Source organism: Phalacrocorax aristotelis, chromosome 3 (genome assembly GCF_949628215.1).
Source record: "Phalacrocorax aristotelis chromosome 3, bGulAri2.1, whole genome shotgun sequence".
In the NCBI taxonomy this organism is placed as follows: Eukaryota; Metazoa; Chordata; class Aves; order Suliformes; family Phalacrocoracidae; genus Phalacrocorax; species Phalacrocorax aristotelis.
In genome coordinates, this window is record NC_134278.1 from 40,185,834 (window position 1) to 40,246,781 (window position 60,948).

General features: G+C 42.1%; 2 protein-coding genes across 2 annotated transcripts in view; one reads left to right on the plus strand and one right to left on the minus strand.

Moving 5' to 3' along the window:
- The window catches only part of HTR1E (5-hydroxytryptamine receptor 1E), a 1,747-nt gene extending 391 nt beyond the window's left edge, over positions 1-1,356 (plus strand). The window contains exon 1 of the mRNA XM_075089845.1: positions 1-1,356. This exon is cut by the window's left edge and continues 391 nt beyond it. Coding sequence (XP_074945946.1) covers positions 1-868 — 868 coding nt within the window. The 3' untranslated portion in view covers positions 869-1,356.
- Positions 1,357-36,743: 35,387 nt separating this feature from the next.
- CGA (glycoprotein hormones, alpha polypeptide) lies at positions 36,744-39,605 on the minus strand. Its single transcript, XM_075087234.1, has 3 exons — positions 39,506-39,605; positions 38,362-38,546; positions 36,744-36,884 (listed from the first exon to the last, which is right to left on the minus strand). Exons 1-3 carry the CDS (start codon positions 39,603-39,605, stop codon positions 36,807-36,809), a joined length of 363 nt encoding a protein of 120 aa, XP_074943335.1. The 3' UTR covers positions 36,744-36,806.
- Between the last annotated feature and the right edge of the window lie 21,343 nt (positions 39,606-60,948).

The window sequence follows — 60,948 nt, forward strand, 5'->3', positions numbered from 1 at the left end:
GCCCTTGAGCATCACTTACATAATGATAGATAAATGGACTTTGGGATACTTCATCTGTGAGATCTGGCTTAGCGTCGACATGACCTGTTGCACGTGTTCAATCCTTCATCTGTGTGTCATTGCTCTGGACAGGTACTGGGCAATCACAGATGCTATCGAATACGCCAGGAAAAGAACAGCAAAAAGGGCTGGGTTGATGATAGTCACTGTGTGGACCATCTCCATTTTCATATCAATGCCTCCTTTGTTTTGGAGAAATCACCACAGCGTTAATATTCCCAGTGAGTGTCGCATTCAGCATGATCATGTCATCTACACTATTTATTCCACATTTGGGGCTTTTTACATCCCCTTGACTTTGATCCTGATCCTGTACTACAGAATTTACCACGCTGCAAAGAGCCTTTACCAAAAGCGGGGTTCAAGCCGCCACCTCAGCAACAGGAGCACCGACAGCCAAAACTCCTTTGCCAGCTGCAAGCTCACACAGACGTTCTGCGTCTCGGACTTCTCCACATCCGACCCGACAACGGAGTTTGATAAAATCAATGTGTCCATGAGGATCCCTCCTTTCGAGAATGACCTGGACCTGACTGGCGACCGGCAGCAGATCTCCACAACGCGGGAACGAAAGGCTGCTCGCATTCTGGGGCTGATTTTAGGTGCTTTCATTTTGTCCTGGTTGCCCTTTTTCATCAAGGAGCTGCTTGTGGGCCTCCACATTTGCACTGTCTCTCCAGAAGTAGCAGACTTCTTGACCTGGCTGGGATATGTCAACTCCCTTATCAACCCTTTGCTATACACTAGCTTTAATGAAGATTTCAAGCTGGCTTTTAGAAAGCTCATCAGGTGTCGAGAACATACTTAAAAGTAGTGGGAGATGATGATGATGACGTGACTCCTGGCCTTAACAACGAGCAAAGTAATTTGACTCCTGCGCCATTTCCCTTGATAAAGGGGATTTTTGTGTTTTCCTATTTGCTTGACTTATCTTTAGCCTGTAATTCGTTCTGCCGTTTTTTACCTCTAGTGTTATTCATGGTAAAGAGTTTGAAATAAATTTATTCTACAAAGGAACAGATTTTTTAGCAATGAAACAACAAAAAAAGAAACACGTTCAAGACATTTTGTGTAATCAGTGATTCAAGAAGCAAACAACAATATTCACTTTTATACTTTTTTCATTTAAGAATCAAATGTCTAAATTGTTGTGCACTGTAGTAATATAAAGGCTTATAAACTGAACCCCATAAATACATATTCAAAAATTAATAAACACTTCATTGTCATGACAGCTAAACAGCAAATCTTTATTGTGGCGTTCTGAGAAAACTGTAACAGTCATTGGGAAGGAAAATAACCGCCATTTCCAGCTCAGGCTAAGACAGAATAAACCATTCCTTTCTTCGGGAATATACTCCCAAAACAGAAAGCAAAGCTCAGTTCATTCCATCTAAAAATGAGTCCCATCTTGTACTCCAAAGTAATTATTTAAGTGGCTCTTTTTGTCTAAGATTCCTGATTTGTGTTCAGAGTATTGGGCAGACATCTGTGCAGTTTGTTTGGCACTTGAGAGGACACAGCTAGGAAGCGTCACACTTGTAAGAGCAGCTGCACATCTGACTGTCATGTTTTTAACACCACTAACCATATTTCTTCAGGACTCAGGCCTCATGCCTTGGTCATTTCTGGGTGGCATTATTCACTTTTGCCACACTTCACCTGGACCTTGTGGTGCAACAACCCCATGGATCGATTGAGCTTACCCTGCTGACTTAAGCAACAGGATATCTTTTCAGCAGGCCAGCAATATAAATTAATTCAGAAATAACATCTAAAATGAAATTATATTCTGTTTGAACAGCAGCAAAAAGAAAATTAGGGAAAATAATTTTTTTTAATAGCAGTGTGCATGTCTGCCGTACCGTCATCTCACAATTCGCAATGGCATTCTTAGCTTAACCTACGATTGGGCCATCTAGCAGGATTGTTGTTCTAGGAGTCCTTCATGGAGTTACTTCCCTTGTCTTGAGAGACAGAGAGACAGTCCTTCGTATCCGATCTTCTGTGCTTATGAAAGTTAAAATGTCCTGGTTCAGATGTTGTGGAAATAAGGATGGGAAGGGGCAAAATCAAAGCCAGAATCTGGTATTGTCCATTAGCAACTCCTAAGCACTGTTTAAATACTGGTTATTTACCTTGAACCATAATTTTCTTCCCTGTCCATCTTTCTGGACAAATTATTTTTGAATTATACCAATATACCATATAGAAAATATCACATACATCAACTTGACATGCAATAACAGTGAACTATAGCATGGAAGCTCCAAATCCATCAAAACAAATATTAGAGGTAGAAAAAGTGTTGTAACAGCACTGGAAGCCATCTCTGAAAAATGTTTTGAAAATTTACAAGATGACAATCATTTGTCTTACCAAGAGTCAAGGAACTGTAAGTAACATGTGAGTAATAAACTCCAGATGGAGCTGAGAAATGACATCCTTATTTCTGAGAGAAAGCGTTCAGTTGGAAAGATGCAGTGCTGCAAGCTGAGTGTAAATCAAGTCTGAAGGTGACAAAAGTGTGACCTACCACTTACCCACATGCAGTGCGATTCTGATTTAAGTACTCTAAGTTTTCCATGCGTGAGTTTAGGAGGTTGATCTCCAGCTGCCCTTCTGAAGCTATTGTCACAGCTGCCTCCTACAGCTGCCGTTGGGTTCCCTACTAGCTAACGTTAATATCTAAAAAGAGGGGAAAAAATAACCTCAGCCACTGAAAATGTCTTATAGTAAGGAAGCACAGAGATCCATTATGGTTTTTCCTTTTTGCAGCTTGCTGGAGGTGGAAACTGTTGATCGAAGCCAGGGAAGAGTGGCTTGACCCTCTCTATTTATAAAACTTCCAAAGCAGCTCCCCAGAGTACATACACTATTAGGACAAAAAATAGCCAGCAATTAAAATAAAAAATAGTATTTGTAAGAACCGCAGCAGAATATTTTCTCTTTTTTTCAGCAAGCTCAATAGAAATTACTAATAAAGAACCAGGATTGTGCATAATTTCCGCAAACCAGGTGACTACTGCAGGGAAGACAGGGCGCACAGGCAGTTGTTGCTAGAAGAGAGTAAGTTTTATTGTCCCTTGGGCAGTTCGCTGCTCTGCTACAGGAGTGCCCAGCTACAGTGATGATCAGAGAGGGAAAAGTAAATGTGCAACTCTGCCCCAGCAGACAGTTTGAGTCACCCCGAGGCACTCAGCTAAGATGAGGCAGAAGCTGCACCCCAACCAGTTCATCTGAGGCTGTCTCTGGGGCTTGGGTTCAGCCACGAGGTGGGCTGCACCGGGGTGTTTGCTAGAAGAAGGGAAGAGGTGGGAGTGACAATGCTGGTGAAGGGTGTTTCAGAGAGGAAAACCAACAAAATGAGATAGGCTGCCACTCTGACCGCTGCTTCTAAGGGCACATCGGCACACAAAGTGATTTAGGTTAGAAGGGATCTCTGGAGGCCAACTAGTCCAACTTGCACTAACGACAGCACTCAAAGTGGGGCCAGCCCCACAGCTGGAGGCTGTTGCTGGCATGCAGTGAGCAGTCATGCAAAAGTAACAGCTCAGTTAACTCCGTTGTCTATACTGATGCTCATTTAAAGCCATAAGTATGGCTGAGGGACCAGAAATGGTGAACATGACCTCCACAGCAGCTGTTGTAGGGAGGTAGAAATGTTTCAGAGACAGGTATAAAAGCTGTAAAATACAGGAGCTGCATCATCTTCATTTCTACTAATGTCTGTCTTTCAGTATCTGATCTCCACTATTACCACTCAAACTACCAATAAGGTTGAAGACTGTATTCAGTTTTAATATTTAGAGGTAATTAACAAGAAAAAACAGATGGATGGCTAATTTTCGTGCTTCCTTGTTAAATAAAGACTCACCATTCACTGCCAGCTGACTACTCCTTTTCTAATTAAGTCATTAGCTAAACGCAGAGCTATGTTTTCCAACAAATGCCACTAGACTGATGAAGATGTCCTGTACATTTTCCCCACGCTCAGATTCAAAGTCAGGAACAATTTAAAGGATTATTTACTTAAAACAATTTAACTTGATAGAAATTACCTGTTGCTTTATGGAAATAAAAACTTTCACTAGTTTGGCACCACTGCTTGGCAACTTGATTTTTTTTTTCTGTGTGAAGTGCTTGCTGGTTTTACAAAGGGTTTGGAGACTTTTCCTGAACTTTGACTTCTTGTTCATGGCAACTCCCCGTTCACACCTATCCTGGATCAGGCCCAGCCACACCACGCTCTGCAATGCAAGCTCTTCTCAGCAAGGTCTTAATGATGCATCCAAGACCTTCATTCTACGCCCACCTTCCATAGCCTCTCTGAAACATCTTTCCTCCTCAAAGTCTTATTCTCCCTAATGCTCCCCTTGCATAGTTGTATTCCTACCTTTCCTCCTATATTTCTCAAAAGGTTTTTCCTCCCCTCGCCTCCCTGCACTGCAGCAGGGTTCATACACATCTGCCTATTTGGGCTCTCTAGTCACTTCCATGTACTTTCTCTGCATATTGTTTCCTCCTATCTTTACACCCCCAACTCACCATCCTGCCTTTGGGTTTCTGACTCTCTCTAATCCCTAAATTTATCATGGTCCTACTGGAGTGAATCCCCGCTCTCTTCCCCATCTCAGTACTGTTATGAGGATTCCCACGACTGTGGGTGTTCAAGTCTGTCAGGTTTTGCTGTGTCTTACATGTGTCCAGGCGATATCCAGAAGATTTTCGCTCTGTGTAAGCAGCCAGTGCTTTGGAGTGAGTTCATACATCCCTAGCTCTGAAGACTGCACATATCAACCAGTTGGCCTCCCCAAAAGACATACTCTTCAAATGCTATTTTACCTGCTATTTTTATCTTGTCACCCTCCTTCTGTACCCTATCTTTGTTGTTCCCTTTCTAACACATTAAAATTGACCCTCATATTATCATTTTAGGGACCTGTATCTTCACTTTCGGGGACCTGCACCTGCATGGGTAACTCAGGTTGCACTCAGCTTCTGCTTTTTCTGCTTGTGACAACCTCAGCTCTCTTCTCTGCAAGCTTTGTCTTCACCACCTCCATACAGTGCAACCTCTCTCCTGTTGCTTGGAGCTGATGTTTTTTTCCTTCTCAAACCCACTTCTGACATGACTCCTGAAAGGAAAACAGTCAACATGGGCAGTGGAAGAATTATTGTGCATGTATCATTTGTACTTTTTCTCCACCTTTCCCAAATAGATCACATCATCTCCTGAGGTGACCTATCTCTCTCTAGTGCATAACACATCCTAGACACAACAAAAACATGTTAAGAGCTACGTATGTCCCAAGGGACTTAGACCTGGCTCATCCACGCTGCTTTAAACCTTGGGGGTTCCCCACCACAATGATGTACTAAGCTGTTCACAGCACGTCAGAGAGATGATGGGATTGAACTTTCCAAATGGGAAAGTTCGTCCCTGTTTCACCAAGTTTATGTAAAAAGCTGCCACTATTCAGACTTCACTGCCATGTATCTGAGCTCTCCAGTTTTCCATAGTTGCCACTTCTTATTTTTCTATACTGCCAGCAGACTCTGTCCTTTGCATGTACCAGAAGGGAATATAAAAAAATGTGGCTTTACCTGGTGAAGATGTTAAAAGAATAAGGGAATCTTTTATAAGGTTTCTGTTTCCACTCGTCTGTTTTCAACCCCAGTTATCAAAAAGTAAACAGCATTGCAGTGTTGAGGGGAAATACAGCACAAGTGCAGACACTGTTCTTGTGCCTGCATATTGTTTAATCATTGTAAATATCAGTAACAGACAGGCAGGTTTATGTTCATCTTTTACATACCCAGATGATTTGTATGAAGAATTATCTTAAATTGCTTTATTGTTTAAGTGGACAAAGTAAATATTGTGATATCTTTTATTAGTCTAGCCAATATATTACACGTTGTATTTCATAAGGGTCCCATACAACACATACTCCCTTTGTAATTGCTATCTGTTTTTCTCTTAAGGCCAAAAAGAATAAAATTTTAAAATATTATCTGAGTTTGCATAAATTACAGGTTCATCAGCTGTACAATTATTCTTTAACATTCTCTATTTTATGCTATGCATGTAGTAATGTCAGTATTGCTCCCTTCCCGCCACCCCACCCCCAGCCACTGCCAGGGGATTTTTACTTTTTCATTAATCCAATGTAGGTGATCACATGTAAATGGTATTATATGATGAAATTACTCCTTCCCACTCAGTCTAAATTATCCATTTGCTACATTCAAATTAATGTAAACTGGAAATGATATCCTGCCAGTCCTATCAGCCCTAGAGAAAATTTATAAATTTCTCATGGTTTCACGTGTCGCCACCCAAGTATGCAATTAACTCCACTGCAGATCACTGTTTGGTAAGTGTGATTGGGAAGAATTCTGCTAACGTCTATAAGCACTGCATCACTCCTTAAGGGTAAACTTTTAGTGTTGCTACTTAAGTAGAAGATTTAACCATGAGCAAGCTGTGGGGAAAAAAGCATATACTAGCAAATGATATGAACCTCTGCTCAAAGACCTAAGGAAGAATGGTTTCATCTTTTTTCCTTCTTCATCACTTTCCTCCTTACCTCACAATTTCCTGGTCTGTGGCTCCTGTTCATTAATTTTTCCCTCCTTTTCTTCTCTCTCTCTTTTTCCTTTCCTTTGCTGCCTTCCTCAGCACCACAGTGGCATCTAGTAACCTGTAGCAAGAAGCAAGGCTACTTTGTGCTGTGTAGATACACACCGCCTAAGCATCACTCTGCTCTTGATTTTAGGAAATCGGGTTTGCAGGCTCTGTTCCATGGCACTGCTCTGCACAGCCTCTGCAACTGTTTTACTGTAGTTTTACTACAAATCAGATTTCTAACGCACGTCAAGATTCTTCCAAATGAAAGATGCTGCGTAACACACCACAATGTCTTCCCATGTGTCATGATTTTTTAAGATGTCTTTTTAATAATTCTCTCTCTTCTCCTCTCCCATGAGTCTTCTATAAGAAAGTAAAGCCACAGCTCGTATGGTTCCCAGATGCAATAAGCAGTGTTGGAAATGCCTCCCTGCGCCACTGCACTACTTCCCCCCCACCCCCATACTTCACCCTCTTCCAGTTGCTTGCACTGCATTCTTAAAATACATTAGCATATAGATCAGCTCTCTGAAGTGTTTGTGGATTAATTTCCTGCATGACAAATTCTCAACCTCGTTCTCTCATTTCTATCTGGTGCAAGATCCCATGTCATTGGGGTACTCAAATTTTCTAAAGCACTATGTCTCCCATACTCATTTCTTACGCCACATGACTTCAAATGGACACATTTCTAGCAGGAGAGGCATAAAGCACTGTCTCCTTGCAACTATGCTTTACAAAAGATGCATATTTTGCCAATTAAGAAACAAAATATAAGTTCTGGGAAGAGGGAGGACAGAATTCCTATTCCTTTGTAAACTGTTGTTTTGCACCTAATTTGAAATGATTCAGCTTCTGGTTATTAATTTTAAAGGAGCACTAAGAAACAAAACATGAAATGAGATGTGCATGCCTAAAATACCTGCAACAAGCAGAGTGACCTTCCAGTGAATTGTACAATTAGAAATTGTTTCTCTTCAACGCTTTCTGCAACGACCTCTTCAGGGGAATAGAAAGTTCCACACAAATGACTTCGACTTCTGCGATGCCACTAGAAATATCTCAGTCCTTTATAGGAAGAACAGCCTGCCAAGCTGCTAGAGTGCTGGGATAAGCCTCAACAAGTTTATTTCTCCAATAAATAAAAAATCAGGCTAACACCTCCAGCTTGAGAATTTTTAAACCGGAGAATCTTACCACTGAAATAAAGTCTATCAGCTAGAGTTTTACTTTTATTCATACATATGTCAGTGCAATTCTGCATTGGTTTATTGCTAAGTCTGCATATGAGAAATAAAAAGAATCACTTTTTAAATTCAGAGTAACAAGAAGATACTCTGTCTCTCATATTTGCAGTTCCAGGAAAACATTTTTGTATTATGACTGGATGGTCATTCTAAAGCATGCAGAAATAAAAAAATTAATCCAATTAGGTCACAGAAGTTAATCTACAACTGCAAAATTAAGCATGGTTGTCTTGGTCCAATGCTTGCATATACACGCAGGTCACAGATCATAATCCTTTAATTTTTCACTACAGCAGTTTCAGTTCTTGCTCAAGAGCAGGTTATCTGTGGTTTTAATTAAGATCAGTAGGAGGCTGTACCCCTTCCTACCATGCATGCAGAGACCATGAGCAGGAAGGGGATTGAGACCCAGAGCTTCATGGCTGGCAGAGGCTGCGCCTTGTCTTTCCCTGCACACTGGGGACACGGAGTCACCGCTATCACCTGCCTTCCTCAGAGCCCAGTCTGCCCCAGCCAAACTGCTGCTTCCACCTTCATCCAGGGGACTGAGGGCACCTCTGACCAAAATAAAAGGGGGGGGTGTGAAGGACAGCACACCAGGTCTCCCCTGGGCTGTGCACTAAGCAAGTGGCCAGAGTTGTGTCCCACATCCCCATTACACCAGCAGGTGTGTGACAGAGCAGGACAGGCATCTGGACAGGCAACAGACTGCGAACAAGCTGCTGGCATGAGCATCACACCCCAGGCACCTCTCAGCGAGGCACAGCTCCCAAAGCAGCTGCTGTCCCTTTCCCCGCAGCATGGCCCAGCACACCAAACCTGCTCCATGCCAGTGGCTCCACTCAGATCTGCAGCAGAAACCCCTGGGAGAGCAGACCTGCCTGGACTGAGCACATGCTACTACATCCCTGCTACTTTAATCCAGCCTGTACAGCAAGTTACAGCAAGGCATACAACAGCAAGGCCTAAGCATTGTCCCTCATGGGGCTGTACTCATGTGTCAGCCCATGCAAAAGCTTGGGCCATAGCATCTTGACCAGATGTACCCCAGTTAATGTAGAAAGGACACATTAGCTCGTGTTACAGGGATGCTTTTGCTTTGCTCAGTTGACTAGCTTTATTTTCGCCACCAAACTCCTCTTCACACTGCAGGGAGGCACATACTCCGTGGGCAGTAACAGACCAACTCAGGTGGTAAAACAGCCACACCAGGGACAGTTTCTAAGCCTCCCCATTCCCTAAAGCAGACTAACAAGTCCCGGTTTCCGCAGAGCAAAACACTACTAGGCAGGAGATTCAAACCCACAGTAAAAGAGAAAATTGCCATCCTCCTCCTCCACCAGTCCTAGTACAGACACCACAGTGACTGCTTGGACTAACAGAGATGTTACTGAGATCAAACCTAGCCCACACACAGAAAGCCAAGCCACACAGTGGCCATGCCAGCCAGTACTCATCACCAAGACATTTAAAAGGTTGTGTTGACAAAACTGAAGGAGAGGCTGATAACATCCACCACTCAGTGACACCATTAACCCCCAAGCACCGCAGCTGGGCTTCCCAACACCTCACATAGCAGCCACCAATGTTCACAAAAGCAACAATTACCAAGGCCTTACCAGTCTTTAAAGGGCCTACTGTGGTGGCAGCAACTTCTCAGCTCAGCACCTAGCTTGAACAGCTGAAGAAATGCAATAGAAGAGATCAAATGTCCTTTCTCCCCCCAGGCTGGGGAACTGCAAGCTGGTACCACTGCAGCCCCAAAGCATCCACAGACATGTAACTTTGCTGTTCTCCACCCTGCAGGTGGGCACAAGTATGGAATAGGGGAGTTTTGGTCACAGCTGATAGCTTAGCTCACCTTAAACACACCATATGGCAACCACCAAGAGCAGCCGTGCACTCAGCAGCCATCAGGCATGTAAAAGCACATGAAATAGCTCATGGGGGACAGAGAGCACTGAGCAGCTCCTGCTGGCTATCCTGGCTAATTGACATCCTCTCGCCTCCTTCCACATCCCTGTTTTATCCTTTTCCTCTCCTTCTTTGGAAAAACCAATCATTACTGATGGATCCTGATGGAGCTAGCACTGTTATCCCAAGTCAATGGTGATGACTAACAGCACGTAGAGGCTGGAGGTCCTCTGGGCCAACTGCACTCCCTTTGAAGATTACAGTTATTTCTATATTGAAGAAACAGCCTGTAGGGTATCTTCTAAAGGAGAATTGCTTTTAGAGGACAAAATTTTGAGATGTTCAGGAGCATGGTGATCTGCTTGCCATGTTAATTTTTTATATATTGTAAACCCATAAAATTTGGGGAACTGGATCCAAATACACACAAGTCAGTGGTAGACCTGGTACTGTCTACCTGGTACTGTCTTCAACTACCTTTGAATCAGTCTCCTGATGCACAAAATTTGGAGCTACTTTTGAAGGTTGCTTGAAAATTTGACTTATAATCTGTCTTTCCAAGTTAAAATAACCAGCTAAGTCTGAATGCTGATTATTTTAGATGAGATGAGATGTCTTGATTCCACCTCTCCACTTCCTCCCTCTTCCAGACATTCATCCCCTGTCCTGTTGGCCTAATATTTTACTCTGAACTATTACCTTTTGGGTGGGTCAGTTTGACTTCAGCAGCAGCATGTAGGTACATGTACATTCCCCAACTAGTTAACCGAAAGCCATAGCAAACATAAGCAGTAGGACCTGAAACACCAGCAGAGGTAGAATGTACCCAGGATGAGGGTTGATTTGGCTCCTGATTTGGTCCCTACATGTCCTCCTTGTATTTCTCAGCAAGTCTATATCTCTGCAAAAGCACTCTGCATTTTGTGGTACTCGGAGATCAACACTTCTGTCATTGGAGTGACAGGGAAAACGCTAAGCAAGCTGAAAAAGTGACAGGTGAAATGTATTATGCTTTTACATATATATGTGCACCATTAGGGACAGAACTACCATCAGCAGCATGAAAACCACAGGCTGCTGTCATCTGAGCTAAAAGGCATACTTCTCTAATAAGAAGTCTTGCCTCCTTGGCAGGTCAGCAGCTGGAGGCAGATGTAACTTCACACCCCCACAAAGACCCCTGGCACAGGAGCCAGGGATGGGCTGCCCAGCCCCAGCTCCAGCCCTGATATTAGGCTGTCACAGAGCAGACAGGCACTGCACTGCCACCCCCACAGCACTTGTACAGACGCTCCACTCACCTTGAACACTGACACAGCTCAAGTCTGGGTTTAATTCACAGTTGTTGTGTATTGTCTTCCTCTGCATAGGAGTGTGACTGCAGAGTGGAGATGATACATTGCAGGGAAAAGAGAGGTATGGAAGTGAACCTCCTGCCAAAGCCTGTTCCTCATTTGTCCAGCTGCAATGGACTTTGCCACGGGGCTGGAGGCCCCAAGGAAGCTGGATGCAGGGCTATGCATCCTGCTCTGTCATGTGCTATAAGCTAGAGAAACAACACTTTTACCTATACCAAGTTCGACTTTGTTTTCCCCCTTGCAACTGACATCACGTATTTTCTATGACATCGCTGAAAAGCTTGATTAGAAGAGGCAGCCAGCGACCGACCCCACCAGAAACACCTCGCTGGGTTCAAAAGCACAGCCGCCAGCCACAGAGGCACGTCGGTGTCAGTACCCTGCACCAGTGCAGGCAGAGGGAAGGCAGCGGCTGCACACCAGCACCCACAGCTGAAAAATTCTATTTCGCAGGACGGCCATGAGACAGCCACCTTCAGAAAACACTCTTAAACACCCAGCTTGCTTTGTAGTGCAAACAAGTGCCTGTGTCAGAGCTACAGCACCCTGAGGGGAGTTCAGGCTGAAAAAGGAAAGCTACTGTTTATTAACTACTAAGTTTTGTTTATTAGGACGGTTTATTTCACAAACAGGCTTCGAACATAATTTTTTAGACATCTAATTTGCCAAAACATTATCAAAAATTAACATGCACAAGCCTAAAGATCAGGCCAATACCATTTAAAATGTTCATTCAAAGCAGCAGAAAACCAATATTTTTAAAGGCATTTTGAGCCAAGTAGAAGGAAACAGCCAGGGGTGCTCTGGAGATGAATCTGTTCCCATAGGCCTTCACTTATGTTGATGAACTGCCTCTGTGCTCTAACCTTCCCAGTTACTTTACACAGAATACTTTCCAATGGTAGTTTTCTGGCTTTTAACCAACTTAGTACACATGTTGTTGTTTTCACTGCTCATCAGGTGTGTTAGGCACACAGTTCTTCACATCAGTCTTTTCATTTTTCCTGGTAACCCACAATTTCATAATCTTTTTAACCTATCTATCATTTTATGTAGGGTGATTGACAAGTGAGCATCTTGAGAAGCCACATTAATTAAAGAGCAAAAATCAAAAGCTTCCATAGCTATAACAAACTCTCATTGGCTCTAAAGTAGCTTCACCACTTTTTTTCCTAATTCCTGCCAACACAATTGCTACATTACGCTTTACAGGAAGCTCATTTTCTTGCTAGAACAGGAAATGTAGTACTGGCTTTCTGGGCTACAGAAATTTCAATGATCCAAAGCCTTTTGGTACCCAATTCATGAACACTTTGTTTTCTAAAGACAAAAATTAAAGTTCTGATTATTTCATGTAACCCTCTGCTTAAAAAGGAGAGAGTGTAAAGCTCAGTTGCTCTTCGATATCAGATGCAACATGAGTTGAAATGCCAAATGGTCAAGGCTGCCTCATATCCCCAGCCTAATGAGGCTGAGCTTGGGACCACAAAAGGGATATCAGGGAGTGTCCGGAATGGAGACAGACAGGATGGGATCTGGCTGCATTTGAAGACAGCCAAATGAATGTATCCTGAGAAACTCCTACATGTGCGCTGTGTTTTTCTGCTCCCATTACAGCCAAGAGAGATCTGTCCAACACAGCCTTTGGAGTCAGGGGTTGTGATTCTTTTCGTCCTGGAAGGGACACCTGCACCAGGCATGACACAGGCCTCACAGATCTGTACCTTTGCAAAGCAACAGCAGGACAATTTAGGGCACCTCAGGTATCACTAGATGCCTACCTGTGGGCAACTGAATTAAGCCCTAGATTCTCACTTGGCTCCACTGGGAGCTTGGACTGCTCCCTTGTCTGCAGGCAACTGCACATACACACTTGAAACACAATCATCCAAGAATGAGTTTTCTAGTTTGACCATTTTAAAATAAAGTCTTTAAAAAACACCCTCTGTGTGAACAGCCCATCTTCTAGGGAGAGATAGTTTTCTTGGTTTTCCCACTAAGCACTTTCTTTGAATCACATAAAGGTATTTTCTACTTCACTTCTTCAAGATACTCATGTGTAGATCAACAGGGTGCTGGAAATAGCAAGGGTACCCAAAGAAATAAAGGTGAGAATATACGTTCAGATGAAGGAAATAGCCACCTTTGTGCAGTGAACACATGAGCACGCAGGGGAAAAGGGATGTGAACAAAGCCAGTCTTACGGGTCGCCTAAATCCAAGCAAAAGACGTGAAAAACTGGAGATAAGAATAAGTTTCTGCACAATAAAAAAAAAAGGCTTACAAATAATTGTTGCACCAAGGCAGTACAGTTTCTCTGCTCACAAGCTCATGCACTACACGTGGCTGTATTAATTTTTCTTGAGGTTATTTTTTCTTTTTTAACTGCTAGTGCATCTGTGTTGTTGAAATATTTGCTCATGGACTGCCTAAAAACATCCTTTAGTCTATAGGCAGAGAAAGGAAATGCAAACATGGTGCAAACTCCTTGCCTTGGCAATAGCCATGAATCCGTGTGTCAGCTGCAGCCTCATACAGCTGCCCTCCAGGACAGCCTGGTTTGCACAGCTGCACAAGAGAGAAGCACCAGCACCTTGAGGAGCAGCATGGTTAGGGGATTAGTATCCAGGACTATGGCTTCACTGCTCTGTCAGGTTGTCATGACCACATCGACACTGCTGAACAGACAGGCTAATACCAGTCACAGCAGCTATACCACAGGCAGTTTTAACACTCCAACTAGGTTCCCATCCTCGTCTTATCTCCATCTGGAGGCTCCTGCACACCCACAGGCTCCTGATCTTGCTATGCCAGCCTCCCCCACCTGCTCAAGAAGGGAGAGAAAAGCAGCAGGTGATCCTTGCACACTTCCAGGCACATGGGGTCATGCCACAATGCTCTCTGTCATCTGTACTGCAGATGTCCCAGGGTTATATTAGGAGCTGGAGCCCCAGCACCGACACCAGCAACAGCCAGTCTTTCACACACCAAAAGCATGGCCCATTGCCAGGAGCTGTTGCCATGACTTGCAGACCTACTATATCTTGACTGTTACGGACACGTCACAAGCACCCTGTTGGGACTACCCTACACTTCTGATCTGGGAGAGTGCTGGGCCACTAATTTTAGGGTATGGATCTTCATGGTCCTGGGCCCAGAGCAGCCACCAGCTTTGTAGTGGCAGCTCACCAACCTCCAGCCCCCAATCCCCATACAGATGTGGGTAATTGCTCTCTTCTGAAAGCTGGTCACATCCATTTCCTATCCTCCCGACCCATATTAGAAGCCAGCCATCAGCAAGTTCATGGTGGCCATCCTTATCATGGAAACCTACAAGTCGTACTGTGATATACTGCATCCCCAGCTCATTTCCCCCCTGTCCCAACCCAGGCCTCGCCACCCCCTCCCATGCAAGCAGTATGCACAATTACTTTGGAGCTGTTGACTGAACACCTATATCCCACCCAGTACCCCTCAAAGTGTAGTAGTGGTTATTGCAATCACAGGAGGAGAAATTTCTTCATACACTGAGGCTCCACCAGTCACTGCCACAATTCACACACATCAACATCATTTGCAAATACGATGCTGTCATACTCTGGAGCCCTGGTTTTTCTCTAAGATATGTACCTATACTGACACCTAGGGTGTAATGATGATGACACTGATTTCACCAACGCTTTTACCACCATTCTGCCATCCAAGCAATCACAGTGGTGACTGGGAGACCAACTGCATTGTCATTTTCCACCGGATGCTGTAAAGCAGATTTTTATGGCCAAAGGCCAGCTGGTACTAGTTACAAAACCAGCCAGAGCTGAGGGGGCTGCCTCTATCACCATGACCAAACGGTGCATTTCACACACAGTGGGGAAATGGTGGGAAGCAGATGCTGAGTGGGTAGAAGCTGGAGACTGTGAAGGGCCCTTGCCTAGCCAGCTGACCACTTTGGATGCAGCTTTGGTCCAGTTGGCTCCTGTAAGGGACATATATCATGTAACCTGAGGCTCCGTTCAAAAGCCCAGGGAGAGAGGGAAAGCCAGGAAGGGAAGCACAGGGAGCACACAGGGAAGGGGCACCATGCACAGGACAGTGTCAGGAAGATGCTGTAATTCACACAGGTCTGTCTTACACCACTCAGGTCCTACCTGAATCAAGAATAACTCACACTTCAAAAATAACTAATAACACCCCACCCAGTTCTTTAGACAGTGTGGTGCTGTATGACCAAGTCTGCAATATTAGAAGCAGCAAGTGTTTGTTACACTCAGACCTTTTAAAATAGGCTTCCTAAAGAGATTCCCCAATCCCCCACTTCATTTTAGGAAATTAACCCCAATTAAACATGAAGCATTAAACTCGTGCCTGCTAGGCTTACTGTTTGTAGTTGCAGTGGTCTAACAGTCTGACAAACACATTGTTGTGGTGTTGATGCCAACAGACATCCATCGTAGATAATCCATCTCGGACAGCCAGCAGATCATAAGGCTGGAAGGGCATCATCCATTCCCTAGACTCAAGGCAGGGTCACCTACAGCCATGTCACTTCTGACAAATGTTTGTTCAATTTGTTCTTAAAGTCCTCCAGTGATGGAGATGCCTCGTCTTCCTCAGGCAGCCTATTTCCCTGCTTCATTTCCTTCAGCAACGCAAAGCTTTATTCACTATCTAACCTGAATCTCCCTCGCTGCAGTTGAGGTATGTTGCTTTTCATCCCATCTACCACAGACAAAGAGGGAAAAAAATGCACTGTTTTTTGCTGCAGCCCCTGAACACTTATCACCTGACAAATCTTCCTTCCTATCCTGCTTATGTCTTGCCCATAAACAGATTGCAGCTATTCAGACACTATGGTCGGAAAAGTTTCCCTCAAAATGTCATGTGTTTTTAAGGCTTCTGATCTGAAGACTGCTCCTTCGCTGCAACTGCTTCACAGACCCCCTGAGACCTCTCCTGCTCAGTTCAGCTGTGGAATAAGGCACTAATACTTACACTCCACCTCCTGCTGAGAGTGTTTGCTGACAGCAAATTTCAAATTTGCTTAATATTAATATTTGCTGAGTAAACCCTGGCTGCACAAAAATATATGGGAGCCAAATGAGCCAAAAAATTTTCGCTGTAGGCGCTCATTTGGTGCTCAGTGCAGGAAACCACACACTGCAAAAGAAGATATTTAACACTAGTCTTCACCGTCACCTCCTACCTGCACTCTTGCTGAGGGTCTGCCTTCTGGGATCCTCAGTGCTTTGTGTCTCCTGACCCATCAGCCTCACCCTTGAGGCACCACCAATCACCTCTTCTTCCTCAGTGTCCTCCTTTCTACCTCGGGCCCCAGCAGAGCCACTGCAGAGCCCAAATTAGCAAGCTCAGCACAGCTCAGCAGGGTAGATGCTGCTCTACCACCACGATGTATAGTGATGGCAGCCTTTGTGGTTAGTGACTGGTGCTGTAGGAAACACTCAGGTGGGATTCATTTCACCAAGTTTTGGCCACCCAGAAATGAGGCACCTGAGCTACTCGTGTAGTCATCTTTACTACGCAACATGGATGCGTCTCTCTCCACTGGTTATAGAGGTAGCCCTAGTACCTAGGCAATTTAACAAATTCTGCTCCTAGTGAAGAGAAATCGTTTCCATCATCAATGCCAAAGCCATTGGTTTTCACATGGTTTCCAACAAAACTTGAACAAGGACCAGAGTTTTAACAAAATATTACTATCTCATACCTAATAATAAAAAGGTCAAGGTCTGTATCAAAGCCTCACTGTACAGACAATTACCTTTCCTTAAGATGCTTGTTTCTCTTCAGATTTCAGTGCACAAGGAGCCTGAGACCCATAAGTTCTAAGTGAAAAAGACAGCAACTTCCCCTCAGGTCAACAGGAGTAGAAGAAACTAGCCTACATTCAATAAGCGGTTCAGAATGACACACTTTCTTTTTATTCCTCTTCAGCTGAGTGCCTATTACAAGAAGTACTTAGAAGTATGAAATGCCCCATACAGCGTACATTTAATATCAGAATACTCTTCACCAACTCTTATCTCAGGAGAGAAGTATTTCAGGAAGCACACCACTTAAACAAGCATGTGTTTACCAGAAAAAGAAATGACCTTTAGCAGCAAGAGAAATCTCTTGTGCATATCTCTGAGCTCCAGGCTTTACAGCCAATTACTTTTCATATGCCTCACATATATGCATGAAAAAAGTTGCTTTGCATTGAAGTACATAAGCCCCGTATATAAAATAACAATTTATCCTCAGGTGGCATTCTCAAATATCCCTGGCAGGCACTGACTAGGGAAGGAAAGCACAAACGATTCCCTGCTCAGCTGGCAGATGGGATTGCAATCCAGGTATCTAGCAGGTCTAGGACCAACTTGTACAACAGTGCCTGCCCTTCTCACTTGAGTCTGTCCCCCTCCTTGCTCCACATACACTGGGTAGCAGAGCCAGTCTGAGGTACGAGAAAGCATATCCACACACCTAGGACTGGATGAGATGTCTGTGTCTCTGCCCTGATGTCCCCCAAATGCTGTGTCATACCGTCTCTTTTACAAACAGACCACACTCTGCCTTAGTATAGTTTCCCTATTTCTTTGCCCACCTCAGAACAGGAGTTTCTTCCAAAATCCCACTGATCTGACGGTGAGAGCTGGTGGGACCTTGAAGCACAGTGCTCTTCAACCCGTGCACTGGGATGGGACTGCTCCTCAGCAGCCATCTGGTGGCATTATGGATCAGGGCTCACCTTTACATTATTAATTTCTGATCTATCAAAACATTGCTGAATGGACAAATGGAACAGTTTGTTATTCAATTTCTAGTTCTTACAGGGGCTCCGAGCACAGCAGTGCTTGCTTAAACAGCCTGGGCTATCAAGCCTCAGAGGGCATATGTCTACACAATGCCTCTGGGAAAGCTGGGGGACTGAGCTGCCCATGACACATCCTTCTTCTACCAAGAAATTTGGGACAGTTCCCCCAAATCAGCTCCCAGATGTTGGTAGTCAAGCACATGAAGACACCATTCTTCCAAAGCATCATACCCTTACCATTACACTGGGCAGCCACTTCTTCCTTCCAGCCCAGGTACAAATCAAGGCAACTGTAACGACTGCTGCATGATACCAGCACACCATGACTTCTACTGCATTGTGTTGACATACCCCAAGGACCTCTCTCCTACCTCTGTCCCAAGGGATGCTGAGATTCTGTCATGTATATACACGAAAATGGAAAAGACCTATGTTTGTCTCTCCCCATCCCTGAGTTGCAGAACTGACATGGGGAGAAAACTCAGGTCCATTTACCAGCAATTCAGAGGAAAGTTCCAGTTTTGTCACTTTACTGAGCCTTTCTGCAAATGTATAAATGAAATCACAGCACACATGGCAGCAAAGAGTCACAGCCTTCAGGTTCCCTCTCTTTGCAGAAAAGAAAGAATTTATCCCCCCATATGCCCGACATAAGCTTTGTCTTGTAGTGATCAACACTTAAATAAGCACAGACTTCAAAATACTCTGAGTCTAACCTGACTGACTACGATTTCTGTGTAAACAGCAATGTCCCACTTCTTCCTTCTGCACCCACCCCACTTCCCGCTGCAGAGACCAGCAGTAAATCCCCTCTCAATCCCCAGTGTATTGAGCTTTCTGAATGTAGTCATCAACCATGTTTGGGGCCTCAGACCATTCTGAAAAAGTAATTTGTTTTTTCTTTTGGCTATGAATCACATGAAGAGAAAAGCTCTAGTTTCCTTTCCAGATCATGGGGCAGGGAATGACATTTATTGCTTTTCAATACAGCACCCTCCCCATTTGCTTATTACTGGTAGCAGATTCAACCGTAACAAGCAATGGCACAGAATTAGTAAGGCATGCTAAGATTTCTTGAGTTGTCCTAAATGTGCTGTTTAATGAAAACATCCTGTGCATACCTCGGTGTGTATTTTAGCTCAATTCTATGATAATAACTACAGTATTTCAGCTGAAATACATAAATATGGACATGCCCATCCTTCTCACCTGAACTTACAATTTGGACATAGAATTTGAACTTCTCCTCATCTTTTAACTGTTATAAGATACCACTGTGACAATCAAAATCTCAACCTGCAGAAACCAGGCCCCTTATCTAAACTTCTTACCAGAGTTCACTGACTGATTTTAGGTAGTGAGTTCAGCTGGCACAGCTGTAGCTTCTACGTGTGCTCCCCACCTCTCTTCCCCAGGTTACCATTTCTGATGCAGGGATGGCTTAAGAGGCCAAATGTCTCCTCTTGAGCAGTTTACAGTTCAGTGATTTAACAACATATGTAACATAGCATTAATGCAACTTTTCCTCCTACATGGCTGCACAGTGCAGTGGCAGCTGCAACCACTGGGAATCTAAAAGGACATCAAAGACAGACTAGAACAACCATGTTTCCCAAAGTCTATTTTCAAATATTTGATTCCTCCCTTGGAGAAAAATTAGACAAAATAATCTATTTCAGGAGATTTTCAATACAAACCAGCAGTATGGCCATCAGCCACTCATGCTTTAGGCATCTTGAAATAGCAATCTTCCCAATTAACCTCAGTGTTAAATCACTGATGTTTATTTGTCAGATCTTAACAATTCCTTGAAAAGAGTTTCCATGAAACAAGTAGTAGAAACACTGTGAAAATGTGTTTCCAGAGTGGCATAGCCCCTAGAAAATCAAAGTCCAGGCTTTATCTGTGGATGTAGAACAACGGGAAAGCAAATGACTTCATGAAGTGTCACCCAAAGTTGCCATTCATCTGCATTGCAGTTGAGCATTAACAGGCAGCATTTGTTGGAGAAACTCTGCTGATGATTTCTAGTCAAGAGTATTGATGCACTCACTGTCCGGTAAGGCAGCAGGAAAATTTTCCTAGTTAAAAATTTAGCAGGCAGGCACAAAACAGTAACTTCTTATGCAAGTTCTCTCATCCATCCTTGATGGACTGAACTCTGCCAAACTCATCTTCTACAGGGAAGATGTTTCAGTCCTGGAATTCTCTTGACAAAGAAACTAAGTGAAAAATGGTGTGGCCGTCCTCTACAAGGGGAAAGACCCTTCCAGAGTGCAATCTGATTTGGCTTATTGTCCTGTGGGGTTGTTTAAGTTCAAATCCCCCTGGTCCTTGGGGTCTCCGATGCTGACTCCCTTTAGCCTACTGACATTTAAATCTTCTGTTTCCCAAGAGCATTCCCAAACCACCGGGGTAGAGCCTCAGCTCTGTACTGGCTGGAGTCAGACTTCTCTTTCCTGATGGTTTGAGATTACGTTGCATTCCAAGATTTTTATTTGCTATCCATCTGCTCCAGCCATGTACTCAGGTAATTCACTACAACAAGTCCTCAGGAGAACAACAGAGTTGCATTGCCTCAATGATGGAAAAAGTCAGTCCATAGAAGAGCAACAAAACCTCTTCAGCTGACTTCAGGTTGGGTTCACATGAACAGGACATAAATAAAACTCAAGTGCAACTGAAGGAAACTCAATGAATTCAGTAATCACTTCTGGGAACACAGGTGGGACAGGGCTGTGTGGCTCCCAGATGAGAGAGGATCTCCTCTACCCAGCACAGCTGCTGCCCCAAGCACCCCTTGGCTGCTGGCAGGGGGATGCTTGGCCTCTTCCCCTCAGTGATGACAGAAGCAGCTTGCCCCAGCTGCCTTCATACCTGCAAAGTTTTCTCCCTGACTTTTTTACCTAAATCTTCTTCATTGTACATTAAGCTGATTTTTTTCCCTGTCCCATCCCACTACCCTTTCTACTGATGTCTATGTAAGGATTTTCTGTCTGCTAGGGGACATTAAGCTCCCTCCAGTCCTCTCTTTCCTGGGCTAAACAAGCCCACATCCTCTGGCTTTCCTTCACAGCTCCTGTGTCCTGCACCCCTGATGAGACACAGTCTGCCCACAAACGCCACAGAGCCAAGCAAATGCCTTTTTCTCTTATAGACTCCTGTCCAGCTAATTCAGTACAAGGTGTCATTTGGCCTTTTTTTTTTTTTTTTTTTTTGAGTTAGCAACACCAGTTTTACTCTGTGCAGCTTGTGGCAAGAGAGTTCAATTCTGTTGCTGCACTGCTTTTATATAGGTAATTATTTTTAAATATGTGCTTTGCAATAGACTTCCTCAGTGTTGCACTTTCCCTTGCCTTTGTTCTTACTTCATTTCCTTCTTTGTTCTTACTTCATTTCCTTGATTTTGGAACATTTGCCCAATTTATCAAAATCAGTGTGAATTCTTCTCCTCCAAAGTACATAAAACCACTGATCATTTAATGTCATCTGCAAACTTTGCAAATATCCCATGTAGTTTGTCATCCAAGTCATCAATAAAAATAATGATTAGAGCTGCCCTCAGGTCTTGTCCCACAGGACTGCATTTGCAAAGTCCTCCTTCTTTGACAGTGAATCCTTGAAAATTATTTATAAGCACAGTTTTTCAGCTAGTTGTGCACTCATCTAGGAATGAAAATTTTCTCTAGACCCAGACATAATTTGAAAATAATATATCCAATAGCTGTACCAGAAGTTTGTCTTAAATGCAAGGTAAATTACATATCTCGCTTCCCCTTATCAAGTAGGCCATTATCCTGTCAAAGAATGAAACTTATTTTCTTGGACACAATTTATTTTCAACAAATCTATTCTATTTCTTTTTACTTGAGGAGGTGTATACAGATTGATTGCTTAAAAGAGTGTCCTACATCTTCTCAGGTGTCAAGAGTTAGTCTGGCTGAGCCTGTAGAAGGTTTTTCTTTTTTAGGATTGATATTATTCAAGCCCTATTTGCACTTTTCTAAATGCAGGCACATTAAGCCTCCCCACACTCCTTTAATTCTCTGTGATAGCTGCTAATTACACAGAGGTGGCTTTGACTAGTTCTCTCCATACTTGTTTAATCAGATGCGGTCAGCCTGAAGACATCAAACATATGTTCTTTAACCTGTTCTTTGAATTATTTTTAGTCTATTCTTTAATCACTCCTTCCCCTTTCTGGCCTTGTTGTGGAGAGGAGAGGAGAAAGCGGAAAAGAAGCAGGGCTGTCCTCCCCTCATGAACCTGTAACTTCTTGCGTTTGATTAGTTTCGATGGCATCTGCTGGCAGACATGGGATATGCCGCTGTGAAGTAGAAAGGTTCCAGCAGACAGACAGAAACCATCAGCAGGAACATCTGCACCCTCATGATAGAAAACTGACAGACTGTAAGGACAGGTCCTGGTGAAAATGGGGATGTTTAATGAAGAAATTATCTCTACCCAGCATCCAAACTTGTTCTTGTGCTGCTAGAAACAATACTTTAACTACACTTTGTGCAAATAGAGAGGAACACATCAAACAGTGCAACACGATCCAGACTCAGAAATGCTAGGAGAGGCTCCAGGCAGAAGTTCTGTCGCAAGGCAGAAAACATGCCTCTGTGGCACTAGGACACCACGGGTCTTAACGTGGCTGCACAATGTACCCATCAGCTTCTTCAGACATGAGAGCCACGGCCTCTGACTGTGCAGGACTGACAGAAAAGTGGGTGTACAGCACAAACTGGGGCAAGCTTTGCTGGGACCAGAGATCTGTGCTGCCTGCTGGTGTCACCGCCGTGCTGAGCACCAGCAGGATACATGGCAATGACTGCAGGGTACCATGCAGGCAGACACAAACAGACACACCCAGGCAAACAGAACCTATGCCCCTCTGCTGTCAGGATTAACTCAGTGTAGAAGTCACATTCCCCCTCTGCTTCTTGAATCAGCTCCCTCTATCTCCCTACCAGGAATTAGTGGCTAACACCAAAAATGGAGGGAGGCGCTGAACCTCCTGGGCAACTGAAGAGGACAGTCAGAAGCTGGGAGCAGAGGCAGATGCTGGAAGGACCAGGCACCCTGGACCGCAGGCAGCCCTGCCTGCCTCTGCCTGTCTCTCTCCACATAGGTGCCTTCCTCCAAGAGGTAGGGGTACAAGTAAGGCAGACAAACTCGAAAATATGGTACTGCTAAAGGCTGTAAAACCATCAGGCAAATAAATTTATTGTCTATTGCTGCCAATAAATTCATTACTTTTATGCTAGGCTCTTAATTTTTGAGTCTTCATCTGTGTTTATTTTTCAGCACTTGGAGAACTGTTACAAATCCTGGTTTCTAAGAGCACTTCGTTCTTTGAGAGATGCAGCAGATAAGAGAGAGATGTGATTTGCCTCATCCAGAGAAGCATATGCAGGATCTTCATGAAAAGGGCATTGGGAACATGTCCATCAAAGTGAAGGGTAAAGAAAAATAACACCAACAGAACTGAGTGATACCTCTTTCCTGGGATTAGTGTTCAGAGATGGGCAGACTTGGAGTGTTAATCCCAAAATGTATGCCACTGTTGCTGCAATTAGCTTCCCTGAAAATTATGCCTGGGGAGATCAGTGGCATTGCTGAACCTATAGTCCACATCTCATAGCAGTCCTCCCAAACATGCAGTTGTTTAAATGCTCATGATGAAATGAAAACAGGAGTAGGTACCACAACAGCTAAGGACTGAGTAGCCATTAATGCCAATGCCAAACATAACCATATACACTGCCTGGGATTCAGGATTTATTTGAGTACTATATTCTGCTCAGGACTTGTGCACAAAAGGTACACTCAGCCATCTAACACCACAAGTCCTTGCTTCCTGCTCCTGGGGCCAGCTGGCATGGTCTGTCCTTCTCCAAACTTGTCCTCCAAAACTGAGGACATACTGGAATAATCACTGGTGTTCACTCTTGAACCAGGTCTGGGATTTGTGCAGGATGGCATAAACCAACACAGTGTCATGGAGCATGCTAACAGGTCACCAGCATGAATGACCAGGTCTGATAGTAGCCAGGAAGAAGAGAACTGTTTGGTAGAGACAGCATGAGTATCTGTTCATTTCTGCGCTCTAAATCTTTGCAAGGCAATTGGTGAGGAAGGGTCCACATAGGAGCCTGAGGCTTCAGGACAAGGGCTGACCCTTGTTGTCAAATTGGTGGTCTAGCACAGGGCAGCGTAAGTGGTCCCACCTCAGGGTCTGAGAGGCAAATCGTGCTGGAGGGCAAGAAAGCATAGTTTGACATGCATCTCACTGAAAAGAAGAGGTGACTGGGCACAAAGTATTTTAAATAGGAAAATTTGCCCCAGATGACATGAGTTTTAAAAGACTGAAAAACAAAGTTTTGCAGAGATATAAAAAAGATGGTGTTCTTTGTAAGAAGAAATAACAAAATAAGATTTTTATTTTAATTGTCTCTGTTTTCTGGCCATTTACCTCTGCTTGTTCTATATTGCCATCATAGATGGTAGGGATGGGGAAAAGCAGAAACTGGGTGAGGACAGAAAACAGTGAAAACCTGACTTTTTAAATTGTAGTTTAAGAACAGAGCAACAATAACCGTGTGAAGAACTGTGCTTATTCTGGACGATGGTTGCTTAGCTTTTTTTATCAAAACCAAACTTTTCAAAAAACTATGTATTTTTAACTTCCAAACAAATCTTCTATTAATTAGACAGGTTGAACTGACAGAGTTTGCTGTTACCTGCAGCCTCTGTTTTTGTAATTGCATAGAATTAAATCCTTATTAAATCCACATCATAGGAAAGTCAGGAAGTACTTTTACTTAAGTGACAACATGCTCTCAACAAGGCATATTTTGCAATCTCTGCTTGTCGGGTTTCTGAAATACCCAGTCATTCCAAATGCTTGCATGGAAAATGGTTAACAAATGAGTCTCCCTCCACATGAGCTCACATTTTACCTCTCCCGATCTAGCAAATGCCAAGGGAAAATTCTGCCAAAAAAAAATCATGAAGATTAAAAAATCAGCCCTTGCAGTTGTCTAAAACTTAAAGTTGTTTAAAGCTTGAGCTTTAAAGCTAGATGAATTCAAATTATAAATAGGGTACGTTTCTATCTCACATTTTAAAAAACTGTGAAACACCAGATGGCTTTTCTGTTGCTGTGACCTGCCATATAATATATATTTTTATGATTTCTGATTCCATTACAAATAGGGCACAAGAATGATATTCCGTTAATGTAAAAATAATTTTACATGTGAACTTGCTGTGGCTGGAGGCAATTTATCAGCAGGTTGGGAGATGCCCTGCCTTTCCACCACTGGATGGCATTCAAGGGCCATAAATACTCACACCAGGAACTGCAGCAAAAGAAAATGCCTCTTGGAAAATTAAAATACAAAGCATCCAAAGCCTTTGGATTCTTGGTAATACTTCGTAATATAGTAATGTTTTCAAAGTTCCAAGGAAATAAATTGGGAAAAATGAAAAATAATTTTTGAGCAGAAAGGAGCTTTCCTCTGAGATGCAACTGAACATGCATGTAGGATATGGGACAGGAGATCTGAAAGCAGTATTTCAATTAGAAGAATCCAACAGTCATACCCAGCCTCCATCAGCATTAATACAGCTTGGCAGGGGACAACTCAATGGAACTTTTGTTTTTCCTTCCAGATATGGACCCAACAGGGAGAGAAAAGGTGAGATGTAGTAACTTGACCTTGGGTTTACACAGACATGACACCCTGGTTGTGTGACACCTCCACACACAAAAAGCTCATTAAAGCAGTTCTGCTTTTGTCTTCCTTCTTTAAAGCTCAGACCCGTCCTACTGCCAGGCAGCATCATTAAAAGCCACCTGATCTCACAGCTGAGCCAGCTGTGAGCAGGAGGCCGGGCTGGAGACCTCCTGGGGTCCTTTCTCACCTGAACTACCCTGCGCTTTCACAGCCTCATTAAGAATATACAGATTAAGGGTTTTTTACAGATAAGAAGAGCACCCCACAGCTGCAATGGTATTTGTGGGGGTGTAGCTGTAAAGGTCTGGGAGTTTGAGTAGGGTCAGGTTTGCAGAGAGGCAACTGCTTTTACAATACCAGCTGATACACCCGTGAAAGAGGGGTGAGCTCTGGAACAGATGAGCATCTCCTCAGGTCTGAAAGAACACAGCAAGCTTCAGGCTGGCAATATTTGCTGGGTTTTGCCAATTAAAGGACTTGAAAGAAAAGGATAGTTTGTACCTCTGTGGTACAAAAAGAGGTTTGGGAGAGGAGAGGTGACAGAGCCACAGCCTCTGCAGTGTAAAGATGGGGTAGAGCAGCAAAAGACTCACCAGGAAAAGATGCAGTATTCTAGAAAATCAGTGTCCTGCCAGGTCTGTAATTTTTGCTACAGAGCCTAGCTATGACTTTTAGCTCCCTGTTTAACTATTGTAAGTCTGCCTTGGGAAACCACTGTTCCTGCCACTTGCTGAGAGTATGATTGGTGGTGGTGGTCTGGTCTCACTCACCCAAAGGTGTTTGGTGAGCTGCATTTCTCAGGCTGTACTGCCTGGGGTACTTGTCATGCTGTTTCTAGAGATGGGCTCAGGACTCAGTTTAGTTCCATTTGGGGTATGATGGCTACAGGATATATTTGCTTCTGGAGAGGATTTTGCCATGGCTCAGGGGTTAGATGCCTGAGGGTAGAAGGGAGGATCTGAGAATAACCTAAGTTATATGTGATCTTCTCCAGTTACTATAGATGGCATTTTGCAACAAAGAAGTGTACAGTCGATGGTGCTTCATCCTCCTACTGTAGTAATGTGTATGTGGTGTTCAGGTAGTTCATTTTATACATATATATATATATACATGTTCGTGTCCCTGGAGATGTGTCATTTGTTCAGAGATCCCCAGCGGCTCGTGGGTTGCTCTCCTCACAACAGGCTGGTAGTATCTTAAAACACAGCTACACACAGCTTTTAAGGGTGTTTGGCTGCTGGTTTTCTGGAGAGTATTATGTTGGTCTCTGGGTCTGATATATAACTTGTAATTATCTCTCTGGTATAGGTTATAAGGCCTAGAAAGAAGATGATAGAGTTAAAACAGTCCTGCACGTACAACCTTGTTCCCCCAGGCTGTGCGCTGTTCATATCAGGACTTCAGGGCAGGGAGAGACTATCAGGGAGCAATCTCTGGTCTTCTTGTACACCATCTGCTCAGAGGACTCCTTATCAGATAGAGATCTTGTCCAAACCCTGTTCCCTGTAAGGCCCATTTTTATATTACCTGAAGAAGTGGAAGTCAGTACTGTGGTTTCCAGTCTTAAACTACTATCTATCTACCATGGGCAAGATTTTCTGTCCAGCACATTGAAATGAGGTTTTAAAATAACGAAAGCAGAAAAACACACTTTTTTTTTTTTTCCTGGAAGAAAACAGTAACAATTTTACCTGACACTTTATACTACAGTGTAATATAAAACAGAAGAAATAGGAAACATTAAGGGCAGATTTTTAATTATAAGTCTCAAAGCAGTGACTGCAAATTGGGTTTTAAAAACTACAAAGCACAGTTCAAATATATGATCGTTTCTCAACAGAGATTATGTATACCACAAAGGCATTATGTTTTAATACATTCCTCACTTAAGATTTCCAGCATTATCTTTGCTCCTTAGCTACTCTCTAGTCACATGCTCAAAAGTAAAAAAATTGTCAGTACCTGCACTACGCTCATGGCCACATGGACACCTAGAATCCCATCAGCTAATAAGAAATGTCATTCCACAGTCATCAGCTTCTGCCTGTAGAGCCCTAACGTCTAGTTCAACAATCTGGAACTACAACTTCTTCCTGAGCCAGTCTACAATGCAACCACCGGACTGATCCAGAGCATAACCACCGGACTGATCCGTAACAACACCGCCCTTTCTCTCTTCCCAAGCACTTCACAGGAATCTACTGCATCCATGACAACAACAAAAAGCCAAAAGGCTGATGTTGCCCAAGAATGGGGAAACGGCAGAGTTCAGAAAGGCTAGTTGTTATAGTAAATAGCTTTACACTGCCTCCATGGGCTGCTTTGTCAGTCCAAGCACTCTGCTGTTTTCTAGCCTCCCCACTGCCTGACAACACATCTAGAGCAAGATCGTATTTTCTCTTCTACTTGGGACAGAAAATATTCAGTAATACTAAGAAACTAGAAAGGATCCTTCTTAGGAATCCTGTCTCACTAGGAACCCCTGTCTAACAGCCCCCAGCAACGGTTAATACCTCACACGTAAGGAAAACTAAAGAAATAAAAATAAAGAAAACCTCTCAAACAAGTATTTGATCTGACCAAAACACAATGAAGAAAAACATTGTTCCTAATGCCTGTAGGGCCAGTTTACTTCTTAAAGCCTGGATTTGTTGATGCTTGCCCTTATCTTTGCATTCTTAGCTGCAACTGTTAATAATGGCCATGCAATTATGCATCTCTTTTAAACGTTAAATTAGAGCTGTTTCAGACTCTTACCTCCAGCCCTGTGCTTGGAGGCCTCATCAGCTGGAACTCCTTGCCCCAGGCTCCCAGGCAACTGCTCGTCCCTTATTTCTTTTCAAGATTACATGGTTCAATGTTTAGTGCTTTAATTTCTTTGGTGACTTTTCAGAATTGCTTTGCTGTTGTATCCTCCTCTGGGAGCATATTTGCATGAAAGGAACATTATGAACTGCTTAGTATAAAGACATAAAACAAGTGAAATGACAAACACATGTAAAAACATAGCTATTCCAAATCAAGCTAACTCAAAAACTTGCAGGGGAAAAAAATAATTCTCCCTTCATGCCCTCATCTGGCCTTACCTTACTTGGCAAATTAAAGGGTGTACGCTCATGTTAAAGAGTGAGAGCAAGGAAGAACATCCTTTATCCCTGTCTACTGAGGATGAGAACTGATGGACCTCTGCGGTCACTCGAGTATCACTATGGAGAAGATGGGCAGAGGAAGATGAAGGGGGGGAAAAAGGAAAGAAAAAAAAGGCAAGAAAAAGAGCATGTAGGCCTGTCGTGGTTCAGACCCAGTCAGCAACTAAACACCACGCAGCCACTCGCTCACTCCCCCCACCCCTGTGGGATGGGGGAGAGAATCGGAAGAGCAAAAGCAAAAAAAAAAATCTTGTGGGTCGAGATAAGAGCAGTTTAATAATTAAAATAAAATAGTAATTATAATAATGGTTATGATAATAACAATAATGATCATATAATAAAAAGGAAAAGGGAAAAAGGGGAAAAAACAGAAACACAAATGGTACAACTGCTCACCACCCACCAACCAACGCTGCCAGTCGCTGAGCTGTGATTCCTGTCTCCCTCCCCCAGCCAGCCCCTCCCAGGTAACATACTGGGCATGATGTCACATGATACGGAATATCCCTTTGGCCAGTTTGAATCTGCTCTTAGCTGTGCCCCCCTCCCCTCCCGGCTTCTTGTGCACCTGGCAGAGCATGAGAAGCTGGAAAAGTCCTTGACTAGTATAAACACTACCCAACAACTAAAACATCGCTGTGTTACCAACATTGTTTTCATACTAAGTCCAAAGCACAGCACTGTGCCAGCTGCAGTGAAGAAAATTAACTCTATCCCAGCTGAAACCATGACAAGGCTCTTTCTCTTTAAACAGTGGTTAGCGTAGCTGTGACCATGTGGTAAAAGTTATTGTGTTGATATAGGCTAGCAGTAACTTACTATAATCATTTCTGGAAGAGGGAAAAACAGGGATAGGAGCTGTGGTCAGGGTGGTGGTTTTATTTCTGGATGGATTCTTCTCCAGGCTCTCTCCATGTGGAGGTGTAAGAAGTGGTGATGCAGCCAAGAAACTCAAGCCTTGCTTTCTTTGAGCCTAACTATAGCTAGGCTTGTTCCAAAAGAAAGTATCCTTATGAAATTTTCAAGAAATGAAAACTGACTCAGCTGTGAGGACACCTGAATCCAAACCCAGCGGCAGGGTAAAGGCAGTCTTAGCAGCCACTGGGCCAGATTCACAGATTGCACTAAACTGTTTCAGCCGGCCAAATCTTATGCTGATGGTGAAGGGCCCCAGAAAGACCACACAAAACTAAGAGGCAAGCAGGTGTCAGATAAGCTTCAGAGTAGATAAATGTAAGTTAACGCATCTAGGAAAAAATAAGCCAAGCCACACCTATATGCTGCTGAATACAGAACTGACAGTGGCACGTCAGAAAAAAAAGATCTTAAGAGTCATCACTGACAATTCTCTGGTCATCAGTAAAACCCAAAGCAGTATCATGAAAAAGGGTACCGAGAACAAGACAGGTGGCCTCATTTTGCTGCTACATATAACTTTGGTGTAACCACACTGAATACAGTTCACGGACTGCTCTCTGAATCTCAGGGAAGATGCAGTAGAGTTAAAGCAGATACAGAGAAAACCAACCAAAATGATCAAGCAGCTGCCTAACAAGGGAGAACCTGAAAATGCTGGGTTCTTTGTGACAGAGAGGAAAACACTAAGAAGAACAGTTGAGCATTACAAGATAATGAAGGCAATATCTAGGAGAGTAGTTTAAAACAGATTAAAGTAAGTATTTTTTATATTCCTCTAACTTATTGTGACAGGAGGTTATAGAGGCAGGTAATATCAGCAGGTTCAAACCAGACTGGATAAATTAACAGAAAATAAGTGCATGGGTAGATACAAAAAGGACAAGGCAAAGCACCCTCTAATACTGCCCAATAAACAAATGTGGGTACTTGGGGTGGTACAAGGGGAACCAACTGCAAGAAGTGGCCAGACTCATGTGCTCCCCTAAACAGCATCTGATATTGCCAGAGTAAGAAACAGAGTACTTGGGCTAGAAGGATCATTGCTTTGACCAGAAAGGCATTTCTTATGCTTTTAGAACAACCTAATTATGTAAAGAGACAGATGTTTTCAAAGCAAACGATCAACTAAATAAAAAACAAATTCACAAGATATTACTTTGAGCTGAAATCCTCTCCCAAAGTCAATTTGCTGGCTTTTTTGTTTCCCTCAACCAAAAGAATACTGGTTTATCTCATATCTCAACAACCTGAATGGTTTGGCAGGACAGTAACTGTTAGATTTACTGCTTACACATGTGCATACAATAAGATGGCATCTTATTGCATCCTGATCACAGACCAAGTGCTGAGACATGGGAAACTGTGGAGCAACAGGGAAACCCCTTAAGTGAGGAAATCCTCCAGACACTAATGAAGTGATTAACTGTTAGTTTTATTCCATCACCAAATGTGTTTCCATGCTTCCTGACGTCACCTTCAAATCTCTTTTTTCCATGGCAATCCTCTTTGACACAGCCAAACAGCTTTCCCTCCACCGCAAGAGGCTCCTGCTATACATTAATATACTGAGGTGACTTCCAAATTATTAAGGAGCTTTCACCCAGCTGTAAAGGGGGAGACATATAGCCTGCACCATGCCAACAAAAGTCCTGGGATAACCTTCTCTTTCCCCCTCACCACTGTTTAAAATCATTGTTTAGGCAGGGTGACAGGGAAAGAAAAGGAAGGCTACTGCTCACTTGGAGCTTCTCAGGCTTGCTACGAGTAAGAAGTCTGGTCTGAAATTTCAGTTTGTTAAAATCCCCACAGCTTGAGAGCCTTAGCCTTCTGCTAAGACACCCATCCTGTACTCACCAGCTGTGGACTGGAAATCACAATACCTCTGAATCATAAGAAGGATTTTTAGCCTGGCATCTTGCAACAGTGAGGCACTCAAGCTGCCTGTCTATCCACACAGCTGTCTAGCAGTCACTCCTCAGCAGCTGTTTAATCCTTTGCTTGGTTTTGAGCATTTTCAGGTGATGGGTAATGACCTCAGGCCTTGGAAGGTCTTGTCAGTTTGGGGAAAATCAACACCTGCTAATTACAAAATATAAAAATTGGGGTCTGACTGAAAAGAAGTTGGTAGCAGCCTATTCCCAGCTCTAAGAAAACATGCTGGATGGGCAGTGGTATAGCCCTGGCACTGGCTGACAGCTCTGCACCAGCCTGGGAGGGCATCTCATGGGGCTGCCCCAGGAGGAGGGAGAGGGATTTGCTGAGGACAAGACAAAACGGGGCTTTGGCGAGGCAGGGCACAAACTGTCAGGAAATCAAGCTTCATTAGTCCCTCTGCTCACAGAATGAATTTGTTGTTAGGGCTATGGTGATGTAGGTTTATATAGGTCACTGTGACAGTAAAAACATACCATTTTTATCTTCAGCTTGCTTGAAATGCACAGTATCAGCCTGACTGATTTACTACTACTTATAAACCACACTGTCAAGGACTTAATTTTATCTCCATGCACAAATACCCTGTTCCTAAAATACAGAAGATACACGTTGGCTATCACTGTAAACAAGAGATTAGTCTCTCTTCTGATTTTGTGACATTGTCTCTCTGTGCCCTCTCAAATATATATTACTCATTTAGCTCCTATCTATCTCAGCCATTTTCTAATGTAAGGAAATTATAATGTACTTTTTTTTCTGTTTTCCATTCCTACTGGAAATCTGGTATTTAATCCCTACAGATATAAATCTAGATTGCCTTCCAGCATATATTTCCATTCATATCCCATTTATTCTCTATTATGGTCAATTGTATTAGCTTTCTAACAACATGTAGCATTGTTTTTCCTAGCTCTGTGTATAGACTCACCGACCTACTACCACCACTCTTCTGACTACAGCCTTGATTTTTACACTCACCTTCAAAAAAAACAATTAAATTCTGACCTGATTCTAACAGTTACAAGGTCAAAAAGTGTATTTGGATAATATATGTTAAGGATGTAAAGGCTGGCTGCTGAATCCCACGGACTCCAGGATGCAGGGATCCCTCCTTGCTGACTGCTGCAGCCCAGCTGAGGACACACAGGGACTCAGGAGGTCTCTCCATCCCAGGCTGATGGACACAATTCCTATCCTTGTGTGCAAGTTTAGGAGCAGTGAAGCTGAGTGTCTGTCCCAGACAGGCAAGCACACACATGTACACACAGGGGGCACCAAGGCACTAGACACACAGACTACCTGACAGACCACTGCCTTTAGCTGTACTCACATAAAAACCAAGAACACTCAAAGATAAGTAAGCCTAGTCCTGTTCCTCTTCTCTGGCTGATCAGGATTGAAGTCCTCTATGACAACATATGTGCCCTCACTTTCTAGATTCAAAACCACACTCACATTCACAGATCACTGAACACCAGCCCAGCCTGTAATACCCATGCCCAGGCTCCCTTACCTGGTAAGCATGTCTCCTTCTACTTGCCAGCCACTCCAGCTTGAAGTTTGCTAGTAAGAACAGGTGTGCGCTACATACTTGTCTCACAAGTGCCCCCACAATCACAGATCACTTGAATATTAAAGCAGCTTCTCAGTCCACCCATGCCCAGACCCTGGGTCCCCTTACCCAGCACAGGCTCTGACCTTGAGTCCTTCAAGATGCAGGCTGCCTCCTGCTCACCAGCTAAGTCCAGTTTGAATTTTGCTAGCAAATTACACATGCACGTGCACACAGGATGTTTCACTGGGGGAAAAGAAACACACTTCGGTATTTGTAGGTGCTGCTACAGGCACTGCTATTTATACGTTTCCCATATAAACATAAACCCTCATCCCTATGGTTGCTACCACCCACACCTCTCTTGCATATTGGTCTCTCTAATTGCTGGCACCAAGACCTATGGGTTCGTTCTCCAGTTGTTAGCACTTAGACCTTGCAGCACTTCCACATAGGATAGCAAGTGAGATTACACAGAGAAAAAAAAAAAGTTCAGTAAAGGATTTAATAAGAAGATAGGGCAGACTGAGTCGTCAAGCAGAGGGCTCAGTCAGACAAGCATATTGACTGGCAGCGTGCACACACAACTGGCCCCTTTAATACCCCTCTCCCCTGTTTTCCCACACTTCATCCTCCCCAGTCCACCCTGATCCCCACCACCACCTCTCTCCACCTTTGACCCTTCCTCTAAACAACCTATAATAAGTTTTGCACAGTCCCACGAGCCCTTTCTGATGTCCTATACCCTGAGTTCTGCACAGTCCCCCATGCCTCCCTCACACACCCCATGGCACTGAGGGCAGCCTTGCTCCCCCTTCCCGTCAGTTAGCGAGCTCAGCCTGCCTGAGGGCCATCCCTAACGGCCCATCAGTTCAGCGGCTGAAGAGGTCTGGTCTTTCTTATTCTCTCCCTCATCCCCTGCTGCTAGGTTTGTGTATCTGCGTGTTTATTTTATCACTTTCCTTGATATGTGTTATTTCTTCTAAACCCAACAGTTTGAGCCAGATAATGAGGCAGATGCTCCCGCATTCCACATACCCTCACAATACACATTATGCAAGCTCTTGGTGCCTGAGGTCGCCTTAGGGGGGAGAGGGATCCATGAGTTGAGAAGTTCATCACTCAATGGCTTTGTACAAGACAGAGGGAAAATCGAGAAGGAGACCAGGCATCCTAGAATGGCACAGGGCTACAACATCCTATGTCTTCTTTCAAGCATGGGTTTCTCTCTAACTGGTTACTGGGTTTCAATATTTCCATGGTTTTACAATGCAAAATATGGAAGCTGATTCAGGAGATGCAAACAGAAGTTTAGCATGTCACCAACCTGCTGTTGGGGACAGTACAGGCATAGATAGATAAGCAAGTGCTTGATATTGCCAGAGGAGCTCACTTGAGTAAGAGGTCACCCAAGAAGTTTGGCAAGACGAAAAGGCACATCTCCTCTGCAAGTGATCTTCAGATAATGTGTTTCCCTGCTCTCCCTTTCAGTCTTGTCGAAGTTATATGCAAATGCAATACTATTACCAAAGGCAATCATCTTGCAGCTTCACATCACTCCTCTCTTGTTGCCCAGAAATCCCAGGCAGAACCTGGCTCTCCTGCAAAAGTACTCGCATCAATCAGGTTTAATAAAATTGTACAACAACTTGGAATTGTGAGTCAGCTATAGCGGCTGCTTGACGTGTATTCCCGTAGTGTCTTCAGTGATGATCCAGAATGAGAAATTAGACATCTCATTGTGTAAAGCTGAGCTGCTGACATTACCTAAAGACCATGCTAACTGGACTACCTCCCCTTTGACCAAAAGTAATGTCGAAGCAAATGAGATATAGATAAAACATTAGGGAAAAACTTTCCAGAAGACTGAAATAGCATAGTAAGCATAGTAAAGTGACAAGATCAGTCTCCTTGGAAGATTCTGGAGGTTTTTTTCAAGAGCAAGTCAGGTAAAACATCCCCCAGGAATGGCAAGGTGCAGCTGATTCTGCACTAGGACATGGGACTAGACCAGCCCAATGGTTCCCAGGGGGGAGAGACTGAATCAGGCAGTTAAGGCATGGGGATCAGGCTAATAAGGTTTACTGGACATACGCTGAATTATGCCTCTCTAAGAACCACATCTTCCCTATCTACAAGAAGTCTTTTCTTCTCCACAAAGCCCCATGATTGTATTCTTAGAAAATAGCACTGAATTTGCACTCCAATAGACAAAAGAGTGGATGAATAGCGGATTTAAACCATCATTAGATACTGCAGGTCTTGGGCTGCTCAAGTGCCCCATCACAGCTTAGCCCTAGAGGCCTGTCTAAACTACTTGAGTAAATTTGTCACTGACAAAGACGTCAGCCATGGCCATGCCCCAGGACAGACCAGCCACCCTCACAGCCTGATGACAGGCAACCTTCCCTGTCCCTATTAGAAGCTCCTACTGGTGCTTTCACAGCATCTGCTGCAGGGAAATGCCCAAAAATATATCTGAGGCTTTTTGAGACACCACATTCAAGGCTGATAATCTCATCACAGATATTAGGGTGAAAAGCAGGGGAACTCCTTAACTTCAGTTCCCACAAGTGGGCTCCAGACCTGCAAACAGTTCCTCCAGAGACCCTGATCTGACCCACTACAACTGAAAAAGTGCTACATCTAAAATCCCAGTTTATGATATTAAGGTCATGTATTCTGTATACATACTCTGTGGTCCATTTCTCACCTAACATACTACCTACCTTTCCCATTTGTCCAGCACGTTGCATTTGGGAACTAAAGTCATATACTATGCTGCTAAGGCACACCTTAAACAACTAACACTGTTGTAGCACTCCTCTATTCTACCATTGCTACAACAAACTGTACAGTCCTTTATAATGTCTGCTTCTGTATCCATTTATCTATCTATATGAGAGGAGATTAAGTTCAAAGAAAAATAAAAGATGGCACAGAAAGACAGAGCACTGTGCATAGATCATACACTGTTAAGCTTTCTTCGCACAAGGTAAAGAAAAAATGAAAGAGAAACAGAAGAAACAAAATGTTGTCTTCAAAAAATTCTAATCACTAAATGAATAAGAGGAAATTATTGCTTCTTTTTCTATCCACTTTCCCATCCCTCCCTTCCTCCTTCCCTCCCTCTCCCACAAAAAAAATCTAGAAATTAACTGCAGCAGAATCTTTTGTTTTAAGCTATTAAATCATCATTTTTCCTCAAGAAACATTGATGATTTAACTGACAGTTTATTTTAAAAATAGATCAAGCCTTCAGTTGTCATGCAAGCGCTGTATTTTATCCCTAATGGAAATAATTAAATTTAAATGCATGAAGAAGCAAAGAGGAAATAAAACAGCCATCCATCTTATTCAAAGGTCTACCCAATGTCTTGACCAGAAAACATAAGATTTTACACGGCAGTGCTATAAAAGTTGAAAAACAAATATTCCATTCACCGTTGTCCTTGATCATTAACAAAGGGACAGGCTTTAGGATTTATGATAGTAGCAGGTACTGCAGTGACAATCTGTATGGTTTTCTATCTTCACATTGTCCTTAAGGGTAATCTTAAAAAAAGAAAACACACACATATAAGAAATAATTAGCATTAGCAAGAGTGTAAAAACAGCATTCTCAGGTAAAAATGTCTGAAGCCTTTTTCTTAACCACAAGGTACCCAGGAGCTTTGGGGTACATGTATTAGAATGGCCTCTGAATGCCGCCCTATGAAGCTGCATCATCACTGGCTTTCAGAGCCATAAAAAGAAAGTTTTCAATAGTGACATAGTTTGGTGTTCTTAATTTGGCACTTCTTAAAGTGTCTAATTTTCAAAATGTGTCAAGTAACCAATCTATGAAAAATCAGGAAATGTCCTCAGAATTTTCCACATGGGGATTATCAAAACAGAGACCACAAACACAATGAGTCATTTTTATTTTTAATCTCAACCAAATTATTGTGGCTGCCTCAGTGCATGTGTAATGTCATCTAGAAAAAAAGCTGTGCTCTACTCAGATGAAGAGCCAGGATTCAGCCAGGTTCAGCTGTAGGTGTCTACAGGTAAGTCAGGTGTCTGGGATCTCATCACAGCCACTGGAGACCCAGTGCTCTCTTCAACTGCACACACAGAGCCATTGACTGCCATTTGAGATGTCAGAGGGAATCCCACCAAGCCTCCAGTGGTCACTCCAGAAAGTCTTTTATGGGTCCTGGGTTTGCCAGCCATACAGAGATGTCTTGAGTACACCAGGGAATTTCAAATGGCACCAAATCTGTGAGCGTGTAACTGAAATGAGCGTCCAGTCAACACACTTAATAAGCCTGATTCAGATCACCACAGAACATACACATTAGCTTGTTTCAACTAGCTTAGCATTTATTCAATAAAATTTAAGGTTTCTTCACCTGGAGCTGAATCACTCCCAAAATAATCAGCCTTAGCAGACTCTCTCCTTAAGAGAACCTTCCAGATGAAAGTGTTAAATGCTTAAAGTAGTTGCACATGTTTACAGTTCCCTCTTGGTTATACTATTAAAAGTAAACAAAATCTCAATGAATCTAACAAGCACAGATGATTTTGGTCCTTCATTCCGATATATATAATTGATAGCATTGACCAGCCACCTTCCCAGAGAACTACTGTCTTTGCAGGAAAGACACAAGGAAAATTACTAATTAAAACCAAGTACACACTGCATAGCATTTAAGGGGAGGGTGCATATCCAGAAGAGCTAAAAACAAGGGGACTGCAAGTCCACCACCGGAACTTCAGGTGTCAGGAGTCAAAGTAGTTTCACTGAAGTCGGTGAAACTGCACTAATTTCTCCATCCTGACTGAATATCAGACTCGGTACTGGCTGACATTTTAATTTCCTCTTTAATAAAAAGAAAGAACCCAAAAGCAAAGGATATAAATTGCAAGGATGTTTCCCTCAAATAGTTCTCCAGTGTCCTCCAGCAAAAACATATTCTTTTCTATTCACAGGTTTGGCTAAACATTGCATCTTAAAACAAGCTTAAATGAGTCTCATTCACAGCCTCACCTTGGTAAAAGCCTTTGCTACACAGCATGTTGCTTCTGATGTAATGTTCTTTGGAACAAGCATGGTCTTCTTGGACCTCATCGGAGTGGGATAGGCCCGCGAGAAACAGCACCCAGTGCACTGGTAAATAGGCGCTCCTGGCTTGGAAAAGAATCTGTTCTCCCCTAGCTTGCACTCCGGACAACCTGCCATAAAAATATAAGGAAGAGACTTTTACTTGGTCTCCAGATGTATTTTCATTTCCGTAAAGAAAGGGAAAGTGTGGGCGGTAAGAGGAAGCACCGGCTGCATTTTGCTGCTTGACGTCTGCAGAACAGAAAAGCACAGACAGCAAAGCTCTCATCTTTACGGTCCTTCAACTCTGCAACGCTCACTGTCTGCAAAACTAGAGTGTGGCTTTCTAGGTAAGGCACAAAAATCATTGTATCTTTTCTGGTTTTCTAACTTAATTTTGTTGACGGTTGTGGAGGACTTTTTTGTATGTCTACTACACTAGCTGTCCCTAGAAGACTTCCTACTAGCTACAGAAAGTTAAATAGAACCAGCAAGATTTGTGGTGCTTCTTAAACATTCCCCATTTTCAGGCAAGACTCTATTATCAAGGGTTTTAAAAATGGCCAGTGATCCCAAGATCTTTGTAGCTCGCATTTTTCTGTATTCAGTTCAAGGCTGAATAAAAAACCCCTCAACCTCAAAACACCCCTAAAATCTTCCTAACATGCCTCTTTCATAGAATGCTACACCACCAACATCCCATTTTCTGGGCTCTACAGGGGAAAAATATTCTGCATATTATGAGGGGAAGCTACAGTTCTGCTGTTCCTGATGTTATGTTGCCATTTAGATCTCTGGAGTACAAGAAACCAAAACGTTTCTACTTGATAATGTTTCAGGGATTAAGATCACCCACGTCAACATGAGGACGCGGTCATCTGGGAGGCTCTTGACCTGGAGAAATCAAGTTTAGAGAAGAAACAGGAAGTACACTCATAGCAAAATTATCTTCATTTATTATACCTTCATATCTCAGTGTCAATAAATGTAACGAAATGATAAGATTTATTACCATAAAAAAACATGTGAAAGTTTAATTAATACTCTTTACAAACAATTGCCCTATTTCTGAATGCTGAAAGCATCTTACCCTGCATAAGGAACTCTCCATCTGGGAAAGCATGAAGAAAATGCAGAAATACAGACAAAATGGCCAAAGTGACAGCTGCATACTTCCCGTAGCAATCCATGATTTTTCTGGAAATGCAAATAAATACATTTTTAAGGGACGGTTTCACACTGGGTACAGTAACAGCATCTAGGCTACACACTAATACTGCATTCAGTGCAAGTAACAAGACAATTTAGAACCAAGATCAGAAACTGAAAATGCAGTGTACTGATGTGCATTTTATAGGCTCAGAAAATTGGTTTCATCACCATAACGAAATTGTGCCATTATTTCTGGCCTTAACAGTTTTCTTCTGAATATTAACATAAACCACTGCACATAAAATTCAAATGTCCTAACTGCCTAATATTTATGGTAAACTGGATAAAGCCAGCAAATGAGCAAAAGCTTATGGAGAGGATGAAAGAATCTGCAAAATCTGGGCCATGAACCAATTTCAGGGGAAATAATTTCACATCAGGACACAATTTCCTGAACCAAGAGTCAGATTATTTGTCCACACACCGATCTCTTTAGTGCCAAAGTCCCCATAAACAGATTTTCACAGTCCTGTCCCTCAGTGCTAGAAAGCTCCTCCAACCATTGTAATTAGACAGGGACTATATGCTGTGCTCCGGAGCGCCCAAGGAGACGCAGTGCCAAGAGAGTGCTCAGAAGGGCTTGAAACAGCCCTGGGGCCACCTACATCGTGCGGCGGGAGGCCTTGTCAAGGCAGCTTAGAGATAGGGTGGTCCCAGGGGGTTCAGCATCGCTGCAACCTTCTGGACCAAGATTTCTTTTAGGCTTCATTTTACTGATGCAGCAAATTGACTGTTGGGTTCTGGTATAAACACACCCCAGTCAGTTCAAACTTTAAAAAATGTTTTCAATAGATTAATTTTGTGCAAGAAGGCTACATGCAGCACTGCACATCAGTCTTTCTATGGCTAGTGCCTGAGATGAAGTGGCCATAAATAGCATATCGCATGTTCTCTGGGTAATTCAACAGAAATGCAGTTGTGTGGCTATATTTGATCCAGTTCAAATCTATACCACAGAGTAACACTTATCCCTGATATGAGTAACTGGGGGAACCGTAACATTAAAGATGCAGAATATATAATTTGCAACTGTATGAATATCGTCCCAAATTCTCTGTTTGATTTTTTAAAAATGAATTTACTTTTTTTTTTCATTATTATTCACAGTAATATTTCGGGGGGGGGGGGGGAGGGGCACAGAGCACGGGACGACACACACACGAAACCTCAGTTCTCTCCGTATCTAAACATCAGATGTACTAAGTAAGTGCTACATGCAGATCAGCAGGATGCTTTTTGGTAATTACCACAAGACCTTTAAAATTTTTCTGAAGCATTATGTACCAGCCTGGTCAGAGACAAAAAACTGGTCATAAGAAACTGATGTTTCTTTTGAGCCAGAGAAATCCTATGTGCCTGGCATGGCCTGGGAGGACCTCCCTTACTGGAAAGTCAGGCAGGATCTGAGTTAGGTTAAAGATGCCACATGCATTTTTGGATCATCATGTTATAAACATCTGGGCAATGAGTGCTACATTTAAAAGCCTTTGATTCATCTGACCTACAAACACATAAAGCAAAATACTGAACCTCACTTCTGCCCTTGTCAGTATTAAAATGTAATATTTTAGGGATGAAGTTTGTAATCTTCCTTCTCAAGCACTAAGCCTCCGTATTGTACTGACAATTTCATTGTGCTCAGTCAAAGACCATTTTGGCCCAGTTTCTCACTTAGAAAACAGAATTTCCCCCTTAAAAATTATTTTCTTCCAAAGCATAGACCTGAGCCCTTCCTTTAGAAATGAACAGGAATCACTCATATCCCATGGTGAAGTAATTAGGTCCATGGAGAATAGAGTCATACAAAGGATGCTGAAGTATTAAATTAGCGTACCGGAGCAGCCTGTGCAGGTGACAGAGAGAGCAGCCCTCCTTTGCCCAACTTGGATGGCTGGGGACAGCCTTGCCTTGGAGAACTGAGTTTCAGGGTCTGTTTGCTGCTGAGACACAGAGCACATTTCAACAGGGGGACTTTCCCTGCCCTTGAAGATTACCTGTGAGGGATTCTGGGCTGAGCACTGCTCACCTTCACCCTGAAGAGATGGTCCTTGGCTGTGGCTGTGCAGCAGCGCCTGGTTCACCAGCCCCAGTGTCCCTGACTGGCTTCAGACAAGCACCCCCAGGCAGCATCCCAAGCCCACAGCTCCTAATCACCGAACTCTTTAACCAGCCTTCTCAGAAACGTTATCTGATCATGCAGATCTCTCCACCTCTGCAATCACCTTCCCAGGCTATGCCTGGAGCTAGCCAACAGCTTGTTTGGGCTGTGTCTGAATGGCAGCGCTGACAGCATCTCCAGACTCTTGCAACTGGATCTTTTGAACAGTTCCTTCTGTCCCTGCATAGGCCACCTGTTCGCTTGACTTTAAAAAACTGAAAATATCACACAGGAGCATGATGTGCTAATGCCTGATGTGTGGGATAAGGCCCCAGGCTGATATCACTGATATATACATTTTAAATACTGAAAGCTACTGGGCTCAGCAAGCAAAAAACAACAACAAAAAAGAGCATTCAATCCTTAACTACTTAAGAGCTTCTCTTCTTACAAATACACCAGTCAATGCTGCTATTCCGTGATAAATACTCTCCAGAGACAGATCGAAGTGTGGCACCAAATATTTCTAAAAATGAGGTGGCAGTGAGAAGGACAATACTGCCAGCAACAAAGAAATTGATCTTGAGATTTGGTGTAGAGGTTATTCAAGCATGCTATACTGATCAGAGAAGGCCCTCACAACCCTAACCAGGAAAGATGGTAGAAAATCAAGAGGGGAAGGTACAATTAAAAAAAAATAGCTTTCGCATAATGGAAACATATTTTTTTTCAGATATTGCACCTACCCAGCAGAATCCCTGCAACGACTGCCACAATGATGCAAATGTTCAAATAATGCCTGCTCACATCTGCAAGGACAGGCAAACTTGAGGTCGTCCAAGGAGTGAAGCTACTTGCCTGGTATGATTATCTGAGAGTGAACCTGGAGCACTGGGATGAGCAAAGAGAGTATTGATTAGCAGAGGGACATTCCATCACTGCACAAATTCCCAAAGATATATGGGGACGAGGTTGCTACGCACAGGCCAGCAGGTCTGGCTCATTGATCAAACAGACATACAAAGCAGTCATCAAAGGTGGCAGTTCAGGTTGCAGCAGAGCACAGTCCCTACAAGGTAGCTTTGAAATCAGGACAATGATGGAAATAAAATCAAAGAGAGCTCCATCCTTGTAGCAATCAGAAAAAGATCATACCCAGGCAGATGACGCTGACACCAAAGGCAGGATGACGAGAACACAGCCCTTGCCTCACTGGGGTTAGCAAAGTGGAAAGAAAGAAAGTTTATGAGCAAGACTGATGTGCAATGCCCTCCAGCACAATGAATGAAGGCACAAAAGCTGAAACAAGCCTCTTTCTAATTAAGACAGCAAAAACTAGAGGTAAGAGACTGATCTAAAGCCCAGCTAAACTGAATGGCTAAGAGGTCAATGAGGTTGCAATTAATGAGTGGCAGGGGTTGGGTGCTGGGTACAAGTAACTTTGCCTCCTCACTCCCACCTGCCTAGCAAGTCAATCCATGCTGGCAGAAAAAAAAGAGGATAAAGGAGTTAAAAGTAGCTGATAATGAACAGGAAGAAAAACCATTGGCAGCAATTGTGGAAGCACTGGAAAGAAGCATTTGAAAGAGGTATCAAAAAGGCCATTCAATGTATGTATGTATGCATGCAGGATGAATGCAACCTGTAGTTACTCATCTTTGCTTGGGTGAAAACCAAAAACCCCTCCAAGTACAAGAAATAGTATTCTGGTGTTAGTCAACAGGTGGCAAAGGAAACGGGCAATGCCTTTAATACGGTAGTCTTATAGAAGCATTAAACATGGCTCTCATGATCCTGAGAAGCAGCTGCCAGCTCTCTTCGTCCTGTTCTCTTGACAAGAGTAGCCTGGGGATGCAGGAAAAAGGTGGTCCTTCACACCATTTAGATCCACAGCCTCCTGTGGTCCTGCCAAACATTTTGGGAACTGAACTGACCTCAGCCGCATCTATGTAGTCACACTGAATAAATAGGCTGAATCCCCCCCTACAGCAAATAAGGCTTTTTTTAAAGGTTATTTACTGTATATGCTTTTTCCAGGCTGTTAGAGGGGGTGTGACTGCTGGCAGACACACCTGCACTGGGACACGATCCCACAGTTTAATGTCAAGTCCTGCTCCATCCAAGGGGACATTGCCCAGAGTGCGAGGAGCTGGCTGCAGGGGCCCATGCACCAGCAGGAGAAGACAGACAGCCTTTTCCAAACAACCTGTTTCAACATCATCCTGAGCCTTTTGATAGCCAGATGCTCCAACAGTTCCAATAAGATGCCAGCCACAAGAATAACACCATAACCCTTGACTAGTTATTCTGTGATTTCATGCTCTTTATTGAAGGCACAGTGGCATTCTCCATCCTAGTTTTTCTAAGAACACATAATGCTATGATTTGGTACATCGTAAAGGTTTGAGGCAATCCCAGAGGGAAGTTGTTTAAATTACATTAACCAAAAGGGGAATTGAAATTGCAGTTTTGCACTTCCTCTATTGAGTCAAACTGTCAGGCTCATGCCAAAAACATCAGAGATACCTGTCAATAAACCCCAGACGTGATCTCCTCTACTCTTTCAATGTGACAGCCATTTTGCCTGATGGTCTTACTTGGTTTTCTGACTGTGCTCACACTGCTAACCCAGTTAATGTCTACACCACTCATTTCATCTCACCATCAAATCAAAGGAAGTTTTTACTTCACTCTATTAAATATCTTTCTTGAGCTATTGAAATATTATATAACGCACAAATTTCGGCAGCTCTTTGGAAAGACAGTAATTTTAAGTCTTGCCAGCAGTTAAAATCTCACCTCATTGTTTACAATATCTTGTATTTTTCTGTAAATAAATTACCATATTATCAGTTACCATCATAAAGACAGACGATCATCTGTATTTGCAAACAGGTCTTCTGTTCAGGTACGAGTGGGACTCTGGATGCCCTTACATTCATGTCAAGCTCCACTGGATCAGAATCCCTCATCTAACTCTGTGGTCCATGTCCTAGCACAGAATGCCAGCAGGCTCTGTTCAATAGGCATCATCCTTTGTACTGATTGTACAAAATAACGTAATGTTTTCAGCATAAACTTGGGACATCCCTCTGTACCTTTCCATAGGGTGGTGCTGTCATATCCAACAGTAGTTAAACACTTTGCACATTGTGTTCATCTCTTTCTGGGACACTTGGCCATGAGGTAGGGCTGTGTCACAGCAGCAATGAACCACAAATGCCAGCACTTCATTTGCAGCCCAGTGTCATGTACACCGTAACCTGTTAGCAAACCCAGTGTCATGTAGAGAGTAATCCATCAGCAAACCACTGAAGACTGAGAAATCTTCACTAACACTTTTTTTTCCCTTCCCTTAACATATTTAATCATGACTATCAGTTTAAAGACTCTAAAAGATGTGTTAGCATTACAGGTTGTGTAACATTTGACATTCAACAGCAACACTGTTGACTAGGAGAAAAGCACAAAGTTACTCATGAAGAACTACCAGACCCGATCAGAAATGACAAATCATCAACATTTATCTGCAATACAATTCTTGAATCTCATTTTCTCTTACTTACAAAGGTAGTTTAACCCCAAGCACTGGTGTTTTAGTCCCAAAGCAACCTTTAAGCTAATTTTCAATGTAAAAACTTTGACAGAATGGAAGGAGAAGAAAACTTTTGGAGACAAGGAAAAGAGAATATAAAAAAAATGTAATTGTTCCTCTTTAAGAGTAACAAAAATTTTAAAATATATTACCTCCCTTGTTCAACAAGAATAAGTCAGACAGCTGAGAAACTGCAGGATGGTGTCTCAAGGTGAGCTGTCCCTGATGCTTGGATGTACGTTCCCAAAACTGATGTTGAAAAAGCTGCATGTTTCTTTTATACCAGTAAAGCTAGATCATATTCCTCGCCCACATCTAAGCCATAGGATCAACTGTACGTTTTATCTAATGACTGAACATCACTTTATGTAATTACCAGCCCACCATGCTGATCTTATCTTCGACTTGACTTTCATAAAGATTTTTTTTTTTCTTATATAATGAAAGAAAGGTCAGCTTGCGAGCACAAACTCAGTGCTGCATGAGTTTCCTGGGGAACTCAAATATCGAGCATCCAGTCATTTGCTGCAGTTTGCAGGGAACAGAATCTCATTTTAAAAAAGGAAGAGTTACTAAGATTTCCTAACACTTCTTATTAAACTGGATAATATTATTTTAAAAAAAAGCATAGAACACTTCTACAGCAATGGCATTGTTTTAGCAAAGAATAACAAAATAAAGAGCAGCAGAGATCTATACAAACATTTAAAAGAATAATCTCCATTTTAATTTGATGCCCAGAGAATGAAAGCATGGATAAATTTAGAAGGATTGCCTTTATAAAGACAAGATTTCTAGCAAGATATCATCTTGTTTTTAGAGTAAAGCTAATAAAATGGAGGCACTTCAAAAAAATGCACCAGGGAGCAGATTTTTAAGGCTTAGGGGCTCACAATTCCTCAATTTCATGTGACAGAGTCTGTGTCAGTGCTTGCTAAATAAGACAGGTGCCATGCTGCCTTCTGGCACTGAGGCCAAGCAACACATTGGGGCTTGCATCCACTCAGTTCTCCCCTTCCCCTTCCCAAAGGGGAGGCAGACATCCAAACACCTATTGAGAACAGCCCCTGGCAATGCAGACAGTCCTGGGTGGTGCTCAAGGCCTTTCCTGCAACCTTATTTTGTTTTCAAGTCCTGGAGACTTGAGGGACATTCACTTCAGGTGTCAGAAGCTCACTTCATAAGTTAACTGCCTAAACCTGAGTTACTCACTCTGGGCTGCCTTTATAGTCAATGGAGAGAAATAGCCCTAAACATCTATTTCCATACAAGATTAAGTAATTTTTCCAATGAACCTATTTTTCACTATTGAGAGCCCAGGGTAACTAGCTTGGACTGGTCACTGTCCTACCCTTAGAGCTTTACAAATATTTTATAGCTTTAAGAAACTTCTAAACATCCAAAGGCTTAAAATTACTTTTTATACACCCACTTTTTGTCACTCACTGGAGTGACACTGGAGATGCGATATTGAAAGAGACCCCTATATCTTCTTGTGTTCCTATGAAAATGAGACTTTGATTCACAATTCAATCAGTCTCTTCCAAAATGTTTATTGTATAGTTGGATTTGGTGACCTGCAGCTGTCCAGATTTCTGCTGTTCATTTTTCTCATTCCTTGCCTCAACTCCCTTTTTAATAACAGCAGCACCCTTGAACTCTATTAGTTTTTTCAGAAACATTTATTGCACCCTTATCACCTCTGTCTTCACTAACATCCTCACCTGCTTCAAGGTGTTGGACACCTTTTTCTATTCTGTTTATTCAGCTGACCACTATAACAACGTTAAACACAAAACTGTTGTCCCCAGCCTACACTTGGCTTGAAATTGGCTTCTATTTCAAAACTGAAGATGGATTTCTGCAACTGGAAGCTTGTCTGGTTTTTATCCAACAATATGAGCTGGTCTAATAAATACAAAAAAGTCTCTCTCCCTATGATCTTGCTCCATTTAATAACACATGCATAAGGCTGAAATTTGAAAGCTGTTGGTAAACATAGTTTACTGAGAAATATTACCCTGGAAGGCAGAAGCTTCATATTTCTTGCAATTCAAAGCAAAATTGATGAAAAAGGCTGAATTTTATAGAGTGGCTCTGACTTTGCTCTGTCCTGCCCATTTCACACTCACCCCAGCTTGCAGCCCCATGGGAAACCCAGGATGATTTGTGATGCTTCACAAAAACCAGAAAATTATCTTCCTCATCAATAAAACAAGTAATGATTGTATTGTATATTCATACGTGGTACTTATTTACCTATGTATTGCAGCATGTCATCAACCAGTAAAAAGGAAATGCTATACAAAATAGCTCTTTCATTAGAAGGACTCAAGCACAGTGACAGTGCTACCCCCACAGCACAAAAGAAAAATAAAAGTGCCCACAACCTGGTACTCTTTTCCTATCATAATGTATTAGGAATAAATCTTGTGAAGTCAATGGAATTACACTGGTATAAAAGATAGTTTAAAAAAAGCTCCTATTTTTATTAAGAGGATTTCTTACTTTAGCCGCTCCAAATCTCCAACTAAAAATACTTGGTCAAATCTGTCTTAATGTGTGACTGAATGAGAAATGAGAGAATGCAGCTCACTGTTTTCAAGGGGGGAAAAAAACCTTCTAGTTTATTAAACAAGGTATTCTTAAAACATTTAGCAATACTCTTACAGTGTTTTTGCTACACTGATATTATGATTTGATGGTCTATGTAAGTATATGAATTAAAAGATAGGTAAATATATATGCCAAACCAGACCATCGAAAATACTTTGCCAAGATCAGTATTTTGTCTTCTATTTGTAGGAGCAGAAAAAGTCATTCTGAAGGGGAAAAAGCAATAAGCTGCTAAAATTTTCAAGTTTATTTGAGGCTGCTGTGTTCCTAAATTGGACTGGGGGTCTTTTAAGTAGCATAAGTTAAACTAAATATAGCATTTTTTAAAGGCTGAAATCAGTGTGTGCTCAGCACGTAAGTATTATGGAGTTTCAGAACTTTTGGCTCTTCTCTAGGAGCTGTGATCCTACAGCTCCTTCTTTGGCTTTCTCTGGAAAGGAGGGATCATGTCTCTTCCCCTGCTGACAGATGCTGTCTCAGGGTATCTGTCCTACTTGCCTACTTAGCAATATCTGCTTATCTACATGCTGCTTCCTGATGCTGCCTCTTCCTTACTAGAGGAAAGCTTTTCTACTTTGCCGCTCAGTAGAATTGCAGGGCATCCCCCAGCACTGTCAGTAAACAAATGGGAAAGGGCTCCACTTCAGAAAATAAACTCTTTTGTTCAAAAATAACAACTCCACTTTATCAATAAAGAGACACCGCACACCACCACCACCCCACAAGCATGGTCACAGATTAACACTATTAAACAGAATTTACCTACTTTTAATAGGGGTAATACAAGGTTTGCTATACTATATACCAGCAGAAAGGACAGTACAGAGCACACCTACTCTTGTTTTTTTACCATTGCTGCATTCTTCAGGACCAATCCTGTCTTCTTTCTTGATTTTCCTATTTGTAAATAAGCAAATGAGAAGCAACAACCTTTAAAATTAAGTTCTGATAGCATCTTTGGCTTGGATGGACAAGCAAGTTGAATTCCAGAGGATTTTTTTTTAAATTATATTAAATTTAACTAATTATTATTAAAGAATGTCCTGCAAATGCAGCCAAAAGGCACCCTTCATCATTTGGGCAAACTCCGAAAACAGCAGCCCCCCTTCTGAGAATGGTAGCTATCACGCATGCCCATGGAACACCAGAAACTCCTCTTCCCTTCGCCCTTGTGACCTTTGAATACCTCCTTGGCTTCTTTCTCCAGCCCTGCCCTACAAGCAGATGCAGCACCCACAAGTCTGAGCCTGCACCAGAAGGCATCCTGAAGCCCTGGTATTATCTTTTGCATTTTGGGTGTCACTTAATTTCTTGTGTTATCCTCCAAGTGTCCCAGGAGCAGAGAGGCTCCCACACACCACAGGCTGCTCTGCACTGACGCAGGCAAATTATCAGAGTTGCTGAAGAGAGGTAACAATGAAAGGTCCCACCAGAATGACTGACAGCAATATTTGCTGGGGATTCAAGGAAAAAAGAAGCAACCTGAGCGTTAAACAAAAAGATTCACAGGTATTCCATTATTTTACTGAGTCTCCCAACTTCTTCCCAGTTTGCTTGTAACTTTTCCAGTTGCCATCTGTCTACTCTCAGAGACAGTAACACCAACTCAGTAGATATACACTTAAACAAGACTCCCCAGGACAATGGAAAACACAGATAAACACCATTCAGAAACAAAGGGCTCCTGTCTGCCAAAATACTTCATACCATATTATGCAGAGAGTGAAAGTCAAGTTTTCTATTATTTTACAGATGTTTTCAACTGATTATCTAAAATTATCTCTCAAAGCAATACTCTTTGGCCTCATCCTCCTTCGCCTAAAATCAATTGGCGTTCTGCCATTATTTCAAATGACACTGGATCAGGACTTTTAAGATTAGCTATTAGAGTTCTCAAGCTTCAGCCAAACATTGATTATTCTGAGATAATAAGGCTTTCAGTACTTATTGCACATAAATAATTGACTGCAAAGCCTCTCCTATTCTAAAGCCATAGTGTAAAGAGGGTTAACTAATACATAAGTTTGTTTTGTTTTTTATTTTAAAAGAATTAACATTACAGACAACGGCACTTCAGAAATATGTACAATAATCATTATTTCACCAAAGCCAAGTAAGAATTGTGCCTCTGAAGAAAAATATTATAAGGAATACATACACTTTTCCCCCTTTTTTACTGTAACTTGCCAAGGTCAAAATGTTTAATCATGGCGTGTTATAGGCAACTTATGGTACTAACAGGATGATGGCTTCTGTTTAGCTCTGTTTTCATGCTTCTTTTTGGAATAGGCTTATTTGAAATCCAATTCCTTTGAGCAAAATTAGAATAGATAATATTACAACTGTCACAGCACTGTGGAACAGCAAACAAAATGTCACTAACATGTAGGTTTGACCTGAAGGGCTTTAGAGATTTTATGTCAATATTCTTTTTCTCTACTTTTAATTAATAAAAGTAACTACACCTCATCTAAAGACTAAACTAGCTCACAAGGCCAGGAAGGACTCTTCCTGTTACATATAATACTGCTCAGTTGAAGTAACTAGGTTTGTTAGACTCCTGAAACATTAAGTGCTTATTATCAGAGAGAAGTAGAACACTAGACTAGATAGACTACTGATCAAACTGATGTCAGTGAACATGTTCCTGCACCATAAGGGCAGAGCATGAGAGAGAGATAATGCAGCCTTACTTTAAATATATTTCAGTATTTAGCTTTTTTTTAATGAAAAAAAATTAATTACCATATGAATGGATCATTGCATGTCAGGTTTAGATCTGATAAACAGCCACGCAAAAGTGAAATGTATACTTCAAGTGCAGCTAAAACAAAGAAGCCTGATCAATAATGCAGGATGTCTCATTTATACAACTAGCAATTTCAGCAGCTCTCATTATCTAATACAGAAATAATTGTTCAGATAATTAGCTATTATTTTTCTCTAACCCCAAATCTGAACACTTTCATATGCTCACTGTATCACCTCTTCTGTTTGTAGAGATTACTATTATGAGTTGCTTTCACATTTCATAGAACTTTATTGCTTGTTTTTTGCAAATGGAAGCAGAAAAAATGTGTAAGTTCATCAAATTCTGATCAAATCACAGCAAGCAAGAAGTAGCCTACAGTGCTCATAATAAAAAAAATATGCACTGACATAGAAATGTAGCTGGAAAGAGATTCTGAAGAAAACTTATTTCTATCACACTACCACGAGGCTGGTTACCAGGTTGCTGTTACCATCTCTACTGTCACTGCTGCCTGGTCATTCAGCCGAATAAAAACCTCACCATACTGATGATCTGTATTGCAGTAGCACCTAAGACACCCACACCAAGACCAAGCAGAGATGGTCCCCTGCCCCGGACAGCTCATCATCTCACACCAGCCTCAGAGGAGTGAAGTAATTCTTCCGAACTCCTCCTGTTCCACCCACCTGGGTATTTTTCTGAAGACATCAGAGCTCAAACTGATGTTCTGGGCTTCACCAAAATTTCCAGATGAGGTTCTAGATCTACACGGCGCAGCAGGTCATTTCCCACCCTCACAGTGGTCTCTTCTGATCACACATCTAAGCAATCCCTTCACACAGGCACCTGCTTCTCTGAAGGAACAGTGCACAGCATATGTTTCATATTTGTGAGACACTTTCAGAGCAACAAATGAAGGGAATTATACATGGTATTTGGTTATCAGTGAGACTCAGCGCACGGGAAATGAGCTAGTGCGGTACAATTAATACCATATTGGAAAGTAAAGCAGGCCAGTGCTGCCCACCTCCATACAGTTACCTTTCAGAAATAAAAAGGGCTTATGTTCACATAATAACACTTCAACATAGATTTTATGGTACTTTGAAGGCTGGATATTGAGACTTGATTTCCCACGTCATTGAAATGTAGCCACTCTCAAGAGGCAGAACCGTAGCCATTTGCTGCCAGCAACATTACACGGCTGTCCTCAGAGGGCCAGCAATGAGTCATAGCAATGTCTCAAATTTAAGCTAAACGTCTATCTAAGTAGAGAGTATAGGTCTAAGCTGTAAATTTCGGGGGAGGGCGAGGGCAGGGAAGGAGGTCCAAAAACCAGTAAAAATTTAAAATATTTTATTTTATATAATTTTGTGGTCCAGGCTGTTTCTTAAGCTAAGCTTAGATTATAAAAAGAAAGAGCTGAAAAAGGACTAAATAAAATCTCCTAGTTCCAATGGTCTAGATGGTGCACGTGTCCTCTTTCCAGACACCAGAAACAAAGTAGGAAATGCTTCAGGAGATAACTCCCTGCTTCAACATTCAGGAATTTTTTTTTTTATGCAAACTTCTGTGTGCACTTCAATAATAAGCCATAAGAAAGTATAGATTATTGATATTTTCCCTTGCACAAGTGCAAAGAAGGAGAAAAGATGCCACAGTTGTATTCAGTTCCCCCCAGCTTTAGACATCTGTCGTACCGATGGCCAATGTCCAAGCTGGTTGCTCTAGCTACCTCTACAGTCAATGAGAAGACACAGACATTTTCAGGGTGCAGTTCATCTAATCTGTTTTAGCACTTTCCTTTGAATGAAAGGGGTGACGCCCTATTATTGCTCTTTTCCCTCCACTGGTTACAGATGGTCAAGAAAACTGGCTTAGAAAGTCATATCCATTTTTTAAGATATTTGTACTTGACCAGATGAATCCAGCCCAAAGCATCTTTCATGTTGTGGCTAACATACCAAGAACAGATACTGTACAATGAAGCACTTTTTTTTTTTACACTTAGACAATCTAAGGTCCACGCTGTTTCCCAAGTTGTCTGTAACTTCCTACAGCCCATCCAGGAGGTTAGGAAGGGGAGGAAGGTGAGAATTGATCTTATCTCTTAATTGCTTTCTAGATTCTTTCCCTTTGTGCTCATTTGTCATCCCCTGTCTTATTTGGCATTTAGTTTGAAAAGCCTCTGAAGCAAAAGCTATCCTTTTAGTCAAACTATATTTATGCATGACGAGAGCTCCCAGACAGTATAACTATTACAGACCACCACTCTGCTTGATTGATACCAAGAAGGGAATGCACTGCGTCCTTTCAAAGGATGATGCTACAAGTACAGCTAGTATGATGACAGTAAGCAGACTTTCAGAAACATAATCACCTTCCCAGAGCTATTCCCAGGTAGGGACAACTTCACAGAGACCTAGAGCCTGATGGGCATAGAGAAGCCCACAGACTAACAGAAAATGCATTTAACAGTACTTGTTTTTATTTCACAGAAATACATATTGAGCTCCTTCAGCTTTTAGGGTCTTTGGTACAGGCAGATACTCACAGACTGGTGAAAAACTATGCTGGTAAGTACCACACAAGAACCTACAAGCAAACCCTCAGCTCCAACTTCAGGATGTTGATGCCTTTTTCAGGAGTGCACTACACACTACTCTAAGGAGGCAGCCAGAGCTTTTGGCTAGCTAGCTAATAAAAACATTTCAATGACACCATTCATTAATTGACTGATTTTATCCTTTAGAGATGTTTTGGTATTTTTTAAACATTTAAAATGCTATACCTAAGCGTTAGATGGGAAATTCAGAGATAGCACAACTTTACTACTTCTATTGGCTAGTACCAAATACTACCAAGTGAAGTATGACTAGGTAACAAATGTTAATGTTTGATATGCTTTAGCAAGCTGAAACACGCATTTTTTATTTTAAACAGAGCTTTACTGCAGCACTGAAGCAGGCAGAGCACACTGGGCAGTGCAACCAGATTTGCTGCTGTTTGATAAGCTGCAGAACATGGCAATACAACTGATTCATTACAGCAAATAAGGTCACAAGTTTGCCATTGATTTATTGGTTTAAAGGGTCGTGTGTGTGAGATCAGCTCACTCTGACAGGGAAAAGTAAAGCTCAGTGCCAGTGTCTTTGTGTTTTAACAGTTTCCTGGCTGTCTGCTTTAGCTCTTCCACCAATGTTGCTTTAATGTGCAGTGGAACAGAGGAAGCAATGTCCTTGGGAACTTCTTCAGCCCTAATGCCTGTAGTAGTTTGCTTTAAAAAGCTATATTAAGCAAATAATGAATTAGGACTCATAGACAGATGATCAGTAGTACTCAGAGCACAACTAACAGAATTGCTCTGTGCAAACGGCAGAACAGGGAATGTAGTGACGGGTTCAATTTCCTGGGGTGTACAAAAGAGTCCTCTGTGCCTACCTTCGATTTATGTCAGTTACTCATCCTGCTGTCTGCGAACTACTGCTGGGTCACAAGATACCTGGGTGGTGGTCTAGCAAATGTTTGCAAGAAGAAGTTTAAACCCCATGCACATGCTTCCCCTCCCACTCAACCAAATCCTACACAGAAAGTTGCAATCAGTACCATCTACAAATGAGGAATGAGCAAGCACTAACCACGGAGAAAGTGATTCATCAGTCTAGCAAATTAAAGTCTAACAAAATAAAATTGAATGCAGATGAAAAAGCGAGGAAGAGAAATGAGAAAAAAAGCAGGCATGGATATGAACTTTCATTATTTACCAGGTTTGGTATGTGTCTTTGAGGTTATGGCTACACATATTCTGCAAAATTTACCTGAACAAGCCTGAGATTTGTCTGATCAAATGCAGGCAACAGCAATGCCTTATAGGCACCTGAGCTGAATGTCTAGATTCCTTCAGAATCAAGAGAAAAAAAAAACATTTTTAGACCTATTATTGGCAACTATCTCAGGACAAGATAAACTGACCACTCTCCTAGACAACCAGCTCAGACATAGGCATCTACTGCTGCACTTCAGATTCTTACATATGGCCAGATAAAGCGCACGGCAAGCCCCTAAAAACCAAAACCTCACTTTTTAGCAGCCTGCCTAAAATTACTATTCCCTATTTCAACCACTACAGCTTTTCTCAGAGCATTGCTACAGATACTGAGGTTCTGAAAGCAGGTTAAAAAAAGCCAAGGCGGGTACCAGCATAGGATCTAGAGGCATTCTGCAGGCACTGAATGGCACCATGACATCCACCTGTACAAACACACCAGCTTGGTCACAAAAGAGGTAGAGACACAGCAGTGTGCTGCCACATCTGAATTACTATGTTCGGGTGAGAAGGAGGGCTTGTCACCAGAGTCACAGAGATATCCCAGGGCAACTGCATTGCTCCTGTACCCAGGATCAGCACAGCTTAGGTGCCTCTGCACATGCTTCCCTGCTCGGCATGGAGCTCACCTGATCAATCTGCCCAAGGCCAAAGAGAAGACTCAGTGCTTAGAATCACAGAACCATTTAGGTTGGAAAAGACCTTTGATCATTGACTCCAACTGTTAACCTAGCACTGCACGCTCCACCACTAAACCATGTCCCTAAGCACCACATCTACATGTCTTTAAATACCTCCAGGGATGGTGACTCAACCACTTCCCTAGGTGGCTAGGCTGGCACACACCCTAGTTTAACACCTCGGCATGCAACCCGCTCACACCCAGAGGTGACTACGCTCACCTCTGCTCACCTTCCCCACCAATGCACTCTCTCCTTCTTTCCCAGTATACAGAGAGAGAGAGAGATAACTTCCAACAGCAGGTAGACATTCAAATACAATTTAGGGCAGGGTACCACACCAGGTACCTGACTGAGCCGACTGTGGTTGTTTGCAGGGCAGCCACTGGTGTGAAGTCTCATTAACTCTGGTAATGTAGCAAGACCCAGTGATTTCAGAGGCATTTAATCATGTACTCGCATGTCGGCTGAGCAGCGGTTGTCAATCATTGGAACAGGCTGCCCAGGGAAGTGGTTGAGTCACCATCCCTAGAGGTATTTAAAAGACATGTAGACGTGGTTCTCAGGGACATGGTTTAGCAGTGGAGCTGGCAGTGCTAGGTTAACAGTTGGACTCAATGATCTTTTCCAACCTAAACAATTCTATGATTCTATAAGCACACATGCTTTGCTGATTACAACAATTTTTTGATACTAAGCATGCACACTGAAGAATGGTATCGGGATTTTCAAGTACAAGCTTAGAGAGCTCAGCCCTTGATCCCATGGTACTTAGGAAAAAAAATATTAGAGGTGTTTAAGTTAGTGGGCTGTGACAAAATTCACCATGAATGTTCAGAGAACTAGCTGAGGTAATGTTTGAATCATTGGTGACCATTTTCAAGAAATAACAGCAAGCAAGGAAGGTTCAAACCCTAGAAAAGTATACATGCAATACTTACTTTTAAAAGAGCGGATACAGGACTTAGAGCATTTTCTACCTGTCAACCTAATTTTTATCCCTTGAAATTGAACAAATTATTAAATAAAAAATTTGCAAATACCTGGAAGGTGATGATAATTACTACAAAACAGTCAAAATGGGTTTGTCATGAAAAGAATCATATCAATTGATGTTAATCATCTCCTCTGACAGGATAATTGCTCTAGCAAATAAGTGCAAATAGCAGATATGATGCATCTTGACAATGACAAGATTTTGACACTGTCCCACACAGCATCTTCCTAAGTGAGCCACGACAGTGCATTCCAGAGGTAATTAGCAACGCAGTAGGTGCACAACATTTGAAAAACTGTTCTCAAAGTGCAGTAATTGATGGTTTGCCATCAATCTGGGAAGGTTTGCCCAGATGAGAGTCACAGGACTTTGTCCTGGGGCCCGTTGTATTCCACACATCCACTAACAGCCTGGGTGATGGCACACGGGTGTGCTGTCACAGTTTGGCAGTGACACCAGCTTGGGAAAAGTGGCAAAGTGCTTTGAAGAGTGGAAATAGCACTAAAAACAGGCCTCGAAAACTGAAAAAGCAGCCTAAAATCAACTAAACAAAATACAAACCAGACAATCCGTTGGAAAGAGAAATCTAATGAGGGCAGAAAGTTAAATACAGAAAAGAAAACGACTGTGTAGGCACAAAACAATGTGGGAGATCACAAACTAAGGAGTCAACAATGTAACAGATGACACAAACTGTAATTATGCCACTTAACTCAGCTCTAGCAAAGTCCCAGCAAGTGTAGTACTGGGTACGGCATTGGTCACTGTACTCCTGGAAAGATAATGCCAATCCACCAGGGAGGACGTACGACAGCAAGTAGAGTTTAGGAAATACCAGCTGTGAGGAAAGCTGAAGGAACGGGGTTTATGTATCTTAGAAATAGAGCAGTAAATTGAGAAACTAAGAGAGATCAAGATGGAACATTATGGCAGCACTCCAGAATGTGGGAAGCTGCTATAAAAGATTTGGCGGCTATTGTTCCACCATGACAACTACAAGAAGGACAAAGATCAGACGAATTTGCAACAGAGATTTAAGTCGGGTATTATGAATCCATTCAAACAGTTAGCATTGCAAAGCACTGGAACGGGCTATTTCAGAGGCTGTGAAATCTTCCCTCCAGAAGCCCTGATCCTACTCCTTTTGAAATAGCACATAGCAATTTTGTTCAGATTGTTAATAAAAATACTAATGGTGTATGTGGTCATCAGTGATTTTGAAAGGTCTGTTTGGCCTCTGTAAGCCAACTTACTCAACTCCTAATAGCTCTGCATCATTGCAACTCCACATCGCAGTGATTCAGTGTTTCTGTAAGTATGGGCTTGAACAGCAACAGGATCAGACCTACATTTTTCCTTACACAACAGTGCCTAAGTAATGGAATGTGCGTCTCAGATCTTTTAATGTAACACAATTTAATGCAGTTTTTGTATTTGGATAGTATGCATAAATCACTGCAAAAGAACTGCTATCTCACTGTAAGAAAAGAGCTACTAAACTGTGTGTCCTAGACAAAGGAAATATTTTTCAAGTGGTTTGCCTGAGGGGGGATTTAACAGAGGAAGTTAATGCATTCCAGCAAGAATCTCCATCACTATAATACCAGTGGATTAATTGTAAGTAAAGCTAAAGCTGTGAGTGAGGAAAATTTGCAGCATAAAGAATGTTGATGAAAAGTGTGGGATGGCTGTCGAAGATAAATACATAATTTGAAATGAATTTTATTTAAAATGGTTATATTTTTTCAGCATTTTGTTATTCCCATGACTAGCCCTCAGCTGTAAGAATGAGTTTTTCATTTTATTCCAAGAAATCATTTTTGAATCAAGAATTCATTACATTTCCATCTTCACATTTTCACTGCAGTGGTTTCTTTCTCTGTGCAATGATTTTATCACCTGATTGCAATCAATATTGCTGTAACAGGCAGTACATGTAGTTCATCATCAGTCAGAGAATGGTAAGGGATTACAGAGCATTTATACTACCCATGCTTAAAATCCATCCCTCTACCTTCTCCTCCTGCCCTTTGCAGGCTGTACATTTTTTTCCCTTCTATTGACACTGGGACCTGTACTACACCAAAGGTTTTCAGTATTAATTTGCTGAAAAAATACAACGAAATATTCTTTTTTGAAATAAATTTGTTGCTGTAAAACATACTCTTGAGAAGCATTTTTATGCTTTATCACAGCGAAGAGCTGTGTGCCACTACTAAGTAACAAACTGATTATAAAATAGCTAAATCACAGTCAGGAATACAGAACGCAGATTAACACGAAAAACAGAATTTTTTGATTGACCTCACACCTACCATCAAATTCTTCCTTTACCTCTTAGCAGCATATTCACAGTTGCTATTTTAAATAAACTCTCTCCCCACCCTCCCCGAGTTATTCACAAGAACTGCCCTATTGTGATGCCCAATCCCTTTTTTCCCATGTTCATGAAAAAGATCCAGTTCTTAGATACTAAATTAAAAACAAAAAAAAACCTGTTTCTGTGGAATCCTCCTAATTTAAATGCCAAACTTGTCAAATGGGGAAAGGAATGAAGAAAAGAGTGCAATGATGGGAAAACATATTCATCTCCAGGACATCCTTTCTTTCGTTTAACGATTTTTTAAAGCACAGCTAGAACTCTGTTAAATTCTCTCAATGAGAATAAAACTATTGAGGATTCAGCCAGTGTGCACTGGGAAGTGAACAAAGGAAAATGATAAACAGAAAAGACAGTTGGAAAGGTAGAAAGGCACCATTAATTACAGGTAATAGTACTGTGGTTTGTATTAAATTATGTAAAATGAGAACACAACCACTCCCTTGCTTTTAAGATAGCTCTGAAACTATTTTGCAAGATTGCCAGTTGAGAAAACAGCTCAAGCCATGACCCAGGCTGTATTTTCAAATGTGCTGTCCTCCCTCATCATTAATTTGCTCCCTCTGGAATAGAAAGATTCTCTCTGTAATCTGAAAATGGATGTTGCAAAAACTTTCTCTTTTCCTTCTCCTGGCTCATGCAGAAGACAACCTACAGACCATACCCTACATAGTGGCGTTTTTTTCTTGCTGACAGACGTTTAGACCACTTTGAGTACTGAGTAATATATAGATCTACATCAGTGATTTTGAACACAGGTGAAAATGGCCTCAGCCTTGACAGAAGCCAGAAGTACCATTAAGAAAAATGTGACTACATAAGATTAATTTTCTTCCCCCTTTTGGACTTCATATTTCATTTGCAATGAATTTTCACGATCAGATGCCCTTGCACAAATCTACCATTTTACTCTTTTCATGAAGTTTCTTTTGTAATGTTGTGGAGGAATACATAAATGCCTTAGAAATAGCACAATTTATTTTCTAACATGATAGCTACGTCTGTTCCAACATATTCAGCAGCTAACACCAGTTTTCCGTCACACACTACCATCCTTTAGCTTGAAAAGCTTTTGTCACAACCGATGCTTACTTTTAGTGTTTCTAGACTGAAATTATACTTCTTTTCACCTTTTGTTTCACTAAGCTAAATGAACCATTTTTATTCTCCTCTCATAAAACAGATTCTCCATTTTACTCATCATCCTTTGAGTCCTTCTCTGCACCTCCTGCAGTGTGAGCTCATCTTTTCTGAATAATAGTGACCAGAATTGGACAAATTGTTTCAGATGAGATGAGACCCATGTTTTTCTCTGCAGTATCCAATGGAAACAGCTGACCTGGCATGTCGTGTGATTTTAGTAACCTTTTTTTGCAGCTGGATCATATCTATGACTTGGTCATCATCAACTAATACAATGAGCACTTGGTAGCTGCTGTCACTTCCAACTAATGAGGTACCTCCCTAGCAGAAAGAACTGCTATTGGTCTCCTTGCATGTTGCACTATTAAAATTAATCCATTCTATTATTTAGGTTCTTGAGGCCATCTAGTCTTGATCCTTCTCATATTGAAAGCATCTTACTATTTTGTGTCATCAGCACATTTCATTATTACAGCTCATATTTTTGTACCTACATCTTTAATGGAAATTTTTGGCTGAATAAAGATCTTCTGATGTTTCAGATGGGTATGTGATAGGTTTTTTGCTTTCATCTCAAATGTGGAAACATTTGTTTTCATAACTTCTTTCTCATTAGCTGCTGCTTTAATTTCCTTTGTAAGGAAACTCAGCTAGGCTTCTGATAATTCTTACTTTATTCTTACCCTTCTTAATATTTTTCAAGCAATCATTTTTTCCATTCCTTTCAAGCTTTTGATTGTTCCAAATAATCCTTCTGAAGTGGCTATTTAGCCAGCTGGGACTGACCGTCCCTCTTGTCTGAGATATGAATTCCAGTTACTTTTTTGCAGATAGACTTGACAGGGACGGTGCCAAGCCTTCTCCACATGCAAGTCCTCAACCACCTAGACACAGTTGTCATCACCAACTCATTCCCTTCATTTCTCAAAGTTTGACTTTTGAAATTAAGAACCTTAGTTACCAACCTACTTTTCCTCCAAGCAGTATTTTTCCTAATAATCTTAGAAAAACTATTTCTCTCCAACCTTGAACATAAACATCTCTAGCACGTCTTCATGCTCTCTAACAGAAGCTCTTTGCTGCATTTCCCCTACACTGGCTCAAACAAGTTCGATTTTACCTTTCCTATCGCTGTTTCTTTAATATCTAACACACTGCAAATTCTAATCCTCCACCAATCCCCTTTGCCTCTTGAACACCATGAGTGTTTTAATATTTGTGTGTTCCTGTCCTA

What these genes read in the sequence shown, in the direction of transcription:
- CGA (XM_075087234.1), bottom strand. Translation starts at nt 39,605, where the DNA reads ATGGATTGCTACGGGAAGTATGCAGCTGTCACTTTGGCCATTTTGTCT. An exon ending in TGGAGAGTTCCTTATGCAGG is followed by an intron (nt 38,547 to 39,505) that starts GTAAGATGCTTT and finishes TTTTTATGGCAG; the next exon opens with GTTGTCCGGAGTGCAAGCTA. An exon ending in TAGCAAAGGCTTTTACCAAG is followed by an intron (nt 36,885 to 38,361) that starts GTGAGGCTGTGA and finishes TCTTTTTTTAAG; the next exon opens with ATTACCCTTAAGGACAATGT.